The sequence below is a fragment of the Centroberyx affinis genome, unplaced genomic scaffold, assembly GCF_046629955.1.
Source record: "Centroberyx affinis isolate AG114_WGS23_722 - 3 ecotype Tasmania unplaced genomic scaffold, CSIRO-AGI_Caff_v1 ptg004810l_1, whole genome shotgun sequence".
Classification (NCBI taxonomy): Eukaryota; Metazoa; Chordata; class Actinopteri; order Beryciformes; family Berycidae; genus Centroberyx; species Centroberyx affinis.
The window spans coordinates 1-71,357 of NW_027282340.1; the positions used below are offsets into that span (position 1 = coordinate 1).

Sequence of the window (71,357 nt, forward strand, 5' to 3'; positions counted from 1 at the left end):
TTTACTTTTTTTATATGGCTATTACTGGTGCCGCTACGGGTACCCAGAGCAATCCCTATTGGCAGCTGACCATTCTTGAACTCTTATTAAAGTATGTGTGATCCAAAGTGATCCAAAATGGAATATTAATTTAATTATGTGTGAATCTTGTAAGTCAGCTAGCAGGCCCAACAGCAGCTAAGACATTATTTACACATGGTATTAAAATCTCAATGCAGTTAAAAGATCTGTGTTGTGTCTAAACAAAACAACCAGTCACATTTAAACAGATATACTTATTAGGAAAGTTCCAGATTCCAGTTCTTGTTGACTTGTTGCATTTACACTGATGTTTCAATGTAGCTTTGTGCCCTACCTAGAAAAGCCTGAGACAGATATGTGCTTTGGAACTGAAACTGCAGGTGTAAACAGGGACTGTGTGGCAAGTGACTGGATATTCTCCAAGTTAGTGAACTTGGAGGCAGGATTCCCAACAGCTGGGATCTGCCCAGGACAGGAGAGAATTAACACTGTGTAGATAAGCTCCTCTCGGGCGTTAAGCGCTGAGTAGTCCACACTGTGACATATTTGAGGCTCTTGGGTTGTGTAGGGCTAACAGGGTCACATGGCCCCATTTAGCAATGTTGACAACGTAAATGGATTTAATCTATTGCCTTGATGCCTCCCATGCTAGATTGCTAGACATGCAGTCACCAGTTGGGGGTCAAGGCATCCATTGTATGAAGGAAAGACAGGGGAAACTAATGTTGTGGTTCCATTTTTAGCTAGCTAAGCTAATGAAAGTGGCTCTATCTCAGGCTCAGCCAATGAATGTGGTCTAATCTTGACCTCAGTCAATAACAGTAAAGCTGAAGGCCAGTAGTGGTCCCAGTAGCTGAAGGGATAGTCAGGATGTGTTTAACACACCAGAGGAAACAACAAAACCGAGGCAGAGAGAGAACGAGAGAAGGACTGGACTGGAGAAATCTACTGCTCAAATCAAGGGAAATGGCAGAGGAGATGACAATTACTGCTATCTTTTAGTTTGTGTATGTGCAAGACAGTTAACTCACAGCCCAGGATAACATATCAAAACACAAACAGCCAAAAGGGAGAGATAGGACACCCCCGTTTAGCAATACATGCTAGGAGAGTTTCCCTGGGCTCCCTGCTGGCAGCACACTCAGTCAGAGAGGCAGAAGGCACTGTGGCTGAGGAAGCAATCCAAGTAGATATACGATAATGGCCCAACTGCTTGGAGAGGGCCATCTATAAATAGTCCAGGACAGCCCTAATGCCCCAGCTCCCTATCAACAGTGGAGGGCTTTCGCTCTGGCACAAGCAGCCAGGAAGCTGGCAGGTGATCACTACATGAGACCACCACACACTTGTCAAAAGGGGGGTGGCGGGGTGGCACTGAAAGAATAGTACCAAGCACTTCCAGTGCTCTGATAGTGACACACACACACACAAGCATACACACATAAAAACATACATGCTATATATTGCATACTGTATGTGTCTTCCATTAGAGTGATCAAATGGTTTCTCAAAACTCTATTATATATATACATATGATATATGATTCAAAATGATTCTCGTAAAAGTGCAATGGGTATTAAGAATGAGACAAGTTTTATATATGTATATGTATATATATATATCTATATATATCTATATCTATATATATATATCTATATCTATATATCTATATCTATATCTATGTACAGTTATATATATACATACATACATATACATATATAAAACTTGTCCCATTCTTAATACCCATTGCACTTTTACAAGAATCATTTTGAGCCAATAGAGATAGGCAAAAAATACCTCCAGCACAATTGTGGGATAATGACATAGACCCCTTTGACAAAGGCCCATCTTCAAAAGTGGAAAAACAGAGGTGTGCCAACAGAGGGTTGAGCAACTGGCTAGATCTCCCCCAATTTGCATCCTCATATCAGCAATCCCTAACCATTTCACACTGCTTGAAGTTATCAAAGTTGCAACATACAACACAGGATGTGATTCTGACAGAGCATTAGATGGTGGTTTAAGCATATTGTAAGAAATGGTTTGTACCTCTTGCTCCTGTCACTTTGACTGAGCAGTGGTCACATGATGCCTGCAAATGATTTCTGAATAAATAATGAAGCAAGGTTGCTGTGAGCCAGCCAAATCCACACATGTGCACCTACACGCACATAAACATAACAGATGAGCCTTCCCAGCCAATCAGCTAGGCAGGCAGGCACTGCTGTGAAGCCTTCCAAGTCCCTGTCCCTCCCAACCATCTGACTCAACAGCCCCAGTCTCTCCCCTCTGTAACCAGCCGGCCAGCCAGACCAGATCAAAGGGCTGCCGCCCTGCAGCCACAGAGTCACAGCTATGCATCACAGTACCATGGGCGGGCAGGGCGGCAGGAGAGGAAAGACTCTGGGCACTGTAGTGGTGGGATTGGAAAGGAGGTAAGCAGGCTTTCACAGCTTCCACTGGCTCCCACGGGTGGAAAGATGAACAAACAAATGCAGCCTAAAGTAGTATGAAAGCCTTTGCAGTGGTATGTGTGTGTCCGTCTGCCTGTCTCTGGATGGATGATGATTTTTTTATATGTATACGCACACAGACATTTATACCCAGTGTTAAGGCCCTTGTGCCCAGCCCCATGTAGTGTGAAAAGGCACATTCACATTCATTTCTTCATAATGTTCCTGTCTAACAGTGATGGATAATCTACAGCCTGCATCCCTCTTACCTGAATTTCCCAACTGTTTGTAAAATCTATACTCCAAATGGAGCTGTGGCGCCCTGGACTTTATAGGTTCCTGAAAGAGAAGAGAGAACAAAGAAAGGAGTGCGTTAGAAACAGCATAAGTAGTTCACAATTCAGTTAACACGCAGCATTAAGCTTATTTATCTACAATGACATGGACCTCACCACTAAGGGCTGGATCTGCCTTTTAAACTTTCACTTTTGTTGTTTGGCTCACTCACCCCAGCCCGGAGAAAGGCGAAGGAGGGCAACTACTCTCATAGGAGATATTATAACATTTTCTATTCATATAACGACTCAATGAAAATTAAAAAAATAATTAAAATAATTGTGAAACATCAGTAGCATCGCTTCTTTCACACAGGAAAGGGAATATGGAGATTCAAAGACTACGCATCTATAAGAGCACAAATGAGTGTGTCGGAGCCTTAACCAAGCAGAAAGAAGTATTTTGTGAGACAGCCTTGCATGTATACCACCACGATTATCTTGGCCTGCAATTAACTTAAATAACCACAATGTTTTCCTTATTTAATGCCTAATAGAACTTTAATTAAGTCTCAGGTCAGACTTGTGGGATGTGAGAGGATAAAGAGCAGTTCCAGCTGGTGAACAGCAGGCCTTTGTGATGACATGGCTGATAATCAACCCACTAGGACATATTGTTCATTATATCGCTAGCTCCAGCCTTACAACCTAAAACATAATCTGATTAACCCCACTCCCATGATGACAAGGGCATTATAGACAAACGTGGTGAGGATAGAACAAATTTACAGGCCCAACTTAATTCCTTTCCTTAATCTTCAATAGCAGCACCACAGCCTATGCTAAAGCCCTCATCCGCAATTGGGGTATGCTTCCCCCTTTTTAAACACTTCCACCCCAGTACTGGTTTTATTTATATTATGATTCATTGGAATAAAGATATTGTTTTTTGTTTCACAAACTGATAACATGAGGTTTTGATAAGACTGACATTATGTGACAGAAACATTAGATTTACCTCTATTTTAAGTCAGTAAAAATGTTGTTGGCAATGTTTGAAAGCAGAGGGACAATGAGCTATGAGAGTTGGAATAAAGCTTGCTCTCAATGTACTCTCCATGTTAATGAGAAACTCTGAATACAGCTAAAATTTATTTGGCCTAATGACTTCTGAAGAGGGGCTTAAAATAGGTTTTAATCTCAGTAGTTGTTTCCCATGTGCATCTAATTCAAAAGCACTTCTAGTTTAAATGATATAAACTGAAAGCTGAAAGGCTGTCAAGCTGCCATATTCACTCCATTAGACCTTTATGAAATCAGGAGTATTTTCTCTTCTGGTGGCCTGATAGCCACTAGAAGAGAGTACACACTCCAAGTATGAACCGTGTTCAACGCAGTGTGGGACCTCGTATTCATTTCCCATGACCGGTCTCACTTCGACTGGCTGTGTTGTGTGGTGTCAGCTAAACCCCTCTACCACGCAGAGCACAGCGTACGCTCCTCCCTCTCTTGTTTTCCTGCTACTTGGAACGATAACAGCAGCAGCGGCAGTGGGCTGGCCCGCATATAAATAGTACAGGTTTAGAAGGGTTTCCCGGATGCTAAATGGCCTGTGTCTGTGGAGGGAATACACAACCCGACAGATGTGCACACGCAAAACATACAAGTGGTGGCCCTGGTTCAATCAACGGCTCATCACTTCACAGCCATGACCAGATTATCAACTCTGCCTGCCTGTATGGCCGTTCACAAATGTCTTTCATTTAGGCCTAGCCCTCCCCGTCTGTGCTGCTCTGCTATACTCCTGCACTCATCCAGCTGATGGGGAGAGAGAGAGAGAAAGGGAGAGAGAACGAAACAGAGAAGAAGAGAGCGAGCAAGACAGAGGAGTGGAGCAGAGGACTGTAGGAGGAAGACACATGAGCAGTCAGAGAGGCAGGGCGGGGAACCGCTGTAACGTCATCCACCTCCTACATGAGCAGGGACAGGAACACTGAGCGCGTCTCACGTAAGTCAGGCCATGCCGGAGAGGAGGAGGAGGTGGAGAATAAATATGAAATATATAAATAATGAATCAAAACAGATGGCACCAAACCACAGGACCCTCTAAAACAGCTTACAGTGGGAAACAGAGGCTTATGGCAGCTTTACGTACTTAGATTCATCTCATCTCTCAGCAGACGGGCTACATCTACGGAAATGACCGGGGCCAACCAGGAAATGTCTGATGCATTATCTTTGCATATAACAAGGATTCATCTCGGCTCCTGCAAATATCAACTATGAAAAAACAGTCCTCACCCCACCCACTGCGTTGTAAAACATGATTTCACAGCACCCCCCCACTCCACATCTCTCTTTTTTTTAAGTCATCACAAACAAATCTTTCCCTTAGATGGAGTAAAGTGCTAAAGCAGGGACTCTACTGTCTCTACAGATGCACTTTTTAGGAATCCAGCACTTTGTAGAGGCAGATTATCTGTAATGTACCTTTAGGGCTTAGGCTATTTCTCCTAAATTCTATGTTCACAAATTGAAATCACCTGTATTTCTTAAAGAGAAAGCAACAGAAAATGCCCCCATTCAAAGGTTTCTGAGCTAAACTCTGATGACAAAAAAAGGTTGAAAATTATACAAAAATGTGATAAAATGATAAAACATCAATACTGTCAAAAGTTCTGTCCGGTTGGAAATCTAAAAATAATGCTCAAAACAAGAGGCAGCACTTGATAATATACATCACTGAAGTAGTCTGAACTAGTCCACTCTCCTGCCATTAATTCAGAACACAAATTAGAAAACGTATCAGTTGTCAACTATTTGCAGCCTTCCTGTCTGTCTTCGTCTTTGGGTAGATACAGACATAAATAAATGTTTCCTCTCACACAGCAAGACTTGAGTAACACCAATACTTTATCTTGATTTGTATGCCTACAAACCCATGTTTTGTTTTGATTTGAAAACAAAACACTTTCTGCCTCAAACTGGTGTATCACCTCCATGAACATCACGAGAAGTGCATATTCATGACAACTGGCACAAACTTCTATGCAGAAAACTGATTGCATGCCACAGTGAGACGTTTTATTTTAATGATGCACTATATACCAGAGGGACTCTTGACCTTATCCTCTTTTGTTTACTTGTCATGTAGAATTATCTGTTGCTATCTCAATAAAGATGGTGACAGTGTAACATTTGCGGGGAATACATGTCATTACAACAGTGCAATAGAGCAATAACTTTTTGAAAACTGAAAGGACTCCACAACTCGGCTTATCCTTCATTAATAATGCAGTGGTGTTTGTGAATTATTTCAAACCAAATTATAACTGAGGAGTAGAAAAAAAAACAGATATAGTGATAACTTGATGAAATACCTAAATGTCAACTTGTTGGTGATACTTGTTAACGAAAGTAGTAGTTTTTGTGTTACCCTTCCCAACATGGCCCTACTAAAGCCTGTGTGGTGTCATGCATGGAGCCGCATTTTGCCGAGTGTGCTGGCCTGTGTCCAGGGCAGCTGACAGGCCAGAAGGGCTCTTCACTGTCTGACCTGCTGCTGCTGCTGCAGCCTGCTCTCCACCTCAGCTGCTCCACACTACAGCAGTGTTTCTTAAGACTATGGGTCGAGACCCAAAGTGGGCCTATGTCTGGTGGGTCCCTGCATGACAACAGCACCAAGAAATGTTTTGATTCTAGGACTATTTGAGTTTCAGCTTGATGAGAGCCTCTGTTCTAAACCACACTACTGCACTCCAACAACAGCCACAGGTGGCGTTTTCTGGAGGGGTGGTGCAATTTCTCCAGCTTTTTCATTTTAGGGAGCCCCCAAATAAGTTCACTTTTCAGTTCACTTGCCACCCAAACTCCAAACATTAGCAGACAACAAATTAGCTATAAATGTTGTGATGCAATACATTGGAAAATTGTTCTACAATTCTATGTATAATGTATCTGTCCCTATTAAATAAAATAAATAATTAAATAAATAAGAGCCAATAGATTTGTTGATATTAACATAACACTTAACAAAATAGCGGGTACAGTCCTAGGATCATGACTCCTAACAGCCTGGGGCTGGGCATGAGCTGAAATGCTTGATGCCATTTCAAGCATCCCTGATTCTAACTCCAAGAGGAAAACACTTAAAGCTTGTACAAACACATATGATTATGTCATCGCAGATTAGATGGTGGTTTCTATATTTTAACCTGCGGTAGCGTCCGCGGACTTGTGTGAATGCAGCAAGCCATCAGCTCCACACAAAGTCCTCTTCCCGGGATTAACCATCTCTACATCTGATGTCATCTAGGCTAAATCTGATCTCCATTCCATCACAGCTGAGAAAGATCAGAACTGACCTCAATGAACGAACTAACGAATGAACGAATGAAGGGGAAAAAATGGGAAAAAAGAAAAACGAATGGTGGATGTGATCAGAATAACACAAAGAAGACAGGAAATAACAGACACGCAAGACAACAGTAAACTTCTATTGGGCCTAAAAAGTTTGTGTTGAAAAACTGAGATCCAGTCAAAAAATATACATTCCTAACAAATAAATGCAGGAATGAATGATAAGAATCCATCGCATCCTGGGTAGGACTGCACAACTAACAGGCTATAGCATGCAGTGCCACATGCCATCGTGTGCAGTTTCAAAATATAGCCTAGATCTAGGCCTTATTGGCTTATATTATTAGTATACATGAAACACTAATACATTTTACACTAGTAACTTAGTGTAAAATATATTTTGACATACTTTGGTAATCCAACAAATATACCACAGGGTCATGTCAGGAGTGAAAAAGAAAAAAATAAATAAAATCAATAAGTCTAGCCAAATAGTCCATTGTTGAAAGACTAGTTGACTATCCTAGCCCATCTCTACTTCTAAATGAAATGAAATGTTTCAAAATTACCTATATGCAAATGTTCTACGATTATGTATAGTGGAAACAAAAATTGTGATAATGATTTCACACAATAAATGGTGCAGTCCTGCAGGGCACACAACGTTGCTTGTGCCTGCTACTGAATCAGCTTCACTGATCACAATTCAAACGTTAACCAACTGTGCAGAAATTGCAAAACTGACACCAGTGTCAGCATCTATGGTCAACCTTATAAGCTGTGATGGGATATGGGACATTACTCCCTGACCCCCCCGCCAAAGAAGATCCTGACTTGTAAGATAGCGTATTATGGGGACAAAAAAACCCAACTGGGATGATGTAACATGTAACAGATAAATAAACGACTGTGTTGTCCATCATCTGAAAAGCCAGTGTAGGCAGCGATAGTCAGAGTATGCATATGTATGCCTATGTGTAGGCAAGTCCACGGGAACAGACCTCGTATTATGCATACAGCCCAGAATAGGCTATGACCTTTGCCTGACTCCCAGTAAACCATTTCACAATATGCAACTGGCAATGTGACTCATCTCATTTTAGACACAGTAGTTCAAATGACCACACAGTGCATCTCTACCCCGTGCAACCTACATACGGGAATGAATAATGCTGGCTGCGAACTGTACGGATCAAACAAATGGAGGAGGTCTGTGTGTGTTTCTCTCTCTCTGCAAGCAATCTTTATGACCAGAGGTGTGTATGGTCGGGAGGTGGTGTTAAGGAGTGAGCAGTGTGAGAGCAACAGCTGGTCGAGGTCCAACCCTTCTCCTGTTTCAGCTCAGATTTAAAGCACCCAGATGGAGCCGTCAGCTGCCCCCCAAAACTTGGTGTGATAATAGGCAGCCACAGAATTAGAATGGATAGAAAAGTCAATTCAGTGTTTTCTGTATAATTCTTATAGATGTGAGGGGTGGGGGTTAATTTTGATTCTGTGACCTAGGTTCACTCCTGGGCCAATTCAAGTTGCAGTTCAAGACAACATCTTATTAGGATAATTGCTGGCACAGTTTAGGCCAGACAATGAATTTTTATTGACTTAACATTTTCCTGGCGTAAAGATAACACTGGGACAATTCATAGTTATCTCCTTGGTTACACCCAAGATGGCTTCCACAGCATTTAGAAAGCACTTCCTGGTATCATATCACGCCTTAGGTGGATCCAAGACAGCTGCCATGGAATGTTTAATCTTGTTGTGGATGAAAAGAGAGCTTCTTCAGATACATCAAGATGGCTGCCATGGTGGCACATCGGCTTCTGGAGTCTTGCACACCAAACCAATGCTCTGTGGTGATCTGCGACAATATTATCAAAAATTCTACAGCAACCATCTTGAGTTTGCCAGCGAAATTAATGGATTCTATCCATTGGAATGAAAAATAATTCAGAATTCAGAATTGAAAATAATTCAGCTACTCTTGGGGAACTCTTGAATTCTATTGATTCAAATTCTATGGCTGGGGCTGGCTTCTTCAACATGGCCAATTCAGCTGCTACAGTCAGAGGAGGGAGAACACAACACACAGTGTTGCCAGTGAGTGATACAGTCACGGGCAGCTCCACTCTCACATGAAGACAAGGGGCAAGTCTCCTTTGTCAGTTATTAGAGGAGCAAGGCATTGCTATCAATACAATGCAGTGTATTCACTAGTGCCTGGTTTCTTAAACCTTAAGTCTGCACCCAATATAGATTGTTCTATTGGGCCCTACATAACAAGAGTGATAATATGTCCTGCCAAGTCCTGGTTCTAAGGCGACAGATTTAGTTTCTTATGTATCAAGCTGAAAAGTTTAGGAACCCCTGCATTAGTCCTAACCTCAGTTACTAACTACAAGATTCATGCTGTTGATCGCAGGTCATTTTGTCTTGCAAAGCAAAATCTCAAAAATAGTCGTGGTCAATTTGGCTTTTGGGTGCTCTTTTTAAATTACCATCATTTGATTCTGGTTTGGTTATTTTGGCTCTAGTTTGCCATTTCAATTATGAGCCTATACAGAAAGTAAGAGAGAAAGATACAGCCATCAGAAGCAAATGAATGCCCAACCTGCAACAGAACATGTGAGAAATTTGTAGCTTGTTGCTATAGGCTAGGAAGTTACACATAATTTAGCCTATATAACAGGAATATATGTCAGTCAGTGTAACTCCTAAAAAAAACTCTTAATGGAATATATGACTAGTAGTTTGCCATGAACCAGGATGTACGCTTAGTAGAGGCTACAATTACACAGCACTCATTGCTCTACAGGCCCACACCCTGCACCACACTCAAACCAATCCCTCATGTGCAAAGTCACAATTTACACTCATGTAATTCTACATAAAAACACTGATATTGTTATTGTTGCTACCTTCAAGTCTACAACAGCGAGACTCTTCCTAGCAGGTTTTATGACTGCTACTAAATCAGCCCCAAAGCAACAGTGTTCGCTTGTGTGTGTTATATACTGTGCTGCTGGCTACTGATTCATTAGAGGAATAGCTTGTTGACTAAAGGGAGGCTTTTACATGCTGTTGACATCCAAGGATTTATTCATTCAGCCTGCCCGGCATGCTCGCTAGAGAGCCCAAGCAGGGTAGGGAAGAACTTAAATCGTCAAAATGTCACTTTAATTCCAGCCAAACACGCTGATGGAGCTTTTGTGCCTTCACACTTCTTCGACAACCGCCTCATGGCGAGTTGCTGTAAGCTGCTGAGCTAGCTTGCAATAAGAGCTGCTTATCATGCTTCAGTGGGAGGAAGAGCGAGAGACAGAGGAAGGAGGATACAACAACTCAGATTTCCTTCAGTCAGACTGTCGTGACTGACCACAGCGTGAAGGCCCTCTCTCACACATATTACGCTTCCTTTCTCGTATGCCTCTGCATCAGTGGCTCCCTTATAATTTTTTGTGCCACTAATGAGCAGGGGCAATTTTGGTTTTGTTCCACATCTATCCCAGCTTCGGCCCACCACTGCCAGCATATACAGGGTAAAACACTGCTCTGCATGTACACGGTTGGCACACAATGCACAGTAGGCCTCTGTGTTCACATTGCTTGTCTTTCTACTTAGTTATGAGCCACAAGGTCATTCCAATATCAGCCCCCTCTCCCCGCACTGTGGGGAGGCCCTGCAGAAGGAGACTCGACACTAGTGTGATTCACTTATCACTCTCCTCCCATGTCCGGGAGATATTATGGCCACTGGTCATAGCCAAAGCTGTCCATCGTCACAGACAGGGACCAGCCCAGGCACCCACCATTGGCTTATTACTTATTACTAATAATACCAGCCTCACAGGCCGCACATATCACAGCCACCTCCTATCTCTGTCTGTCAATGAATGACTGACTACACAAAAGGGGACCATAATAAAATACAAGCTGTAGAGATTGTAACTCTGCCTCCGTTTACAGAGTGGATTGGATGAAATGTCAGTGAAAACAGATTCAATAAGCTCTCTAAGCCCAGAGGATGGATTAGATGGGTGTGTGCATGTGCCCTACACCTAAGGCACACACAATGATGGGGTTAAGAGGGAGCTGATGACCTTGATAAGCCAATACCCCAAAGATAGAGGGAGAAAGAGAGAGAGAAAACGCTACACTAGGATGGGAAGGGTGCTCAAAGTAAAGTACTATAATACAGATATGTATAAAAAGTACTTGGGAAAAAACTAGAGAGGATTTCCTCATTGGACATGATGTTATGTCACCATGCTGGGGGAGGGTGTGGGCGGTGGTGGTGGTGGTGGTGGGGTAAGAATAGCAAAGACCCTAAATCCCTTTAAATGAGCCCGATGGGTGGTGGTTTTTACAGTAAGCCGCGATAGCAAGCGGACGCTGCGCGCTGGTGTTTCTTTAAGACACCGGGATCTCCCTTTGGGAGTAAAGCCTGCAGTGTACTTACAGCAGCGGCTATCCGGCCCTGCCTCCATCACACAGGCGTTTGTCAGTGTGAGAAAGCATCCAGCTGAACCAAAGACTGAACCACTGTGTGTCGACGAGGCCTGCTAACAAAGACGACCTTTCAGCACTCAGCATTTTCTCCCCTCTCTCTCGTGCTTTTTGCAGGAACGTGCACTGCAGTTCCAGATCCACTGACAGAAGGCTGTGCCTTGGCCTACCATACATCTCTGTCTCTGCTATCACATGGTGGAGCAGGGTGACACTGGCATTCACCTTTGTCCCAGGTGCAGGCAGGCACCACCCAAACGCACAACTCTGCAAGTTGGTATGACATAGACAAAGTACACAAGACGCTCTCAGCATTTAAGGAGCCAGCTCTACACTGAGTAATCACAAATATGCTGTCCTTCACAGCCTGACTTTTATACTTCCTTATGAGAGTACAAAAAGGAGAACACGTAAACAACTTTGCCTGTTACTGCAACTTTAACTAAACAAAGCTGAGTGTTACCAAACAAGTGCCAGTATTTGTTACCAGGTAGTTCATCAACTGTGCTAAAAACAGCCTTCAACCAGTCAGTAAATAGGCTAATACTTGAAACTCCCTTAGAGCTGCACTGATACCATCTTTTGCTGAACAGGCAAGAGTACATATTGGCCCTGCTTGACTGTAATTTATGACTGAGGGAGTACCAGTCTTAGTGTGTTTCAAGATTCTAGATATAATTTTGGCTTACACTACTTCATTTTACAGAAAATTATGAAAAATAATTCTTGATACAATATGATATTTTTATATGCCAATCTAACAGTAGGGCATTCTTTAAAACTATGTAATGTACGTAATCAAAAATTAGCACTTCACACTCCCAAATAATATTTTAGCCTGGTAGCCATCAGCGAGCTTTTACCACTAAAGTGATGGACAAACAAAAGGAGGAGGGGACAGTACTCATGTCAGGCATGTGTTAACAGGTGCTCTCAGATAACAGGCCTGTTATTTGTTTTAGTCCATAAGGAAGAGCTCAGTAACAGCCTTTGACAAAACAGAAGCCTTACTGGGCAGGCAGTGACATTCACTGGGTTACCCCGGGGAGCTGTGAGATCAGGGACAGACAGAAACATGTGGACAGACAGCTGCACTAGACTGGAGGTTAGCCAGGGGATCGACAGAGGAGAGGCCCTCCCCAGGTCAGGCCAAACAACGCCAGTGTTCAGGCCCAAAAAATAAAATAAAATAAAATCAGTAGAGCAGGTGACACAACTAAAAAAGAAAAGAGCTTCAGATAAGAAATGGCCGAGACTGTATTTACCTTAGAGAGAGCTGAAAGCTAGAGCTAGCTTGTGTCAGAATAGATTAACCAACATTACCACCAGCTATTAAATGACTCCATATTTGCACTTTACTGAGAAGCTTCTTGTTAACATTTAACTGAAAGCCTCAGTTGCCAAGGCAGAGTCCAGTTTCTCTAATTCATGTTGAAAATATAAGGCCTAATAGAGAGAGATATTGTGAACTTCAAATGAAGCAATCAGGGTCATGGGTAAAAAAAAAAAGCAGAAGAATGTTAGGAATGAATGAAAATGTCCCCAAAAAGCATGAAATCCTAAATAAACCTGAATCATCACATTCGTGGGCACTGTCCCCACTGTTAGCTGGGCCTTGCTAAACTTGTGAACACCATTAACACACCTCCTCCTCTTCCTATGGTTCATTCAGATAAACGCTGGGTCCAGTGGGCTACAAGATCCATGCAGCACTGTTATGGTCCTAATGCCAGATCCAGATATAGCTGGACACCATGGGGATAAAAATACCCAAACAGATGGGAGGGTTCACAGGCAGGGGGGAGAGGCAGTGGTGGCAGCAAGCACAACTAAAGATTTCAGAGGAAAAGAGAACTGCAATTACAGCTGTATGCTAACCTCTGCCTTCTATGTGGTTAGCAAAGCCTTCAATGGATGCCCGTTCAGAGATAATGACCTCCCTGGGAGATACAAATGTAAGGATAATCATACACAGACCAGTGTGGCTGTGGAAGAGATGACGCCAAGCTCCTACTGTACTGCCTGGAGTTGAGCTAGCAGACACCACCAGCTACAGTATGACTACTTAACTAGAGACTTAGTTAGACCTAGAATAACAGTTGGAAATTGAAGCTTTAACCACTGTGGTGTAAAAACAATATCTATCTATATAGCTATGTAAAATTTTAAGACATCACCTTGATTGTGGTAACAGACTCTTAACACAAGATGAGATCAAAAAAGGAAAGCTGATGTGCAGAGGAAGTGGGCGAGCAGCTCAGTCATTGGCTGGCCTCCATCTACCAATCAGAAAACAAACTGGCCTTGCCATTTCATGTGGTTTCTCACAGCCTGTCTGAATGCTATGAAACCAGTGGCTCTAAAAATGTGTTCATGCTGAGACAAAATGACAAAATTCCAAGGCACAGTAAATTATTGATGGCACATAAAGCCTAGTATGATCTTATTGGAGGTAGAGCTAACACAATTACTTCCAGGATTTGACACAAATTGTATTGACTCAGAGGAAAGGGTAGAAAATTTTACTTTAACAAAGCTAATGTTAAGAATTATGTTTTACATTAACTGTGTCATCATTTCATAAAAGCTTCAAGGCACAACCAAGTTCACTCCATAGCAGTGTGCCTTGCCACAGCAGTTGAGAACTACTTAATGAAACTAAAAGAAACTTGACTTGTGGCTGAAAAAAGGCATCATAAAAAAAAATAACAAAACAAAATCAGCGTTGCCTGTCCTTCTATAGACAAACAAATCACCACTGACATGCTGGTTTGAAATATTATCTGGTCCAGTCTTGGCTTATTCTTATTCCTCTCTTTGATAAACACAGGCAGAGTGTGGTTGACTCATTAACAGTACATGGGACCAAGCTGAAGACAAGCTAATATTTGCCTGTGGGAGAAGGGGGGTAGGAGGGAGTTTTCAGTTACTTCCTGTGTCTGTTTCTCTCAGGTCAAAGAGTCAACTGCACTAAAAGGCTCTGCTGCTTTGCAGTGAAACTAGATTCAATGGATGTAAAAACATTATTGCACATGGCTAAGCCGACTTCTGCATATACGGTGTGCGAGATTTATATTGGATATGTCCCAGAACAGGTGTGCAGTGAATGAGTGAAATGGTGCATTTATATTCCAATAAGATGTTACTAAGCCAAGCCTGCAATTTCATGGAGCAGGTTACACTTACCAATTTGATGGCCACATATTCATTAGTGTAGAGGTTCTTTCCCAGCCGCAGCTCTCCAAAATTGCCGCAGCCAATCTTTTTACCAACACGGAAATTTGGGCCAACCATAAGAACCCCAGAGTTGGTCCCTGAACTCCGGCCCCCATGTCCAGTCCTGCTGCCTGCTGCCTTAGACATCTTTTTCCCTTCCTCTGTCTCTCCCTTACCCCCTCTCTTGTCAAAATCCATAAGCTTGTGATACCCTGGCCTCTCCACGATTATTCCCCGGCCATGCAAACCATAGAAACTCCAAAACAACAGCCAGAGGACACTTTAGGGGAAGGGAGGGAGACAAGTAACACAAGACAGAGGAGAGGTGTTGCTGTTAAAATGTGCACCGGATCAGAAGACACTTAAATGGGCTGAAACTGCAGCTAAAGTGCCCCGTGTGTCTATCAGACGGCCCTTTTGCTGAGCGCTTCCCTTTTCTTTCTTCTTGTTCCTTGTTTACCAAAGAGGTTCCTTTCTTGTGTGTTTCTCCAGCTCCACTCTCAGAGTAGCATGTCCCTGCCTGAAGTGGGCAGGTTGTGCTAGGATGCGCCCACGCACACACACAATACTAGTCATAGAAAAGCACTCCGAAACCCAGCTAGTGCATCCACGAGGCCGCTTGGCAACATCCCCTGGAGCGCCTCATTCCTTCTGGTCAGCCTTTGGTGAGACAGCGGACATTCTCCATGTTGCAGGGCCACAGCAGAGGAGGCGAAGCTAGCAACAATGACGATGAGAAAGATAAGTAGCAGATGGGTTCGATGTCAGCTGGATATCTGAAAAAGCAAGAAAGAAACATAAATCAGCCCATAGGTTATGTTGTCGAATTCCCTGTATGGCCTGTACAGGCTGTAACACCAGCACAGAACATCTGTCAAACCAAGGTTTGGGACACAAACTGAACTCAATCATTATCTATTCTTATAACATCTTGTGGCCTGTTTGGAGATGAAAAATTTTAGGAAAACAGATCTTCAATATTTTACTTGAATATTAGATGATGTCTCCAGTAGCTGTTCCATACTACACTTAAAAATGGGATTGTGCGTGCAGACCAGCACAAAGCAAATTCTGCAAAACAATCAACATAAGTAAGAAATATTGGGAAACACACCAAATCAATCATTATCTATTCTTATTATACCTTATAGTCTATTAGGAGATTAAAAAAAATTGAAAAAATGATCTTAAACCTTTTACTTGAAGATCAAATTATGTCTACCGTAGCTGTTCCTTACTACAGCTGAAATGGGATCTTGCTCACAGACTAGCGCAAGGCAAATTCAATAAAGCAATCAATATGAGCGGAAATATTCCACAATAGACTTCAGACATGAGCAAAAAGACCTCTTGTAGAATAAAACCCCCAAAACTACATCCAGAAAGACACTAAAGTCAATGCCTTAAGGAAAGTGCTTACATCAAAAAGTGACATTTTCATAGAGCTTTAAAATATTCTGACATATCAGCCTAAGCCATACACCATTATATTGTATAAGCCATGACAGATACAAAGGACATCAATCATAACTATAACTTCAGTTTTCATTGGCAGTGGAATTTGGCAGTCTGAACAGTTTATAGCACACAATCACATGTACAAGTTTCTGTGCCAAGCAGCTCTCCTAACTCTCCTACCTCTGGGCTCTGTGATGTTGGTGATAGTGAAGAGTACAGGTAATGCAGGCACTATTGGCGGGCAGCTACCCTTTCCTAAGGAAAGGCACTTAAACTGATCAATGGCTGCTGCAATGCCTCGTCTCATCGTAGTCTGGGAAACATTTGCATCATAGAGTAACATAATATTGGAAGGATTTGGATATGGTCTATAGCTAGGCTATATTTGATGGCCTAAAAACTAATGGATTGATCATAGAACTCATTAAAACATTATCAGACATAAGTACACTGATGAGGAGGAAGACTTGTTAAAGGGAAAATATTGAGTGAAATCATTGATGTTGTTGATTAGATAGGTCACAGCAAATCCCTTTGTGATTTCAATCAAAACTATACAAATTAAGTTTATTCCTCAAATTCCACAGGGGGAAATCAAATTTCCATATGAATAGGGAAAGCTATATTAACATTAGGCTAGCTATTGAAAATTGAAACGTGTTGAAGTGCACGTGTGAGTAAATAAACATAAAATCTATCCTGCCCTCACTCCAAATCCTGAAAAGCCAGAGAAAGAAGAAGCATGTGTTCAAGCCAGGTATGAAGTCAATCATTACACTGTGTTGTCTTCCTTGTAGCATATCACATGTCTATACTTACTGTACAAGTTGAAAATAGCCTATCTTGTCTAGTCACACGATAACAAGTACAATAAATGAGATGGAAAAGCCATTAGTGCCTACATGTAAGCTGATCACAACAACTATTGAAATGGCAAAGGGCACTATGCCAAGCACTTAATTTGTTCAAGTGACACAAAGAGAATACTGAAAAGTGCATTTAAAACGTGAAATGGTGAGGAGTGTGAACACAAGTGTGATCATGTGTGAAAGAGATGTCTCTGGAAAGCAACACATAAATACTGTCAGCTAACTAGCTGCTCTCGCCCATATGTTTAGACAGTCCCAGTTCAGGAAGTTGTGTATTTTTAAAGTCAATTGTTTTGACTAACAAGTTGTTTAAAGTACACTTAGTGAGTAGTCTCCATATTTTCCACTTATTGTGTTGGCACATGTACACGGAAATACAGAAACATAAAACCTATTATCGATAAGCTAGCCAAAGGAAATTTCAGGTAGACAGTGGCTCTAACATTAGCTACAATGGTGGTAAATAAAGCTATCAATAACACGACATAATACAATTGAAGCTAACTAAATACGAAGCCAACTAGTTGCAGAGGGCCTCAACATTAGACTAGCCAGTAGTAACCAGGCCAGTTAGCTCAATTCCCTTTCGCCCAGTGCGCAAAATATCAAAATATCTGACTTATGTTGTCCTAGCTAATGTTAGCTAGGAGTTAACATAGCTGGCTACCTAATAGTGCTTGGCAGCTGTCATTCAGTTTCGGGTGATCCCAATGCAAGCACCGTTTGCTTTTACTAATGGATGGTTAGAAACATATGTTTCATGACAAATGTTGGAAATGAGGAAAACAAAATCGCACTAGCAAGTTGGGGTTTAGGTAAACCCTATCGTTTCGTTAGCTGGTTCGGCGGACAAGGCCAGATGCTCTTAAGCGATCTTAACGTTAGTTAGCGAGCTCACAAGTTAGCTTGATATCGTTAATTCGTAGCTAACGTTAGCCAATCAGTTTTTTGATGATATGATTATACTTGTTGAGCGGTATATGGCGTTAAATTAATCTATCCATCGAGTGGTTAATCGGGTTAAACATTAGACAGCTAACCTGTCGTAGTTATAAAAAAAACGCCGTTCTTCTTGGCCTAACGCTTGATAAAAAAAACAGCTAACACTGACGTTAGCCTAGCGTTAGCAAGACATTAGCCTAACTATAAGCACATAAGCATTAGCTAACGTTAGCGAGCTAATGCCGAATGGAACAAGTTGAAACAGGACAGAACATGAAATATTCATTGATTGACATAGCCTTAACTACATTAACCTGGCGAGTTAGCAAATACTTAATAACCAAGAAATAACCTTGTTACAAGCAATGTTATAACTATGGACTGGAGCACTAACGAAGGTTCATTATTTCACCTGAGAGGACTGCGTTTGTTTTCAGATTTCAGCTATAGCCATAACATCGACCACTGCTGGGCAACTCCTTAATCCTAAACAACCGAATGCACACCAGCGTTAGCCTGGGCTCCACTAGCCAGCTAGGTTAGCTAGTTATTACGCTAGCACCCGTAACGTTAGCAATAGCGTTAATTTACGGCGAGAGATAGCCTTCGAAAACAACCCTTACAAATGAACTTCCGCTGCCAAAGACAAGTATTTTACCTTTAAATGTGAATTATCGAAATGCAGTCGACCTCATGGTTCTTCATTTGTACGCATTTTTCACATTTCATTTCTCTTCTCCTTCGCTATGATTTTGCTGTTGTCTCTTTAAGCTTCCCCTGCCGATAAGCAAGCATAGCGTCACACTCGGCTCCCACCACTATCCCACGCTGAAAAACTAACGCAACTTGTTTCGAGAATACTGCTAAACATCAGACGAGCGCAGTTGGTCGCTGTGGTTGGCTCTCGAAATTTGCACTTTGATACAAGTAAAGCTACAGTAGACATATGTAAACTACAGTCTGACAGAGGACTACTACACAATTGTAATTTTTGGTTTGATACTTTCCCCAAATTAATTTCACAGACCCAGTCCACATTGTCCTAAATATGATTCCCTTCAAGCATGGATTTTTATGCCACAGGTGGTGCCTTAAGTTTGACTACAGTCAACATACATTATACATTATTTTTGATACATTATTTCTGTCACTTGTTGCTCGGCGGCCATTTATTCACCTAGACCAAAATCTGACAGCTCACACTAATTCATATTCTAGATTGATGATATAACAGAAATTTTCATTCTCTGATTTGGGAGGTCAAGCATTTACCACTGTCTAAAAAGACTAAAATACATGTGATCACACAGACCTCTTGGCCTTCAATCAAACCTTCATTCCTCTCTCAGGTGTTCCCCTGATTATTTGAACATTTTTACTTTTTACTTCCGTTGGCAACTGTCCATTTCCATATTGTTATTTCCTAATGTACAGGTTAGAGCCTTCAGCCCAGTGTATTTGAAACATCAAAATTGCCATGACATCTGTCAAAATAACTAGAGCACTAGTCTAATTAGATCAACCATTTGTTGCCCGCAATACTTGCACTACCTATTAAACTATTTGGCAGCCCACCCAGATTTTTATCACTTAAAGGAACATGTTAAATATCCATCATCCACTTAACGGATGTCATACCAAATAGTTTGCATCTTTTTCTTGAAAGAGACATCTGAATGAGTTCAAATAGTACCTCATCTTTGCATAAGGCCCCTATCTGCAATACTAAGCCTCACAAAAAACTAGAAGATGCCCCAGTTTATTAAAACAACAACAACAACAACAAGAACAGATCATTAAAGAACAAATCATTTTATTTTACTTTTACATACTTTTACATACATAATATTTTCTAATCATTCTTGCATGTTACAGTGCTTTATTACATAAGGAGCTCCACTCAAATGCTTTTACCATCATTGTTACTGTGTAGCTACATGGCAGGGTAGCCAGCTACAGAAGTAATGAGATATAGTGATACAATGCTGAAAGAGAGAATATTTTTAGCTGTGATCTTTGCCCTTGCTTGTCCTCTGAAATAATAAAAAGTGATGAATAAAACAACAGCCTCCTTCAAGCAGAGTCATACCCCTGACCCAGTAAAACCAGCCTGTAGAGGTTGAAGGAGACAGACCAAAACTACTCCCTCCCTCTACTATACAAACCTGTGAAAGTATTTATCAAACAGATCCACTGTACAGCTTTACATCCCCTTGGACAGACAGGCATACAGTACAATTCACTGACTGGAAATGTCTGTTCTGTGCTCCGTCTGTATTCAGGTTTACATGGACGAAGCAGCAGGCAACTCTGCCTTGTTATTCTGTCTTTTCTGCTGACGCACAATACACACGGCTGCTTCAGGTGTACCTGGGTCACCGCAAGGAGGAGGAATCTAGGGCTGTGTACGTCAGGTTGTTTAAGTCTGCAGTTACAGCCCCAGGTGAGGGCGAGGCGCAGCTTTACTGGAACAGGCAGTCTGAAGGGACAGGCTACAGTTTTTAGCAACGGACGAGGGAGGAAGCCCCAGGGCAGGGCTGCGCTGCTGCTGCTGCTGCTGCTGCTGCACGACGGGCCAGAACGCCGGGGGGAAGGGAAGCTCAGAGGGCAGCATTCCTACAGCCTGCTGGTGGGGCAGGCGATGGTAGCGCTCCCCCGTCACGAAGGGGAAAAGTGGAGGAGAGTGGAGCCGGAGGTGGCACCGCGAAACATCAGAGTCTGTGGGGGCGGGATGAGAGCGAAGGTCCCTGCTTTCTTCCAGAGGAGGAGGAGGAGGAGGAGGGATGCTGTCAACGCGTGGTTTGGTGATGATGTCCTGTTTGCCCTTGGTGCCCACCTCCTCCTGTCCCACCTTGCTGTGCTGCGGCGCCTCTTCCAGGCTGTGGTCTCTGGAAAGCGGGGAAGATCTCTGACCTTTGCGGAACTTTGCCCTCCTGTTCTTGAACCACACCTGGATGAGAGAGAGCATCACTTCAGCGTTGGCAGTGATCAGTTTGTTCACACTGTCAGACTCTAACTATTCTCAATTATTCCCTAAAACATGTCATAATGTGTTCATGCCAACCCCTTTCTCACCGCCTCTAAAGTTACCCATCTGAGTATTAATGTTATCCAGATACAAAGACAAACGCAGCTCACGTTACCAGAAATGAACAATTCTAAACATGCAGTCTTTTGTGATTTGGTTGCAGGTGTCAGTCTGGAGTTGGGCAGAGTGTGTTCTGACCTGAATGCGAGCCTCAGGCAGGTTGATGCAGACAGCCAGTCTCTCTCTCATGCCGACATCTGGGTACTGAGTCTGTTGGAAGGCTTTCTCCAGAGCCTGCAGCTGGGACACGGTGAAGGCCGTGCGGCTGCGGCGCTGCTTCTGCTGGTTGCCATAGCGAGCCTCCAGAATAAGCTCTGCATGGGAGGACGGACAGAAACAAAGCCATCGCCAAAATATGCCGTGAGTCAGCAGTGGGTTTGCTCCAAGTTATCAGGCAGGATGACAAGGAGGTAAGGAGGTAAATTGCTATTCTCACTCATATTTGCATTTTTTTCTGTATTATCAGGGATGTAGTGGAAGGTTAACCTACTTAGACTCAGTTAGCACATAGGATGTCATGTTTTCTTATAAATATGCCCCTCAGGGGTTGATACAGGCTGACCTGCGAGGCAGTTTGAATTGAAGTGGCTGAATACTTCTTGGAAAGGGGGAGAAAGTAATTTTACACCTTAGATAAAACTGTCTGACTTGCTATAATTTCGCTCTGTACCATCTGGCTATCAAGTTTGCCTATGAAAGGCCATGACCTACCTGCCAGCCTCTCAGCCACAGACAGGGTGTGCACGGCGGGACTGGCTGCGGAGTAAACGTGGTACTGCTCCGCCATCTGGTGGTGCAGGTCGAACAGCATGGAGTTGACGCTGTGGAGGGGATACACTCCGCCGCTGGAGGCCCCGCAGAAATTCAGAGAATTCATGTTCAGTCTAAGGATGTAGAGGGACAAAGAGAGACTTATGTTACTGGCTGAAATGTGTTTTTTAATATAAGCATCAGTAGGAGTTATTCTCTCAAACGGAGAAAAAAATACTCCCACTCTCACTATTTATGACACTTTTTATGAACCCCAACCCAATATTAGCCTATAGGAAAACCAGCCGCGTCTATTCCTATAACTTTTTGACACTAAAACTTATAAATACACTTGTACTGACTACATTTCTGAGGGCGATAGAGCAATTCTGTAGCGCAATTACTGAGGACTGTTATACTTTGGTTAATATGATAAATTATTAGACTGATAGGTCACTAAACACACACAGTTTAAATGGAACTCTGGTGCTGAATGCTTCACTGCTGGTGTGATTTTTTTTTAGAAATCGCTTCCAAATAAATGTCCTGCGAGTTTTGCTTGCTCTTAATTATAATGATAAAAACAAATCAAAAACAAAACAAATCATTTGGACTCACTTAGGTGTGTCCATATCGTGCTATAGGCTACCTAACTGACACCTATGAATTTAAGAGCAGCGTTAATATCTCCACACAAACCTATTTAACGGTATTTCTGTCTACTCACTTATTAATTATAGCATATGAACAACTCATGTAATGCAGTGCAATAATGGTAAATCCTAAATTTAATTGCCCCCATGGAGAAATTGGAAAATAATAATAATAATAACAAATACATTTTGCGTGAACATAAACATCGCAACTCCAAAATCAAATAAATAAATAGTATCCATCCTACAATTTACAGACACAATGGCTTCTAGTGGCAAAATATGATGTAAAATACTTTAGGCTACATCAAACGTTATATGTTTCGGTGATGAAAAGAAAGGCACAACTTTTTGGTCTCCTTTGCTGTTTACCTGAGATCTGAAAACTGAACCGGAGCATGAGATTCTTCGCTTTTACGCCCAGAAGTCCACTCGGTGAGTTATAGTCCAAATATTTCCCAGATCAATTCGGGCCTTATCCGCGCACACCAATGCTCTTTGTCGTGGCATGGATCTAATTCTCCGAAACCATTCTCACCCACGACTATTTAAGAAGCATTTACCCCGGCTCCCCTTAGCCATTAGCCAATAGAAAGAAAGGTATTAGCCGGGATTAGGTGGGATGAGGGAAGAGAGGGGGGTTGCAAGGGGCTCAAGTTTTTGAAACTATTGAACTTGAGAGATTTACGCCAAGGATCCCCCTATAAGCGAGCGTTTCATTCCCTCCCGTTAAAACAATTAAAACAATGTGGTCGGTTAATCTCCGAGGCAGGACAGATTAAAATAACAGCCTTTGATTGTCCTCTCTTCTCAGCCCTCTTTCTCCCATACCCCTGGCTTTGACAGTCTTCCCTCGGAGGGGGTTTTCTCTAAGGGTTTGTTTTGCTAACAGCCACCATATTTTGCCCATAAACTGTCACCATGTGAAGTTTAATCTAGACACTGCCCATTGAGAGCGATTTCTTAAGGTCCCGCTGAGCCAAATTCCAAGTCTTCCCGAAAGAGCACCAAGATGAGGAAAATAATCAAACATTCAAGTGCCTGGAATTTCATTGTGATTTTGCACACCCACACACACATATTTGCCTCACTATCATATCACTTGTGACACACTTCACAAGCCTCTCCTCCTCCAGTAACTCCACTGTTACTGCAGGCTGAGGGGTGTAGACCCCTTCTTTTTTTCTTTTTTTTTTTACAGTCTATGCTGTAAACATGTAAATTCCTCTAAGGTCTGACAGAGTGCCAGGGTGGAAAGCCAAAGCATTCACACTGATAGATAGATTATGCTTCCCATGAGTATCAGTTGAGCCCAACAATCAGAGTGTTTTGCCCCATCAGAAGGTAACACAAGAATCAAGGATGCCAGCCAAGTGGAGAGGACTAAGGCACTGGCTTTTGTAATGGCCATTCACTGCACAGTCAGAAACGTGTGGTACAAGGTCCATGCAGGTGACAAGAGCAGGGTGGAATATAAAAATGAAACTCTCAAAGGTTTGTTTTGGTAGTAATTGTAGAGCTCGCTCAACCAAATATAATGCTGTGCAGTGGGAAAGCCTTATACACTCTTACACACAATAACAGTACTTCAATACAACGGTCTGCTGTGCCTCATTTTCAAAACTTGGCAATAATTATAGCAGGGACTTTTCATTATGTTGTGAAAGCAAAAATCACATCAAAAGAAACTGATTCTGATTCACATTCTCCAACAATCCAGCAAACACACAGAGCTAAATAAGATGTTACAGGACCATTACATCATCATCTACAGTACATATGGAAACTAATACACATTTTTATCAATATTCACAGATAAACAAATGAGGTGTTTCTACTGCTGTGTGCTATGGGAGAGTAGACCAACAAGCACGGTTCACTTCTTCCACTCACACTTGCACATAATCAACTGCTCAGACTTCCAAAATATGTGAAAATGTTTGTGTTCTTTTTTCCCTTGGCTTTTTTCTCCTCCTCCTTTCGCTGTTCTTGGCTGTCAAGCTATATTAGTGTCCGATAGAAATAAGTCATTTAGAAGAGGCTCTGTCGGCCAGCCCCTCAACCCCACTAAAAGCTCCAGGATTAGGTCCCAGAGGCCTTTGTCTCCGCAGCCCGCAGGATTAGGGGAGATTTACTGCAAAGAGAGAAAAAAAGTAGTTATTTCATGGCACTTTCATGATGAAACCTGGCCAAAGCTGTGTTGGCTGGGGGGATTATAGGCACACAAAGAGTGTGGTTGTGTGTGACCCCCCGCCTCCTCGCTCGCTGCCCCCCTGGATCGTTTCCCCCTCTGCGGGCCAGGCAGGGCTCGGCCGGGATCACCTCCTCCTCATCCTCGCCGCCAAACGCAGCCATAGTTCACTGGAAAATGAGTGATGGCCTCGCTGATTAGCTGCTTAGTTTTCCAGTCATCCAAACTTCTACTGTCTGATTGCTTCATCTTTAACCTCAATAGAACAGACAGCGAGCTCGAAACACAGGAGAGGAGGATGATGATGGGGCAAGTCTGATGTCCCATCCTACTAAAGTCTTTGATTTAAGTAGCACTGTCATGAAATTCTAATAAGAAATGGGACTTTTCTACATACATTTTTCAACACATTTCAGGCAGTGAGCCCCAGTAACCCGGATGTGAATACATTACATTAATGAATGGGGTGCAGAGGTAAATGAGAAGTTAGTGGATTTTAGTCCCTCCTGTAGTGTTTAAAACGGCTTAAGAGGAGTTATCCTCCTCTTAGAAGATCCACTTACACATGCATGGATTACAGTGAATAAAAGACAAAGGCGATCCCCGGCTAAGTCACAGCACTGACAACAGTCTCACCGCTGAGCAGGTGAGAACTCGCAGGTTTAATAACTGTTGTCAAGTAGCACAGGGAATTACAGGGACCTTACGGCTCTGCTGGAAATGAGGCAATGAAAATGTGAATAATCACATTTTCATTGGAACACTTCATCCTCTATCCTGCTTGATGGCATGTAACATGTAAAGTTATTAAAGTGCAGCTATTATTAGTCCTGACTATGAATGTTGTGTTTGCAAATCAGTTTTAAAAAAAAATAAAGATGTAATGCAAAAGGAAATAATTTAAATGATATCAAAGTGAACGCTTCAAAGAGCAAAGCCAACAAATTCACCCTCAACACTATTCATTTCATTCATCCTTTAAAAGGTTTCTTACAAAATGATATTTAGATCTGTGGAAACTGGGAGGCAGCTGAGGAGGGAGAGAGTGGAGGAGCAGCTGATTTTTTTTTTCTTGTCGTGTGAAGAGCATTAGAGAGTTTTTGTTAATGTCTCCTGTTTAACAGATGTTTTAGTTAGGGAGCAGAACCCCCCTGAAAACCCGGGATTTCTTTAATTACTTATCAATAGTGGAAATTTGTATTGACAAGGGCCTGTCAGGAGGGGAGCTTTGTAGTTGTCAGTTATCTGTGGGAGAGCCGCTCAAGGAGGGCCCCCTCGGACACCAACCGGATCGATCGGCATGCGAAACACAATTGAGAGGCCTTCGGGGCCGCGGTGTTGTACCGGGGCATGTGGGCCAAAGGGGGAGTGCAGCCGGTGGAGCTAAAGACTTCTTCACTGGGGGAAATCGATGGGCCCGGCTGGCCTTTGACCCGAGGGGGACGGGGAGAGCGGTCGGCAGGTCAGTAGCTCTTCTTAAGCCCCTCGGAGTGCCAGGATCACGCTGTGAGGCCTGACACTGGCTATGACACACTCACAGCTTAGACTGACATTGACCTGCGTGCAAACACACAAAGCACACACATGCAAAAACAAACATACATACACATTCACACACTCAAATGGAGCTATGAGCATTGTCTCTGCCTACTATGCTTTATGAAAGAATGGCTCAGTTTCAGAGAGAACTGAAATGAGAGGATCATCAGAGGGCATTTTATGACTATAAGCAAACTTATCTTTTTATAAATACTTAAGTTATCAAACCAGTCCATTTTATTGATCTAAGAGAGCGGGAGAGCTGTTGGTCTGAGAAATGCATTGATTTCACTTTCTGGACTCTAGTAATTCCTGTTTTATGAGGCCTGGAGACTTATTACCTTCCAATTAGCTTCCTATGATCCCCCCTCCACCCCGAGGGAGCATGGCAACGGGCGGCTCCACTGGCTGGATCAATATGAGCGACTGAGAAAAGATCAGTCACTTAATTGGGCAGGAGGAGTGTGAGATTAACGATGGAGAGAGGAGCGGGGCAGCTGTGGGCGGCCCGGCTCAGCTCGGCCCGGCCCGGCCCCGGGGGTCAAGGGCACCAGCAGAGGTCTGAGCTGAGGTGCAGGGGTGAACTCAGACCACAGAGAGAACACACACAAGACCTTTCACACCAGCCATAATCCAAAATCTAAACTAAGGCTTTGGTCAACTTGCAAGCAAACATTTCATTCAAAATGAAAGACATGAAATGATAAATCCCGTCTTTTACTTGTTCTCCCAAAAGTATATTGGCTGATTAAAAGCACTTTCAGCAATGTTCTGCAGTTAAAAGTTTATTCTCTGACAGTAAAGTGTAAAATTTCTTTTAGTCTCTCAGAATGTGACAGGTTCTTCATCAGTGTGATCTTCACAGCACACTAAATGTTGCACAATATGAGTCAGATAAGGATGCAACCAGAATCCTTCCATCAGGACCCATTTCTCTGAACTCCGGCGTTTGCATGAGAGTTAGATGAGGCATGTAGACGCTAAAGTGTTTCTTTCCTCTGGCTCTTAAGAGAGATAATGCCGCTCTCTGTCTCTCAGCATGGGGTCAGTTTGCGGCCCCTTGGAGCAGAGCCCCGGCCCCCAGCTTCCCCCCGGTGACCCCCGCTAGTCAAAGGTGATCACAGGGAGAGAGAAAAGAGGCACTGATCGAATTTGATAATGAAGAAGACCCCTCTAAGCTGCTTCGCTCCACATGTTCAAATCTCTGCAACACTCAATAAACACTAGGAAGCCCCCCTCCCTGTCACTGGAACATTGTGTAGGTATTGATCCCGGCAAACTGGGTCTTTAATACCTGGGGTCTGTGGCCCGGCCGGGGGAAATGTATACTGACATGTGACGGGACGAGCTCAATAGGCAAACAGTCTGAAGAAAGGATGGGCCTCTCAGTTTAGCATTTCTCTCCCATTTTGTTTCCAAATTACACATCTGCTGAGGAAAGGAGAATTACGGCCTCTGCACCTGCCGTTAAAGGGAGATATATGGGCCGGATGGACTGACACACAGATTGCAAGAGGCCCAACATTGTACTTAGAAAAAGCTGTCACACTGTCACAAAGTGTTTACTGTGTTTACAGGGATTGTTGTGAAGTGGTGAAGACAGGGCAACATCTTGTTTTAACTAATATTTTTAATAGAAAAAGATAAACAACCAAAAATGAACAAATACAAAAGGAAACTACTTACAGCATATTTACAGCACTCAAGTATTTTTTCTCAGTCGCGTTTGTCACTTTCAACATTGAACGGCACAGGTTAGCTGATATACAACTAAATGATAATTGTCTGCAATTAATAACCAGGCCTAATCGTCACTAGTATTCGAACAATACTGAACATATTTTTGTCTTTATGGAGGAGTAATATGTCCTAACTGCTATTACAACGATTCCCATAATTTTCTTTCATGCAGTGCACAGGACACAAAGAGACAGTGGTGGATACAGTCAATATCTTGTTTGTACTATAAAATACAGTGAATACATCCCATCAACTATACCAAATAGGAAGTAGCAGAGACATTAAATTTCTGCTAAGGGTCTTTTGATCAAGTATTATAGGATTAATCAGATTTTAGAGCCAACGAAATGATCTTGATATGAAATACATGAAACCTGATGCAAGTGAAAAACAATGAGGTGCAAAAATGAAAAACAGAAGTGCATTTAGGTAGCAATGTTCAATCGCCTCTAAGACATCAATGAACAAAAATGTACTTAGGAACAAGTCACTTTTGTTATTCATTAGAAGTGTATGCATTATTACACAGATGAGGTACTCAGACTTTGGCCCTATATAATAAGGGCGTTTCTATAGTGCAAGTTGGACTGCGGATACAGCCCGGCATCAATAGCATATTAATCACCATAGTTTAGCAGACAATGCCCTGGCATTTTAAGTAGTACTTCTATAGAAAGGTTTTATTCATGAATCTTTGAAGAGATCTCAGGCCTTGAAAGACACTGCTCAAGCAGAGAAAAAGAGATAAACAGAAATACATTGTAACATAATTTAGAACTGAAATACTAATAAGCAAATGAAAACACTGTTAATTTCGGCCCCTATTGCTCTGAAGGGAAGGGGCTGACGGTTCTCCTCTCAAATAGGTAGCACCAATCTGAGTGCGCTCTTACTAGGCCATCTCTGGTGAAAACGTCCTACTGTGTTGAACCATCGCTCTCTTTTTCCCCCCTGACTCCGTCCTACCTCTTTCTCTTTCCATCTAGGTTTTGTTAGGGTGAAACTCCAGTACTGGGCGGTTGGCCCCCCTCGCACTTGCTCTTGTGTCTCTTCCTGCAACAGTCAGCCAAACATGAAGGCAGGAAGGTGTGATGAGGAAAGTAGCACGGAGGGGTCAGAGGTCATCTCTTGACCTTTGCGTCCTCCTTGATCTTCCACATCATCAGCTCCATGCAGGCACTGGCATCCTCGCTCGAGTCGTGGCCCTCCACTGGAAACACACAAGCACAAACAAATCTGAATAATTCAACCTCAAATTTGTAAAAATTTCCATAAGACACAAAAAAAAAAAAAAAAAAAAAAAATTATATATATATATATATATATATAGGTTGCAGGTCTTGTCTATAGTTCTAAAACACAGATACATGGATGGTTTACTAATCTTGTAACTGCACACAGTATGATTTAATCAACATGTGTTGTGTCTCACTTTGACACTCAACCATTTTGCCTGTTGGGGAAGATATTTAGAATAATCACAAATAATTTTGCCCAGAATTTTGCTAGCAACCTTCTAATTATGCCTCTGTTAGAAGGATGTGGGATGGGGAGAGAGAAAGGAAGCGATGAGAAAAGAGAGGCGTGGGTAAGAGCTGAAGAGCCCCTGGGAACTGCTGCATCTTTGGAAATCTTTTACTCTGAAATTGGTTTCAGTAATCCTAGACAGACCATAATATTTCAGGAACATGACATGGCATAATCCATGCGTTTAATGCATCTATGCATTGTGTTCATGCGCACAGATTGTACGCACTAATAGCATGTATTATATATTTACAATTCTATCATTTTGTTGGACAACCTGAAATGCAAACAGATGTCCAGCAAAAAAAGAATGAATAAAACTGAATAAAAACAAATCTTAATGTAAACCCTATGAAAGTATCAACACAATTGCTGCTAGTTTTGTCTGATTTCCTCACCGTTGTCCTGGATGATGCGTTTGAGGTGGTCTGCCATAAGGTTCCTCAAGGCACGTTTGTAGGGCAAGCCGAGGCGGTGAGGGAACACGATAGCTGTGTCGACCACCGTACTGTGGATTAGCTGGAAGCAAGACGGACAGAAACAGAGCGGTTCTCAACCTTTAGGCTTATATTTCCTAAAACAGGAAGTAATGCCTCTGTGTAATCCCTTAACACACTTATACTTTATACTTCATGTCAGGGGTTTACAATACAGTCCAGTCAATGTCTGATATTGAAGAAGTAACTGATGAAGTATGAAGAATTAAAGGTGCATTAGGCAAAAGTCTGAAAAATGTCAACTTCAACACCCAGAAATCATGTCCCCAGTGGTCAGTAAACGGCACACAGCACATCATGTTTATGAACACAGCTGGTCTGTGATGCTTTAGACCAAAGGATACCAAAAGGATGAGAGATCTAACAGTGGCTACTCCAGCTTTCTCTGGACAGAGTGCTCACTTACTGCTGTTTAGGAGATAGTTTTGTATTTTGCTCTTAAGTTTCGATTTGTCACTTCCTGTGGGTGGAGAAGTGTGCACACCTGACACCAGAATTTAATTTGGGCAAATGGGAAGAGTCTACTGCGTTTCAATTAGTGAGGATGGAACGCTCTTCTCTGTTGCAGCCGCACTTAGCGATGTTACGACAAGTGTTTTTACATAAAAATCTTACCTAGTGTAGCTTTAAGTATGAAGCATGTTTTTAATCAGCAAAGACGCATACTTCATGCGTTTGTGATTTATTCAGTGAAGATCAGCGAAGGGAAATAAAGGCTCGTTCCAAGCTGCCTGGTGAGGCAACAATTCTCTGTATGTCACGCACAGGGAGGATTTATAGGCAGAGTGCAGGCAAGAGCTTTAGGCATGGACAACAGGGGAATCACAGGGAATACTTAAGATTTTTTTCCCATCATACTACAAATCCTCTAGCAAACCCCTCCAATCACATAAAATCCTGAACCCCAGGTTGAGCGCCACAGTACCTTTAGAGCCAGAAGGTCGCTCTCCAGACTGTGTCCTATAAGGATGGATTCAGCGCTGAACATACTGAGCAGCACCGCCTGAACATCTCTCAAAGTGATGGTGGCACTCTCTAGGTCCTCCTCCGTCACCCCTGAGAACCTGTGAAGTAAATACAAGATATACTGCCTTTACAATATTGTGTGTGAGTGTTTCAAAGATTATTTTTATGGCAAACAGTTGAATTGCTTCTTATGTTAAAGATTGTAGGGTTGAGTGCTCTTTGGAAAAACAAGGGTAATCATCTGAAAAGGGGAGATCAAAGGCACAGTTTTAACTTACAATTATGACTAGCAAAATAAAAGTCTTTTTAATAGATTTTTGGAGATTCTTTGGATCTCTTGTTTCCACATGATCATTTTTATGGCATTTCATCTTTATTAGATAGTACACAGTGGAGAGTTAAAGGAAGGAAAGGAGACAGGTGACAAAGGCTGTGAGTCAGATTCAAACAAGCACATGGAATGCACCGGATCCTGCTGAGCCACCAGAGTGTGTGTGAGTGTTTGTGTGTGTGTGTGTGTGTGTGTGTGTGTGTCCATCTAAGCACAGGCACCACCTGTAGTTGCAGGGAAGACAAGTGGAAAGTGGACTCACCGTGTGTTGTAGTCGACCACTTTGCTCTCAGGTTTGACAAACGTGTCGTAGATGACTTTCAGCTCGGAGTTGATGACCGTCACTCTGGTCAGCTCCAGGCCCTGCTTTGTGTAACACTGTTTCCAAGGAGGGGAGAAAAGAGTGAATGCAACATCGAATGGAGGAAATACAACCAAACAGGACTCAGAACATACGGTAGTACACAGCTGTGTAGTGACTAGGCAGACCCTTGTTTCCAGTATCGTAATCTGGTGGTCTTTAAATCAGGGTCTGAGGACTACCAGGGGTCCTTGAGGGGATCCCCAGCAAAGTGGAAAAAGCTTAATTTCACCAGTTAGCATATACTGTATATGTATTGTAATGAAAGAATGAGCATTGTCAGTTTGAGGCCAAATGTGCATCTACTTGGGAGTTTTTGGTATGAAAACATTTTGTAAACCTCTGACTCACCATCTCACAGTCCAAGGCATAAACCCCTGCATTGCCATCTGGTGGTAGAGTCTTACTGAAGGTCTTAACGTAGCCGTCTGATGCCTCTTTGCGCCCGTCCTGCACATGTTGCTGTGGTAATAAAGTTAAAGTCAGAGTCCAGGTATGTTAACAGTACTGCAAAAGAGTGCAGACAATAATGTGGATACAAGTAAACAAGTAAAGGAAAGCTCTGTTTTTGTTATCTTAGAAGTGCTTGATTTTAGAAACAACAAAGTGAGGCCATAGAAACAAAGGGAATAGACTGACCCCTAGTGGTTCAATGGACAGTACAAAAGACACAGTGGAGCATTTACGACAAAAAAAAAAAAAGTTTTGATGATAGACACACATGCACCACAAAACCAAACCTATCCAAAAAAACAAACAAGCTTCAAAAGGTTGGCAGTGATTATTAGCCTAATTCTGGACAATAATAGCACAATATCTAATCCACGTGAAAAACACGTTCAGAGCTTTGCCAATCAAATCTGATCAATTCAGAAGGCAACAATATTCAAAGACAAAAAGCTTTTTGTTAAGGACACATTGTTCATTCATATGCTATGCTCAGGTGTGTCAATAAAAAGTTGATGCTGTCATTGTCAAATGACACTGATAACCGTTTAATTATAATTGTTTAAAGTTTAATATTTTGCTATTAATTGGCATCCAACTTTATTTTAACTGTACTTCAGCTTCAGATACAGTAGAGTGAAAAGAAAACAAGAGCAGGTAAGTTCTTAATTACATTTATATCTTAATTTTTTTTCTCCATTATCTTGTGTCTTTGTCTGACCTTTCTTTTTTATGTACAGAAGTTGTTTCTCTTCCACCCCCACTCAAGTGTATGGTGTCCATCTCAGCCTGCTGAGCCACCATGACAGCCCATACATTTGACTTCTTCAAAGGCAAGGAAGAATAACATTAATATTCGTCGGGTTGAGGGTTGTTACCTTGGAGACCTGGCAGCCTGGAGAGCCTACAGCTCCGGAGCAGCAGTTGTAGCTCGTCTCCCAGCCTCCAGCCACTGAAAGAGAGGGAGACAAAACAAGAGAGAGCGAGATGAAGAGAGAGACGTGGAGCGAAGAAGACCTGGCAATCTGATTTATCAGACAAGGAAGAATAATATTCATATGTTTATAATATTTACAGTAAAAACACCAAGATATGCAACCGTACCTTTATGTCTGCGTAAACGTCCCCAGTGGTGGTTACATTCCTCCTTGCGCACACAGCTTCCATTGACATTGATCTTATACTCCGCCCCGCATCGACAGCATATCTTGTTGAATGCTGGAAACACATTACAGAGGGCAGCCAAAGATGAGAAAAAACATAAATTCAAATAAAAATATTAACACTTGTGAAAAATTAAATACTTGCTGGACAACTTCTCGCCATCTCTTAATATAAGCAAATATTAGCTATTAGAAATGAATTATTAATGGTGAGAGTGCTGCTGGGCAATGTAGCTGCTCACGGTCTGCAATGATCTTTTTCTCTGGCAGGTTGTGTATGACGGCCCGGCCTGCGGCCTCGGGGTTCGCTCTGGGGTAGCCATGCTCCTGGAGCTGCTCCTCTGTCATCAGGTACGGTTTCAGCTTCCTGTACAGTGCAGCTCCTACAGACACAGACACACAGAGAGAGAGAGAGAGAGAGAGCAAGCAATCAGTAAAATGAACTTTCCCTCTATAGAAGCACAACCTAAAAACCTTCAAAGTAATTTTGCGGAGTTAACTGGGGTGGTGGGAGTCTTTCACCCTAGTTTAGCCAGATAAGTTGGTTAAGAAAACTTTGTCATGTGGAGTCATGTGGCCAATGAGCAGCTCGGAGTTAAACGCCTTGCTCAAGGACCTTTCAACAGGGCTTGTTGGCTATTGTGGGAATTGAACCTCTGGCATTCCACTTATGGGACGGCCTCTAAACCCATAATGCCACCCTGCTGCCCTTCCCCTCCAGTGTGGCATATTCATGTCATGCACTGTCAAAGTCAGTGGAGAATGAGCTATTACAGTCTTGTTTACATGTTCCCAGTGATGTCAGGTCATGGGTGCGGGTAGCTGGTTGTAAATAGGACCAAGGACAAATTTTCCTTGGGGCTAGTCACATGGGTACTTGAATAGTTTCACTGTTACTGCAAAAGCCTTACTCATCATTGAGTAAACAAAAGGAGCTAGAGGTCGAACAGGTCCAATAACAGCCTTTTTGCAACAGAAACCCTTTGCAATTCAAGTTCTTCTCTGGATTATCTTTTTGAATTTCTGATCTTTACTCCTCTCGAAAAGAACAAAAACTGAAATGTGTCCAAAACAATTCCTGAGTAGGGCTGAACAATTAATCAAAATTTTATCGAAACTGCAATATGGCCTACTGCAATTTTCAAATCACAGGAGGCGCAATATTTGTTAAAAGGCGAAACGTGTTTCAAAATACCATTTTAAATTAAATATTGTCATGCTGCAGAGATGTCCTGGCCTACACATCATATTCTACAGACTTAAGAAAACATCTTTGTTTGGTACAGATCCCTGCAAAAATCACACCATAATCATTTTAATGTTTTTCAATGAAAATGAGAATAATGATGTAAAAATTATCATTCCCTCTAATATCGCAAATCATATCACAATTGCAATATCAGTCAAAATAATCGCAATTATATACTTTTTCAAAATCGTTCAGCCCTATTCCTGAGACAAAGAACTGAAAAAATCTTTTCCACATCTCATGTCATCATGAGTTAAGGCATTCTGGAGGGAATGAAAGAATAGAACCAAAGGAAAATCTAACTCCACCTCTCCTCCTCCTCACCAGTGACTTTCTCCTCCTGCTGTTTGCCCATCCTGTTGACAGTGAAGCTGGTGGTGGCAGCCAGACGACCCCCCAGAACCTCCTCATGGGACTGGGCCCTCCTGTTGGTAGCCAACCCCGGAGCCTCTGTAGCGCACACACACACAGACATACACACACACACACGCACAGGTTAACACTGGATATGGCCATACAATTCCTGCACATATGCCTTGCAAATATGTTATATACGTGTTATCATTATTTGGTTTATGCATGTGGGTTGTACATCAAACAAATATCAACTTTGAGACTTAATACAATATACAGCACAGCTTCAATCTGGAGGTCAGGTTGAGGTGACATACTGATGACAGGCAAGGAAGGGGAGCTGCTCTTGCTGCGGAGCTTCTTGAGAGTGTTGACCGCTACGTTGAGGTAGATGTTCTTGCTGCTGCTGCGCTCATACACCATCCTCTCTTCTTCGAGGGCCTAAAATAACAGTCAAACTTCTGTCACTGTCCAAACCTCAACTTATTCTACTGGAGCACATATTGTTCATCCCTCTGGATGCAAGATAGAGTCTGATAAATGCCTGAAATGTTAGATTCATGCAGAACAAACCTTGTTCAAACAATTTCAAAATTTTGATATGTTTAGCATCATGCACAGTTTATAAACTGTACAGTATACCTATGTTAAGGCAGAGGAAATTTCTTATAAAAGACGATGTGTCACTCTGTTAAACCAGGTACGATAACTTAGGGTACAGTTGCTGCAAAGTGGAAGTTGTCCATACCATTTGGAAGGCAATGTCCTCTGATGGGCAGAATTTGACACATTCATCTATGAAGGTGTTGAGGTAGCGCTGGCGGATGTTGGTGGGCACTTTGGCCCCAAACTCAGTAGGGATGACAGGGCGCTTCATCGAAGTGCTCTGACAGGGTGAAAACAGAAATTCAGAAAATTGTGGACAAAAAGTAGAAAAACTAGAATGTTCATTAGTAATGAACGTGAATAATCTGTTCAAGAAGCCTGAAATTGTGAAAACGTGCAAGATGATTGCAGTGAGTAACTGATGGAACCAGTTCCGTAGGTCTGCAGGTACCTTCATGGTGGGTGTGTGTGCCATCCTCTTCTGCATGGTGGTGGACGTTGTCTTGGACATGATACCAGCTGAGGTTTGGGCCTTGACAGACAGATGGGCTGTGAGGGTCTTGCTGGGGGATAAGACTCGGCTGCCAGCTGGTTTGGCATCTGCAGGACCGAGACACACACACAGACACACACAGACACACAGACACACACACACACTTATTACTTTAGACTTAGATGTCATGTCAGAGGTCTATTGCTACCCCACAGAGAAGAAGATCTGAGATGGATAAACCTACTTTTAGGGTTGTTATCAGTGAAAAATACAAGAAATAACAAGGGGGAAAGCAGTGAAAGCGACATTTTCTTTATGTTGTGTGTCAGGAAAAAAAATCCCACCATAGTATGACGTAGACACTAGGAGTGGATGCATTCATACCAGGCTTGGAGGATGAAGATGCCACTGGGTTGGGACGGTGTGCTATTCTCTTCCTCTCTCCAGAGAAGCTGGGGCTGGAGCTCGGGGAGAGAGAGGCAGTCTTGACTGCAGCAGCGAGCTGAGCAGCCTGCTGCTGCGCTATCTGCATGCGCTGGTAGCAGACTTCCTGGGCTGAGGGTCTCTTATACGGCCGCACCACAGTCTTAGGAGTATCAGTCTGACAAACAGGAGCACATTTTATTAAAAAGAGACCTATGTAGCTTAATGGGGAAAGCATGATGTTGAAATTACCAGGAAATTACCAGGATTAGGTTAATTTATTCGTTGGCTACCCACACTAAATGACTGCACTGTCCATAAAAACTTAAGTTGCTGGTGTGAAAAAAAAGATGTTTTTGGAAACCAGTGAGTTAGATTGTATGTTAATTTTGATGAAAAAATTGAAGGTTTACTACCTAACTGCATAATACGATACCTCCCATATGATATCTCCATCTGTAAATCTTGTAATGATAATGTAAATAGCTTATAACACACATTTGCACATCAGATCACATTTCTGTGTGTTTGAAAAGAAAGAGGTTTGCAGGGGTTGTCTGAAAATCCACAGGTGTGAAGATTCATTAAGTTGAATTTTACGGTAATAGAACTTTTACTTAGTTTTAATAATTAAATACTGCTCAATAAACAGCAGACATGACTTGTAGAAAAGGATCTTCTCAAGTGCTATGTGATGAAGTTTGATAGTGTACAGTAGGGATGTAACGGTATGAAATTTCACAGTACGGTACGGTATCTACCAAAATACCACGGTATACGGTATTTCACTGTATTAATTTTTTCCCCCCTTTTAATTAAACGTACTATGGCCCATCGAAAAAACAAACAAACAAGTATTTTGCTTTGAAGAAAAATATTGCTTTATTGAACTGAAACGTGTGTGCGTGCCTGTGTGTGTGTGTCTGTGTGTATTTAACTGAAACTCTCATGCATTAGCATTGTAACATTTACATAAAAATATTTAACGCAAAGGTCCTCCTTAGTGAGATAACGTTAATGTTCTAGCGCCCTGCAGTGCAACATCGGATAGTTTATTTTGCATTAAAGACGGAAAATACACACAACAATATTGTAATCTAGTGCAGTTTAATAATGTATAATAAATTACAAAGTCCACTGTTGCAATTCAATATTGCTAGCAACTTGAAGTGTGATGTTTAATTTTTTCCCCTGGCTGTCACGAGCGGAGCTGTGGATAGGTAACCCTCCATTGTAGTGGCGTGCGGCGCTGTGCATATGCGCATTGTGCAACATAAATTCATACCGTGGGCACGGTATTACAGGGAAAGGCTTACGGTTCAGAACTGTGGTTGCTTAATACTGCGGTATACCTTAAAACGGTATAGTTACATTCCTAGTGTACAGGTATAATGTCTCACCCCTAACTGACTGACTGACTGAGCAACCTGAATTCACCTCTTGATAGCGCTGTGGGAAGAAGAATAGAATAAAATCAAGATGATAAACTCACACTTCCTTTGGCAGCAAAATGGGAGACCCTCTTCTTCTGACCAGGGAAGAGAGTGGTTAAAGTGCCCTCCGTGCTTTCCTCCTCCTCTGAATCCCTAGATGGCTGAGAGGGCAGAACACAGCGATGTTCATCTAAATCCCACCAAGTGACATTCAAAAAACATTACCCCTAAATTCAAAACTGCCATGAAGATTGTGCACGTTAGGGGGGATGAAATACAATAGCTGAAATAGATACAAAGCAGGGAGGAAATGTCGATACCTGTTTAGCTTGCCTTCCCTTGTCTTCCCTCTTCACATCCTTGGATTCATTGAAGATCCGTAAACACTCTTCCATGGGATCCGAGTCAAAGTCCACGTCCGCCTGCAGACTGGAGAAGTCCATGAGCTCATCCCAGTCCGCCCTGTCGTCCACTGCGCCGCGGTCGCCCTCATCCTCCGAGGAAGACGGAGTCAGCTCAGAAGCTTTCCTCTTGTTCAGACGTCCCCTCTTTAAAGCGTCGGCCGATTTCCTCACCAGCACTTCCTCCACTTCGTCGTCATCGTCGTCCAGCTCCTCCGCTGCTTCAGCCTCCTCTGGGCTCTCATCCCCGAACAGATCGGCATGGCTCAGACTCACACTTCGCCGTTTGTCCTTAACTGTTGTTTTCCCATCTGATGAGCTGCTGCTTTTCTTCGCCTTATCCTTGCTGCTCACAGAACTCCCTTTACTATTACTGCTACTGCTGTTAGAACTGCCTTTGCTACCGCTGTTGGAGCTGCTTTTATTGCTTTTCCTCACATCCTTTTCTCTTTTACTGCTATCAAGTTTACCATTTTTGTGTTGGTGGTCCTTATGCTTGCTGTGCTCCTTTTCCCTGTCTGATGTCTTGGGTTTCCTGCTTTCCCCTCCACCGTTTTCTGTGTCCTTCTGTCGTTTGCATGAGTCACTTTTTACTTTTTCCACTGTTTTGATCTTACTATTGCTTCTCTTCTCTTCTCTGCCTTCCCTCTGTACTTTATCAACTGACTTGTCCTTAACCTTGCTTTTCCCATCATCCTTCTTCCCAAGACTCTTGCCGTCTTTCTTTACAGAATCATGGTTTGATTTCTTCATTGACCCTTTGTCCTTGCTGCTGCTGCCTTTACTACTAGCTATTCTATTTACCTCCTTTTCAACTTTATGCACCTTCTCAGATTTGCCACTCTTCCCATGACTAGATCGACTGGCTGCCTTCTCATTCTCTGGGTTGTCCTTTCGTCGAATAACTTCCTGGATATCCAAGTCCCCTGTCACCTCTCTCTGCTCTCTAAACTCCTCTTTATTCCTCTGTTTCAGTGCATTCAGTGTTCCCTCTGTCCTCTCTTTTCTCCCCGTCCCAACAGCGTCCTCAAGTGACCCACTGCTGCCTTTCCTCTGCTGGAGGCGGCTAAGCGATGTGGGTCGATACTCTGTGCCAGAGCTCTCCTCGTCAGAGTCAGAAAAAGTGTATTTTTGTGTGTCAACACTCTTTTTCTTTTTCACTGTCGGCACATACTCCTCGTCTGATCTCCCCGACCCCGACAGTTTATGCGTCTTGCTCCCCTCCAGCTTAACAGCTTGCGTACTCCCGTCCCTCTTGTTCTTCCCTGCTATTCTCGCTGAGTAGTTGGAGAGCGGGTCGTACTCCATATCTGTGGATGGTTTCGAATTGTCCAGGATGTATTTACACTTAGAGGAGGATGTGTTATTAGAGTACTTGGGACTGGGGGGAGGAGAGGGGAGCTGGGATGTGTGTGTCCGAGATGCAGGCTTTTTAACAGATGTGGGGACGTATTCCATGGAGTTAACATGGTTCCCCTGGTTGTCTGAATCCAGGGTGTACTTGCTGCAGGAAGGGGTGGGATTATATCCTCCTGATGTCATTTGATAACTCCCAGGGTCATAGGCCATGTGGGAAGCCACGGCTGCTGGACTGGGCCTTTTAATAACGTCCGCTGTAGACAAACTGGCGTTGGAGCTGGGATCATACTCTTCGTCCCCGATCCGAGAGAGCTTCCTCTTCTCCCGCTCCACCTGACTGCGGACCTCCTCGATGGCCTTGTTGACCAGCTCCAGAGCCCCGCTGATGTCACCTGAGCCAGACGGATCTCCATTCTGCTGCTCCTGTGGCCGCACTACCTCTGGGTTGAATGGATCATACCCTTGTTCTGCAGAGACACAAGAAAAAACAACCCAAGAAACTTTATAAAGCCTCCAAGAGCCGAAAATGCAGAGAACAACAAATTCAGAAGGTTGTAAACTAACTGGCTGAGCTTTATAGGAAGGACTCTCTTGCGAGTTAAGTTGGGCTAAACCATGCGAAGTGGACAGGATATAAAGTTACAGCAAAGTTGGTCAACTATAGCAAAGAAAACTTGCAAGGTGCATCCTTTGTTATTCGTACAGTGCAGCTAACGGAAAAATCACTTTTGAAACCGTAAACGAAACCAGAAACACGGTACATCATAGCTACACGTCAGCCTCTTACTGGCTACTCTACCGTCAGCGAGACCAAACTATTAAACTCAATTATGGATAAAAATGTTATGCACCCTTTTGCTTGGAGTGAAGTTCTCTGTGCTTTTTAACATCGACTGCTGCTCCATAGGACGCCCGTCTCTGTTGGCTGTGCCTGAAGTGACAGTATGGTCTGTTGCACCCATTTTTGTCGCCTTTGCCGTCGCAGTATTCTTTATAAAACGGACAGTCAATCCCTCGGAAGAAACCGGTGGATCTCAGCATGATCTCCAAACAATTGTCTCATACCCGCAGGCACTCGCTGGACCCAATTTCACGTAGTTTCGGCTGGAAACGACACACTGCAAAACCTTGTACGAGCGACGGAACAATAACAACGTCCCTATGGCGCCATGTTGGATGGTCGAGGAAAACTCTCGCGGGAAGTCCCACGTGTCGCGCTCGTCTACGTCATTGAGAATACTGGGCACGTGACGTCGTTGCGTTGCACAGCTCCAAGAAACGAGGAAGCCAAGAGGCTAGTAGATGTTAAAAAATAAAGCTCGATGTGGCGCTTTGTTTCGTTTTACCACGAACATGAACACTTAATGAGTTCCTAAACTGCCTCAACGGTCAGGTGACACAGCAACTACGTAGTTTGTTATATTTGTTAATACACGACTGGAATTCACGGTGCTGTGCGGTTCTCGCCTTCAAACTTTATTCAGTGAGTTCCTGGCTGTAGCTGCTTATTTCTCAAGACTTGAGTGGGTGAAGTAAAACATTAATCAGTATTAACACACGGGTGTGTGCTCGTTAGGCAACAGGGGTTTGAACCGCAAAGTCCAGTCTACTTTTCCCTTCATTTCAGGACTCATTCCTAGGTGGCATGATGCAAATATAACACCAGTATTTCAACATTTTATTTCTCAGGAATCCAGAGGCGTGTTGGCGTAGTCGTCATCATGTCTTCGGGCCAAACAAGGTCTGGAGGTGGGGAGAGGGGGGGGGAGAGGGAGGAGAGGAGAGGGGGGTCAGGGTTGGGCCGAGTCAATAACTTGTAATTGATGTGACAATGATCAAATTACTTAAGCGCATTCATCACAAAAAAACAAAACAAAAAACTTGAAACTAGTCAAGAGTGGTCACTTGTTCAAAGACGACTGAATGATTTTACTCAGCTTTTACTCATTAGGCCGTTTAAAATTGCAGTCTTTAACCAGGGACAAATTATCCAAGTTAATATTCCATGCATATGTGAAGTCATCTACAAGAAAGATACAGCCAGATAAACCCTAAATTCAAGTAACAGGCCACAGAGTTTGAGAAATACACTTTGAGAGTAGTCTCCCATATCGTGCAGTCAATTAGGTAGGCTACTAAATCTACCAAATAACTACACCAACAATCTGAACAGTCCAAACAACTTACCTTTTTTTTTTCCGTTTGTTTTGTTCTACATTATCAAAATCACAGACATTCTGAAAGACAGGAAAAGGAGCCTTTAACATTTAAAATGCGTCATGAAACAGGCTACTCCATGACACCTACCTCCAGCTGCGTTTCACACTTCAAAAGACAGGTAACAGGCGCTCAGGGCTTTTATCCACACCGCGCAGACACGTGATCCAATTAGAGGAAAAATAATTAGGTCCAATGATCCTGATCATAGTAGTTTTCTAACAGAGAGGGAAAGTTCTCACGTCGCCCTCTGCTGGTTGCGTTTAAAGTTAAGTCAGAAAAGGCTTCTAACTTTGAAACCCATACGGAAAAATCATATTTACATATACTTCAGAGTATATTTGGACATATGTATCAAAATGCACCAAAATTTGTCACAAATGTATTTGTACGCGTAGATGACATTCATTCAAGATATGTATTGAGTGGCTAAAATATGTTATCAACATTTCATAGAGGAAGAAAATGAAATTTCAGTGTCCAAAATATATTTTTAATTAATGTAATCTACAGGAGCAAATACTTTATAAGCATATCTCTAAACACTTTTTGAAGTATGTCAATTTATATTTTTTGCTTTATTTTTTGCATTATGGGAAATATGTGGAAGTGGCAGCATGCTTGCTTCAGCTTGAATGATTAAAAAGTTGAATTAAATGGAAAGAGTTTGTCTTAAATGTTTAAAATTTGACCACCTGATGTCAATATTCACTCTCTGACATTCTACAAATTAAATATCTTAGGAAGTATAAACAAGTATACAGAGTATTGAAAGTTGAATACACCTGCACATTTTAACATTTGACCTAAGAAGAAGAAAGAGTCCAGAGTTTTGGAGAGAATAATAAAAAAACAGAGCAAGCCCACAAATTAATTTACTGACTCCATTGAATTAAACATCCTTCAATGAGTGTAAGAACATGTGGGCTGTTAAAGGTTAAGTTGAGTTTTTACAGTGTGTATTGTAATAAACTTCACAGCAGGTTATAGTTTACAACATTTTTTTAAGGACTGTTCTGGTAATGTTCATGCTGGTAATGTTCATGTTAATTATTCAGGAAAAAAATAGGTGCTTTTTTTATGTTAAAAAGGAATTTCTTTCTCAGGAAGGCACACAACAAGTTGCCCTAGTTTTGTATTCCCCATAAGGCAAAAATGCACATCAATAACATACAGACTATCAAGTTCTGATTTTACTATCTCTTTATTGCATGTGTTATCTAAACAGGCACTGCAGATGATGTGACACAAAACAATAAACCAGGTACATAAAGTTGCTTTGCTTCAGTACTTCAGTGACCTTGTTTTTCTTATTTTGTTAATAAGCCCACAAATGAAACTGAAGACCAAAAGGTAATGTGAAGGCATAACACTTTAAGTGTAGAATCATTTATCCAAAGTCACTGCTCAGGATGGCACTAAACCCTCTTCTCATCCTGTTCCCAGCCCTTCAGCCCGTTTCTCAAGGCTCTACCCAAGGTGTGACATCCAAGTTGAATCATCTTTTCCCTGTTAGAATGAAGAGGCAAATCATCTACTGTGAGCTGAGGATGAGCAGCTGCTTAGAGGTACAACTGCCTGAACCTCACACTCACTAACACCTGCTGGAAGAACTGTGGTCAGACTGAACCTGGATGTATTGGATTGTATAAACTCACATCAGGGTCATGAACTTCTTCCTCACTGGCCTGGTTGAGTCGATAGATCAGGAATCTACTGACCTCAAAGAAATGTCCATTGTCCCCAAAAATTACTTCAGTGTTTCCTGCTATTCAAGCAATGTCATCATCTCTGTTTTTCTGGAATATTTGGCGAAATACACAAGAATAGGGTTAAATTTTAGGGGTGTGTGCAGACAAAATGTTCATATATCATTTTGACTTGACTTTCAATACCACTGAATTTCAGCGTTTAAATGTAATTTCTACACCCAGTTAGGTCATTTCTATGACAGTTTGGTTTGTGTTGGTGCACATTCACGACTGTCTCCCATAGCAGAAACAATAGAGTGAAGTTTATGCCGGCTCCCAATCTGTCACACCACTGTACAGCTCCACAGAAAATGTATCAGAAATGAGAAGTGTGAATTTGTCACTATCCAGGTTAGCAAAGTGGAATTTCATTCTGAATTGAATTGAATATGTCTTAGACCACTTAATCAGAAAAGATGAATATTTTCTAAATACTGTCTCAGTGCAAACAGTGCAGCAACAGAATTTGCTTGACCCTTCTGAGACTTGAGACTTGAGTCTCATGACCTGAAACCTCATGAGATCCCATGACTTGAGGCTCAAGCATGGCTGATTTGTTCCTCCCTCTTTGCTAACATAATCTAATCAAACAAAAAACAACTCTTTCTCTAAGTAAATTGTTTGACTAAGGATACCATCTGCCTCTATGATAAAGTTTATTACAACCAGACACAAAGAGGAAGCTCTGCATTCAAATCCTTGCAGTGTGACTCCATATAGTTCCCAGAGGCGGGACAACCCGTCCAGTAGGGGGAGACTAACCCTCATGTAGTCAGTCCATCGGTGCTCACACATGTTCCCAGAGGCGGGCCCCAGTACAGCAAACACACTGCTGTTGCATCATTTAATTTCCTCCTGCCTTATGACGTTTGTGTAATACTCAGATAGGAGTGTTATGCAATATGCAGGGTTTTTCTTTTTTTCTTTTGTTGCTTTGTTGAGAACCTTGTACTTTATTTTCTATGTTCAGTGCAGTAACAGCAAACTAAAGCAGGGGCGTCCATTCACTAAACCCTACAGTGTGGCAAAATCCCTGCGTCTAACATCATTTGGCCGCTTCCAGACACACTTTTATCAATTAAACCTCCTGGGACAAAGTGGAGGAATGACTCATGACTGACAAGATATTGTTATTTGATCAATGTGATAAATTAGTCTGACTATTTGCCTCTCCGATGTACAGTAATTGCATATATATATATATATATATATATATATATATATGCCTACTGTAGCCTCCAAGTATTTTTTTTTTTTTTGCTTGATCTTTGCTCTGCATTATAAAGATAAAAACTATTATATAAACTATCGAACAAGTACCACACCTTGCCATATCCAGTTGCCACTTATGAATTTAAGAGCACCAGTAATACCTCTAACAGTATTTCTGTCCACCCAGTTAATTTTAATTACAGCATGTGGCCACCTCTAGATGCAACGCAGTGCAATAATGGTAAATCCTGACTGACCTCCTAAGAATAGCGGTGAAATGACATCATTGGTGGCACTCAGTGTGAGCGCACATCCTAGAGTGTGCAGCAGAAGTCATTATGTATCTCCGGGGAGAGCGCGCGGTGCGGTGCGGCTGCACCCAGGAGGCGCCTCTTACAGCAGGTTGCATCAGTCTTGTGAGAAGGGGCCTGTCTGCTCCGCAGAGGGCCTCGCAGTCTAACTCAAGGTGAAACCGTGCTCACATGTCGCCGGGTGTGACGAGGCGGCTGAGCTCATGTTTACCAACAGCCAAGGACACATGTGCCATAGTCAGCTCAGGTATCAGTGTTGCTGATAAAAAAAAAAAAAAAGGGATTAACGGAACGGAGTGAAATCATCAAATGGCCTCAGCCTTGGTCAAAAGATAAGACAAGTCAGTTAATATGAAACCAGCGATACAGGAGTGAGCACATGCTGGGAAAAGGACAGTATCATTCACTTATCCCCTCTGGCTCTAAGGAACTCAGGAGAAGCAAAACTCATAAAACACAGATTAAACAGAAGAATGTATGGTTCAAAGCATTTTTATTGCATTATTTTTTTAGAAAAACAATACAAAATTCTGTAGCAACTGTCATAAATGTTGCCTTGAGTGAACTGCAATCATTCACGTGGTACAGTAAAGTGCTTATTTTAAATCAAAATGTTTTTGTATTAGAAGGATGTATTTATTTCAAATTTGAACAGAATGGGCTCGGGGTGGATTCAGACAGTGTTAAAAATCAAGTGTCAACTCTCAAAAAAAGGCCTCATGGCTTGAGGATTGTATCAACGTAGACAGAAAGAATCTACATAACCCCACACCATGTCCATGAACTGAACTATTTATAAAACATTTGATCGATGTTGCTGGATCATAAATGCTTTGCCTGTGGGCTACATTCAAATTGTGGGGCGGTTGCTGGACTGTCCATTTGAATGATTTTAACACTTCTTTACTTCAAAATGACTTACAATATAAAAATTGAGAGGCTTAGGATATCATTTTATCCCCTTTCCCAATAAAAGGCAGTCCAAAATTACTGCATTTGACAAAAGTAGAAATGGTCATGACCAGGAAACTCCTATACCTTAAAGGATATCATATAGAGTATGGCCGAAGTCTGTGCATTTCTGAGAATCCCAACCCTAACAAAATGTAGGGACAAAACTTGTCTGATGCTCAAGAGGGAGAAAAAGGCAGAAATACTGAATTGAATAGGTATTTTCAAAACCCCAAGATTGCCTTAATCATCAGCTTAACGCTTTGTTTAGATTACTGATAGCAAAGTAGTTTCCCAAATGGAGAAGAAACAGCTGCATACACAAATTCAAGTAAGTCTTATTATAAGACATAAAACCCCATAACGATGCATCTGTAGAAAGGTTTTTTTAGAACTATTACAATCAGTGTCCTATTATCAGCATAATGGGCCCTTTGACACCAAGGGAGCCATTTTCCAGAGTACCGTCACTGCAGTGCCGGCAACAGGACATGGACAATCAGAAGTTCCCCACTTCTTACTGCTAGGTGATGGATAACGCCTCATGCTCACTCGCTCAATGTCATGACTTTGACCCTCTTTGGTGAATGGCTACAGTGTTGTGAGACCTTATCACCCTTCTGTTACCTGTCAACTTCAGAATGAGCTCTAACTTATTCTGATCAAAATGATTATTGCCAACTCTTTACACATACAAAAAAAGAAAAAAAAATTAAAACGAAAGCCTTCCCTGGGCATGAACGCTCCAGATGAACTAAAAACCTTTCTCTTTCCATCTCACCTCATACAACACATACTCTGAACTTTCAAAAACACAAAACATATAAAAAAAGAATGAATCTTAAAGAGGAAAACATCTGGTGTTCCACCTGAACTGAACAGCACCTGCATGAGAATCACCATAGAAAATAAAAGCTTATTAACAGCCATACAAAAAAAAAAAAAAAAAAAAAATCAGTGTGGCACATTGACATGGAGTTTTCAACAAACATGAAAATAAAAGTAAACTTAATACAGCTACACGTCCTTGGAAGACTTTTTTTGTCGTTTTTGATTTTCCTGGAATGTTTTTCCTTTTTTTAGATTTTTTCTTTTTTTCCAGAAGCTTGTCTGCCTATTATGTTTAATGATAATTTGCACAGGAATTGTCTGTCCATGACATAGAATATCATTAAAACAGTATTCTGCATGGGGTGCGTCACATCAAAAAGGACAATAGTGAACCCTTGTAGTATAGGTGATAGTTTGATTAATCATACTCTATGAACAGATGACACTCAGGTCACATTGGCCAAAAATGGGCTTTTCCAACCCCTGCTTGTTATTGGGGTTCTAACCTTTACCGCCAAAACATTTAAGCTTAAATCTAATGCATACACTGGTCTGTTGATGGGGAGGAAAAAAAAAAAGTTGTGGCAAACAAACATGTCACAAATTCTCATCACAAAGACTAACACCATCCCAATTTCACTTACCCAACCATTTATCATATCATTTGCCTGTGCCAAGATACCATGTGTAGTCATGTCATACTTCAGGGCTCACATGGGGACTCTTGTTTTTGTTACGGCCATGCATCAAAACCCAGGGAAAATAGTTTAATTCCAACCCTTTAAGCATTGAAGAAATTCCATAAGGGTGATGGGCTAATATATATATAAACATTGAACAGTGTGGCCACTGGTAATTTGGCATAGATTCATATTCTAAAGAAACTGCACTAGTTGGTGCAGCAGTAGGTTGGGGGGCTAGCTGCTTACAGACATTCTCTGGCTCTAGAAGCATTAAGTGCACAGCCACCAAGCTAGGAGAATGTGGGTTTCATCTAAAACCATTTACAGAAGAGGCTCAGTTGTGAGGAATTTATCTTAAATGGAGATAAAGAAAAAAATCTGAATGCTTTGAGAATCCCCAGCCACACAATGGACCGCTCCAGGCACGGACAGCATTGGCTTACAGCCCTTCCAACCCCATAAACTGAATCCCTTCTAAACAGAACAGCCTTCATCTTGGCATATTGCATAAGCTTGTACGTATCTGCAGATGGGCCATTCATGCGCATACATACAGGCAAAGAGAACATTCCAGATAACTTAATTCACAGTGGATCCAGTTGTAACATGTGGAAGCAGCACAACAGGTTGTCCTTTGGTGTCTGAGCTTGGTTTCGAAGACAAGTGTTCTGATTTCTTCTGAATTGAGTTGTATGAAAAGATAACATAACTCAAAGAAAACACCTCCTCCCCCGTTAACCCCAGATCATTAACTGGCCCTCCCCCCCAACCTGGACGTGCATATACGCATGTGTTTGCTATATGCAGGCCCTGGGCTGATGTGCTTTAGAAGTGCTGCAGAGGGGCAGAAGGCATTTAGTGGAAGGGCTGCAAGCAGCAGTCTCCCTTTACAGCGAGGCGAAAAAGCCTGAATGGCTGAGGAACCAAGGCCAGCTAGAGTCAGAGAGAGGGGCCAGAACTGGGGAGCGAGGGTATGAGGGCCGTCTTTAGATCTAGATCCGAGTCAGAACAGAAGGTCAGAGGTCAGGGTTCAGTTAGTTCAGGCACAGTCTCCCACAATGACGAGGGGGGCCAGGAGCTGGCGGAGCTCTGCAGCGGAGACGGGCCCTCCCTTAGGTTGGCTGCTTCGCTGCCTGCGCCTGGCCAGCTTGGAGTTGGAAGGAGGGGAGAGGTGCATAGAAGAGCCGCTGGCAGTGATGACCAGCGGGGCCTCCTGCTGCTGCTGTTCTTCCATTCCATCCTGCTCAGCCAGCTGCCGGTTCACAGCCATGGCCTTGCCAGCAAAGAATGTCAGATCCCTGGCACTGCTGGTCCTGATGGGACAAGACCAAAGACACAAACTGTCAAACCGTGTCATAAGGGCAATAAACTATTTGCACAGACTTTCTAAAATGCAAACATTTAAGAGTAAAGTGTCCAAAGGATGACAGCCTTCTTTAGCTACATCTCCACAGAACAGGCTCTTACCTTTGATGCAAGATGGATGTTGGCAAAGTGTCATAGGCACCCTGAACGAACAGAAAGAGACATGTTTAGACAGGTGGCTTGCCAGAAAAGCTACCCCTTCCATAAACAAACACAAAGAAAGTGTGTCAAAGATATGCCAAAGGGGCTTGGTGGGTGTAGACTTACCCCCTGCACCCAGGGGTGCCGCAGCACCTGGCTGGCACTCAGGCGGTTTTTGGCGTCCCGAACCAGAAGTTTGGATATTAGGTCTTTGGCACTTGAGGAGATGTGAGCCCAGTCTTTCTCAGGAAACTCATATTTTCCTTCCTGGATACTCTCAAACAAAGTGTTCTGGAAACAGAAAACAGCATGTTTACCATCACAGACCTGGGAAGACACAGGGTTTGAGTTTCACCATTGTCCTGTGCAAGTCATGGGTGTCCTACATAACAAAAACGTGCAAGCAAGGCAATACTATATCTTAAACAGCAGGATGTTGTCTCAGGTGCACACACCAACAACAAAAGGAGGGGTAAAGGAAACTGAGAAGGAAGGGTGGCAAGGTGGGGAGGGAAGGGCTGAATGCAAGTGTGCCACACTCTTACCTGGCATGTGTGGCAGGGCTCTCCTAATTCCCAGCCACAGCCGCCTCCACAGCGGCCTACGAAGGGTGGGTAGCCGCTCAGCATGATGTAGAGGATGACTCCAAGGCTCCACAGGTCACAGCGCTTGTCATAAATTGTGGCCTCCTCACTAAAGGCCTCAACCACCTCAGGTGCCATGTATTCTGCAGAGCCACACTGTGACAGAAAGGTGGAGGAAAGAGACAAGTTTGTTAGCCCCAGGGACAACAAAAACAGTCATAAACAACTGACGCCTGGCCCAGGCTGGTGTTTTGTAAACAGATATGTTGTTGTGGAGTTACTATAGGAGAATGACAGAAAAGGGATGACGGGAAAGTGAACACAAGCGGGCACTGTCAGCTTTATGTCCCTAAGCACACTTTTATTCTCCTCCCAGCTGCCTGCATTCCTCAGTTCAGCTGATGCCTCGTGCTCCTATACAGAAGCACAGCCTGGGGCCTATTCTGGGGGGGGGGGGGGGGGCTGCCTGTGTGACGGTCACATGGTAGACAGCTAGAGTCAGCAGGTCAATCAGCTCAATTCAGAGCCCAGGACAGGGAGGGACGGATTATCCACAGTGATGGAGCCATTTATAAAAGGGCCATGCTGCTTTTCTCAACATCTCTTCCCACAGTGGAAAATATAAGGACGCCTAAGTAGGAACATCGTGTGCAGTTACCCATCCAGGGTAGGGGAAGGGAGGGCTAGGCTATAGGCAGTTTAGTGCGGGTAGGCAGCAGTGGTGAGTCACTGCTTTGACCATTTAGCTGTACACACGCCAGGCAGAATGGGCTGAGAGCAAGGGCAGGCTCAGCTCTGACGGTACCTTGTTATGTAGCTAAGAAAGAAACTAGGCCAAACACTGAGCAGGGGAAAAGAGGATTGGCTGTCCTGCACTGCCAAAGACTGGGCTGAGCCCCCGCATGTTACATAACTTGCAACCACAAACACCAAATGCCGTTTTAATACTTAAAGAACAGAGAAGGGGGAGCGGGTCGCTAGTTCAGCAGGACATGTGGACAAAGACATTCCATTGCTGCTTCCTTACTTCGAGCTTTAACAAGAACTTTGCATGCTATATTCCTAGATGGAAATCTTAAAAGGATTCTATTTCAGTGCTTGAAAACCCAACATCCCTGCTTTATAGCAAGTCTTTTGATTCTTTGAAATGTACACAATCTGTCTATTTTGACCCTAAACGGGGACCACCACAAGTAAAAGGTCATCAAGGTCCTGAGAATGCCTTGTTAATCCCTCCTTTACTGGATCAGTTTATGTTAAAGGTCTCTGGGCACCCTATGATTTTTGCTGCATTCTTCCCGTCCAGGCCTGCTTCATCGCACTTTCCTCTAACCTTGCCACAGTTTGAGTCCTGCAGTATTGGGGCCTACTAATTTAAAGCCAGAAAGCATGGTCCTAGGGCCTATATCCTTCCTTCCATCTGTGGCTGAGTGTGTTTACATTGAGCAGCCATCTATTGTGCCCCAGTGCCGTATCCCAGCTGTCTCCAGACTCCTCCTCCACCCTGCTGCACCCTTATGTAATGAAATTTTGCAGTGCAGGAATCTCGTCTCAGACAAAGCCTCTTCTGTCGGAGAGTGAGAACCCCAACCCCCACATCTCCACCACCAACACCATCACGACTGGGATGACTGCCTCCACAGACAACCCCCCAGGATCCAGGTCAAATTCAGCTGCCACAGAAAAACAACATTACTATTGCCACCAACACCACAGGCACAGAGGATATTTTTTGACTACCAAGGTGCCCTGGAATTGAAAGGCAATGTGATAGCGATTGTGCTATCAAGAACACAGCTATCTTGGCTACTCTTGTTTCAAGGCCACCCGAAAACATTGCCAATCAAAGACAAGTCAGGTTAGAGATAGCCAGGCTATGACTGCCTGCTATGACCACTGATAAGAGCTGAAGGGGTGCAGTGAAAGGAGACAACTTATGACTCTTAGACTCCAACCACAGTCTCAAATCTACACCCATATTCACATATACACTGGTGCTGCCATTGCAACTCTTCTGTGAGCTTGCATCAGTCTCAGCCTTTTCAAACTCTTCTGTGCGCTGCAGATAGCTGCTAATCAGCTGATGTTACCAGAGGATTTGTTGGCATCACAACCTGGGGCTTTCCTGAAACCATGTGACTCGTCAGACCATACGGTCAGGTGACGCCCCTGACGACACATACACACACCTCTGCTGCTGGTGAACTAAAAGATTATTTGAAGAGGCTTACAGGAAGAGGTGCTGCTCTGTTGTCAGGCATGCAGCTGCACCTGAATCTGTGCCAAGAAAACCCAACAGTCACAGTTCCTTTGAATTCTCTCTTGGCAGCCTTACTGTCACAGCGGTCTGTGTGTACATTTCCATGTTGCGGTTCTATGCAGTCTCCTACTGCCGCACATGAGCATATACATTTCTACAGCCAGATTGATTTCGTGCTGAACAGACAGGCAGCCACTTGCACAGAGTTCTCAGCAGACTGGAATTAGCCTTTTCCTAGAAAGGTCCCCCTCCTCTCCTCCTACACTCCCCGTCCTTCTAGTTTTTATGCTAGAGAGCACATGCACAGCCAACTTGTACAAGACCTCTTCTGAACAGCCCTGGGACAAACTGCATGAAATAAATTCAGTTGGATCAGGAACATGAGTGCAAACATTGCACAAATATGTGCAATAACACACTATATTGAGCAACAGCAACTGTAGGAATGTGGGTAAAGGGGGGGAGGGAGAGAGTGCAAGAGCGAGATGAAAATCAGATAAGACTGTTCCTGTGATCAAGGCAAAGAAAACAAGCCAGGGCGCATGAGCAGACTGGGCATGAGCCCCTCCCCCTTCTCCCCCCTCCTGCTGGTCTAGCCAATCACAGCTCAGTTGCTAGGTACAGGGGAAAAGACTAAATTTCTAGAACAAGCTTTATGCACAGCCTTTGTAGGGAGAATACAAAGAAAATGCAGACCTGCACAAGTGTGGTCAGGGCCAGTGGTGGAGACAACTATAGGCAGAAAGAGGGTGGGTGGCTTGTTTTTTTCCCACTCTCTCTCTCTCTCTCTCTCTCTCTCTGGGTTTCATGCCACAGAAAGAGGGAAATCAGCAAGAGTGTGTTTTGGTTTGGTTCTAGTGCTGTTCCAAGTAAAGAGGCCTCGCTTTCCTCCACTTCCTCATACCACAGGACATGGCCTTGTTTAACTTCACAATGTGTTCCCTCCAGCCTTATTGCATTTCAAGGGTATCACATCATGTCCTGTCCTCGAGCAACAACATTTCTTCCACTGAAATTGTTAGCTCAGATCAAGTCGTGTGTCAAATACAAAATACCAAGACTCCCCTCAGAACAAAAAAGGCTTGGAGATAAGTGGCAGAGTGAGGCAGCCATTTAAAAAAACAAAAACCGTGACCAGACAAATGGGGAAACCCCGCTCCCCCCTCAAGAATCAACCAGCTCCCACCCCCGAAGTCAGTGTAGACTAAACACGTGAGACCCCCTGGCCCCAGAACTATTTACCCCCCTCCAAGCAGTCCAGGGATGGGCTGTCCATCCATCAGCTCGGCTAAAGAAAGATCAGGTTACCAGTGTAGAAACTCCCCACCCACCCCCACATTCCTGCAGCCTGAACAGCTATCTGTGTCACCTGCTCTGGTCCATCTATCCACCCCCCCTGGATGACCAATAGACAGATATATGTGTTGACTCTCACACAGTAGGAAGCGTGCCACTTCATATTTCCACCATTCCACTTTAAAGTTGCCGGCATTCTGCTTTTCTCGGCTCTGCTCCGACGTTTTGCTTTGTGTTCTGACGACAGCAGGGGAGTTAAACAATCATAACCCCCCCCCCGACTCATGTGCCTCAGTATTTGCAACTGATAAGCAGCAGGATGTGGACATTAGACTGAGAGACATCTACCTAAGCACAGCCGATATCTCAGCATGATAAGGGAATGCAGGAGCTGCCAGGTAAGGGGCAGTGAGCCAGTAACGTACGCTGGCTCTGCGTCAAGTGTCGTCACTTCAGAACAACCCGTCTGACAGTGAACTCATAATCCTTAACCTCAGGTAGCAGAACATTCTTTCGCCCAATCAGAGGGCTTTCCTGTGGCTAACACCACTAACATTTGCCCAATAGGCAACCAGCCAGCTGGACTTAATAAAGACATTGTTTTAGAGGAGAGAGGGGAGAACACCTTGCTTAACCATCTCAATGAGACAAACCACAGTATCAGGCAATGTGACCGAGATGTATGACTGAGATTAACCTTTTTGAATAGCTATCTTTATACACTCTTACTGCCAGCATGCATTTCCCTTCCATAGCATCTCCCCTCTCCTATTTATACATGTGGTGAAATAAATAGTCAAGGTGGAAGAGACAAATACAGCAGGCTGCTGGACTTACAGGAGTGAGGAGCTCAGGGGTGGAGATGGGTGAACTGTCACTGTTCAGTTTGATCCCACTGCCCAGGTCAAAGTCACAGATCTTGACTGGGGAAATCTGCAAAAGAATGAGTTATGATTTATGAATGCATGTCAAAGATTCACTCAGGCAGTTTTAATCTGTTCATGTGTTCGTTGCTATGGAATTTTTAGTTTTGGGGCCAAAGGTTTCCACCTTGATTTATCACTACAGAGCCTGATATTGCCACCCTAGAGCAACTTATCACACAGTATCACCACATTAGTTGCCCTTTGAACTAAACAGGCTCAACCATCCCTGTAGTAAACTCACCTTATCTGCATTCTCGCAAAGGATGTTTTCAGGTTTCAGGTCTCTATGTGCCATTCCTGAAAAAACAAACAAAAAAAAGACTGTCATTCAACTTTGTCAGTGAGGTCTGGCCAGGTGACAACATGTTTCCTCAAGTTATTAAGACCTTTGTAATGCCAAGTAAAACGAAATATAAAACCCAGTTTTACAATTGCAATAAATGTGAAAGTAAGGTCTGTGTGACTTATCTGATTTCTATCTTTGGAAAACAAGCATGCCAAGAAACCTCAAGAAAGATTAATAAGACTCTAAAAGTCAATTTCAGACTTATAGTGTTAATTTAACTTTATTTAGGATCTTTTAAGGCCTTGAGTTTAGATAATATAACTGAAGACATTTAAGACTTCTCAGGAAGTGTGTGTATGTGTTTGTCACTTTGACACCATGACGGGCAGTTTCAAAGGACTGCAGAGGGATCAAATGGTCAACATTTGGCCAAACTATCAAGGTGTGGAATCAGCCCATGAGCCCTTTGGCTTGCAAGTTATTTTACCAACAAGACCCATGCTCTCAGTTTTCAGTCAGTCATTCTCTGAAGCCAGACCCCACATGGTGTCAGGAAATAAAAAAAAATATGGAGTAGCAGCAGTTCAGAAGTAGTTCTACTGCTGACAAAGTGGGAGTACTGCGGCTCAGTCATCTCTCTGTGTCAAAGGTAAATGAGCTGATGTGAATACGCTCCAGTAGCTTGCAGAAAGTAGGGTGTTTAATTCCTCACTGCTGTAAGAAGGCCCATCTGACGGTGCACATCCAACCTTGGCTTTGTTGCGTTTTCTTGCCATCCTTGGGGATAATAAAGTGGTGCTGTACTGTAGGAGTGGGCTTACCTTTGTTATGCAGGAAATCCAGAGCGCTGGCAATGTCCTGCACCACAACGCTGGCTTCCTGCTCACTGAAGTGCCGTCTCTTGTGAATGTGAGCCAGGACGGACCCTACAAAAAAAAAAAAAAAAAAAGGAGGAAGAAAATTAAGGTCCATCCACACACAAAAAGGTAGAGAAGGGAAGTTCCCCCCCACAATTAGCTGTAGACTGTCCTGGAGACTGGGTGTGCAAATAGAGGCATTACAGCAACATTTAAACACAAAGACATCTGATATAGGCTTCCTGCAGCAGTTATATTCACTAACCTCCTCTCAGCTTTTCAAACACCAGGTAGAATTTGTCCTCCTCTTCAAAAAACTCGACCAGCTCCAGGATGTTCCTTTAGAAAAGAAAACACCATCAGCCTACGGTAATTGTGTGGCACCGAGTCCCAATTGGCTGAAAACTTCCTCTGACAGATTTCTGCATTGAATCATGGAGTAAAATGGCTAAGGGGCATCACACGCCTGGAGTCACATGAATGTGTAATAGAATAAGCTATAGCACTAATTAAGTCTCACTGTCTGCATACATTCATCAGGTGGCATAATGTTTAGTTGGTGGTGACAGCGGCATGTTACCTGTGGCCCTGGCACTGGTAGAGCATCTCAACCTCACGGAAGACACGACTGCGGCTGTGACCTGGTCTCTTCTCAATGATCTGAAACAGAACAACACTCTGGTTCAGCCACAAATGATCTAAAAATACTAAAAAGGTCCCTGTGACTTTCATTTATACCACAGCAGTAGGATGGGGAGAGGATACAGAAAGTGTCCCAATGGCTGGGGAAAGAAAAGTGAGCCCGGCTGGGAGAGTTAATACAGGGAGCAGGCTGTCCCACACACTGCAACATGCAGCCCCACCCATGGTGGTGTTTATTATAAGCCAGACGGTATAGAGCATATTATATATGATCCATATATGGCACCCATCAACTGGTTTGCTTCCAGACCAGACCTGCATTTTTCCACTCACCCTCCCACCCTTTGACACAGTTGCTAAGATGGTTTAACCTACTTTTGACACCGCCTGCCAAACCAGCAACAGAACAGAGCGAGAACGAAGGAAGGCACAGCACCTCTATATATAGCAATCATGTGTAACCCATATTTCAATCTTAAGTGTTCTTAAGGAGCCAAAGTGTTCCTTTGCAACATCCCAAGAGCAGATCCAAAACTGTTTATGATAACAACAACAAAATGCTCCCTAAATATAGCCCGGTGCTGCCTGGAACTAAACCACTGTGGGGCCACGGCAGGCTGCATGCTGCACTGCCAAGAGACACAGAAAGACAGACTGCTGACACCAAAGCAAAAGGCCTGAATTTTCCAGCCCCGGTCATTGTCTGCTTGGGAGGGTGTGTATGTTTCTCTTCCTGGTAGCTGGATTACAGCTGCTATTGAAACCCAGTGGGGCCAGAGTTGCAGTGTGTGTCTAGGATTAATGCACAGACAAGAGGCCTGTGTGTAGCCCAAAGCCTCTGCACTGTTCCAATCTGAGTCAGCAGCACAAACAGCCCCCAATCAGCCCACTTTCTCCTGATCACAACACAAACCAACCACCCTGATAACATGCTCAGATAAAAAAAAAAAAAAAAGATAGCTGACACATGCATTATCAAAGTGATAGTTGGGCAGGCAGTTATCTGAGACAAAGTTGATCTGAGTCCTTTGGCCCCTGTGGTGGACAGTGAGGGTTTTACTGTTGTGTAGCCGAGTCACATGCACCTCAAGAAGGAGGATAAATCAGATTCACAACAGCCTGGCTTTGGAAGAGGCCCCAATGAGTCACACTGCGGGTTTGTAAATCAATCCAGGCTTGTGAAATAACGCCTTAAGGAGGGGCATTTGGTAGAGAAGCAGAGCCTCAGACGGGCATGTATAGCACAGCCCTCTGCTGGCTCCTCGCTGCTCTATGGCTTTTGTTGCAACTGCAATGCAAGGAGCCGACACCTCCTACTCGCCTGAGTCTGGGAGGGGGAGGGAGGAGGACATCTGGCAGGAGTCTGAGCCCCCTCCTAGATCCCACTGACCTCCAGTAACTGCCTACCCTCTCGCCTCCTCCCACACTGCCCAGCCCCAAGGGATCAGCCAAACCATCCCTGGGTAAACAATACTGGTGTAGCATGTTCACTTGAGAGAATCTGTGCTCCAATTCCATTTAAATATTTATGGCATAGTATGGACTCTTGCCCTATAGGGGACAGCCATTTGACTGTCAACACTCCTTTTAAAAACTTGAACAGAAGTGAACAGCAGTACAGCCTCATAATATAGAAAACTTAATATAATAGAAGTACAAACAATTCAGTGTTTGTTTTCAAAGCCCCTATAGGGCTAGTGGGTCAAGTGCCAAGAATCCATAAAAACAAGAAAAGAAGAATTTCAACTCCACCTCTTTCTACACTTCTGCAAAACAATTAAATGGTTAAAAAATATCTATATTTCACAACTCTTTATTTCCTCAAGACTAACAGAGAAATAAAAACACATAGCAAAAAGGAAGTCCCCAGGAGCTCAACATCTATTTGCCAGTACACGCCTCATTTGGAAAGAAAAAAAAAAAAAACAAGAAAAAGGAAGACTGTACTGAGCGAGGAAGAGAACAAAGCAGTGTAAACACCCTGGGTCACAACCCTAGCCCCCTCCTTTCTCTGAATGTGGGTTTTGTTTTGGCACGGCTTCCAGTACACAATGTTCCCGCCACTAGGGTCCCCTGTAGCCAATGGGAGCAAAGAGAAGGGGTGGATATAGTCTTCTGAGCGCTTTGATAGGCTGACTGAGCAAGAAAACAGTGAGGGGGGTGGGGGTGGGGGGAGTGTCTGTGCTAGCAGCAGCTAGTGTTGCACACTCAAAAACTAGAACGCAGCAGCAGCGCAACACAGGAGGGACCCAGCAGACATCCGCTTTAGAGAGCTGAACTGAGGGGGGAAAAAAATTGATATTTTGCCCTGGGAACACAACCATCCTGAACAAGATTACAAAAGAACTAGCAGTGAAAGGAAGCCAACAAGAACACTGACACAAATCATATAGCCTAGTTTTTTTTTCTTTCACTATTCAAAAACATGAAATGGAACAGGGACCCTTTCGCATTCCATGTACAAAAGGCACTTCCTTACGCAATTCACACCTCCAAGTTAATGATGAAATAACCAAGCGTAGTCCTTTGAAATGTAACATCTCCATATCGATCACTAGCCAGGGTACCCGACACAGGCAGCAGGCAAGTGTTATGTGATTACATTCACAGACCCTCGACAGGCAGAGGAGCAATGACTTGCAATCACCAAGAAGTCTCAAACGACACAGGAAGGGCTTTTAAAATGCATTATGCTAATGCTTTCAAGTAGTAGCACAGCCATTCAAGAAGATTAAACGTGAGAGACTGTTTTACCTTGACAGCATATTCTTTATTGGTGATGAGGTTGATGCAGGTTTGCACCTTGGCATAAGCACCCTCTCCTAGTACCTCTTCTTGCAGTCTGTAGACATCTGTGGCAGAAGGTTTAACAACTTAGGAATATTTTATAAAACAAACCATTCAATTTTATTAAGGAGCAGAATCTTAATATTTGCTGGCAGATGATAGTCTATAAAGAATTTCTTGTAAAACCAACATCCTGACATTGTAAGAAAACTGCTTACCCTCGAACCGTCCAGAGAAACTGTCAGTTGCCCGGCAACGCTTTTTCTTCTTGTTTCTCTTCTTGGCGTCAGGGATGTCAATAGGCTGACTGGAGGGCATGTCTACCAAAGACAGAGAAGGAGTACACTATTGAGATCAAGAGTAGAAATACCTGCATGCTCTATTTTTTGCATTTCTAGTGAACATAACACAAATAGAACCATAGAAAATACTAAAAGGGAGAACCAGTCAATGCCTTGTCGTCATGCATTGCCAATTGTCCTAAATACAACCCTAAATTGCTACTTTGGTTGCCCCATAAATTACTGCCTAATTGTTTGCAGAAGGTAATAAAGAGCATGTCTCAATGAATGAACTAGGTCAATTTTGGTGCAACCAAGGTTTTACACTTTGCCTTGGAGAAACTCCCAGATAAGAAAGTTACTGTTTTCAAAACAATATATGTAAAAACACTCACCATGTCTTGGGGAGGAATCAAAATTAAATGTCGAATCAAGAAGATGGGATCCATTTTTAGTGAAGTCCTCTGACTCAAAGGGATTTTGGCCCTGGAAGGTCATAACAAATTAGTTGGTTAAAAGTTTGCAGTTTTATCAATTTATTATTTTGTTGAGTGCATCCAGTGTTAGTCATAACTGATAAGACCCTCTCTAATCTGCCTTCCTTCAACCATAAACCATGTTAAGGTAGACAGCAACAAAACAGCCATATATGTCAGAATCTTCCAAAACAACCATGAAAAGGTTATTCGCAGCCACCATGTTATCAAAAGACTATAGCCACTTATACAAATGTTCACCCTAACATAATTCATGTTAATAATTGTACATCACCCTCTACAGCAAACCAGACAATCCCCCCCTTCCCCCATTCCAAACCCCATGTGCTGCACAGTTAAGGATTTAGCTGACCCAGTCCTCAGCCCAGACATTCATTAGCTACAGCCACACGTGTCAACACTAGGCGAGAGTGTGCGTTTACCACCCGCAAGGTGTGGGAGACCGACAGATGTGTTTATATATAGCAAGATGCAGTCGTGTCTTACTTCTGACAAATGCCCTCAGATTATAGATCTCCCCAAAAGGCACGCAGGCCAGGCAGCACAGCATTTCCCCACCACACTCACCTTGAAAGAGCGATGGAATCCAGTGACTTCGGTGATTTTATTTTGCACCATTTTGCTTCGATTTGGGGTGATTTTGAGGATTTGCGGCGGCGGCGGCAGTGGTTTTGGGATGATCTCAAATTGCACTTCCCCGAAACAGAAAGCTGTTCCAGAGAGTGAAGCAAGCGATCACACTGCGCTGGCTGGTCAACTTGCTGCGGCGCTTTAAACGGGAGCCCTGCGGACAGACAATACGGCACACTGCAGCGTTACAAATCACAGCAAGTCCCTGTACACGGCAACAAATAAACTTGTAATCTGGCCTTTACAGTGGAGTTTCGGCGATGCACATTCATGCTCATTGAAACACATACATTAGCTTTGCGGAGTTATATTCGTTATATAACGTTAGACATGTCTATCGATATACAGTGAAAACATTCAGCATACAGCAACAGCACAGTTGGCTAACCAGCACGCCACGACCGTTTAGGTCAGTTCATTACTGTATTGTAAATAAGCCAACTGAAGAGGATAAAATGTGATGAAATCCATTATACAGTTATCGTTTCTAGCTCAGAAATATGTTGGTGAGCTAAGCTATATTTAATTAGACAGTCCGAGTTCAGACAGCAGCCACAGTGAAGCTAGGTTAGCTAACATTAGCTGAGCATTGCTTGCGAGTTGACCGTTATTGACAGCCGTAACGTCAACACACTAGGTTAATGTTATAACAAAATGGGTTGAATTCGCCAGGCGAAATAAGACACACGACAGCTGAGACAGATAATTACTTTCAACTTACCCCGTTATTAATTTTACAGCTCCAGTGTTAGCGTCGTTGTTTGACCCACTGCTTCAAAAGCCGCAGATGATGGTCGAGGGGGTAATGCCTGATCGTAAGTGCGTGGAAGGTGGTGGAGAATGGACTGCGACGGTGCTTTATAATCTCCCTCCAGTCTCCTCCCCTACTGCCCCCTCCCTCCTCCTAACTACAGCAACAGACGGGACGGATGACGTGTGTTCTAGAATGGGACGAGCTGGCCTAGTACCATTTCGTTTCGTAGAACCTTATGGTATCACTTGTCCAGGACCGGATTATAAAACGCTGTTCTGCATGGTGTGACAAAGCCATAAAATATAGCTACTCGAGCAATGCTATTTCAGTCATCTTAATATTGATTTAAATCAAAACCTTAACAAACGTTCAGGGAAAGCCCCAGGAAGCAAGACAAGACTGGGAGTACACGCGAAATGGTACTAGGCCAATGAGCTTTGTTTTCTTTCTTTGAGGCCCCACAATGGGAGGTATGGAGGAATGAAATGACTTCTGTGCACATGCACCAACAATATTGACGGGTGTTTTGGGTGTATTGTGATTCAACGCTGTTTTGATGAAAGAGGTGAGGATGTGCGAATGGAGGTGGAGAGAGATGTGACTGCGCAACATGCAGCCAGACCAGACTCACTAGTTTGCACTGTGGGTGGTTTAAAATTATTGTTGGGCTATCAATGGACTGCAAGGACACAATATAAATAAGAGCCTGTACATAATAGAACTACCTTGCAGCGTTATGATTTATTAAATCTACACAAACTGGGAGTGCAGCAGGCATACACCCACCCATACTCTTTCTCTCTCTCTCTCTCTCTCTCTCTCTCTCTCTCGCTCTCTGTCTTAGAAATGGAAAAAACACTGTTTGAAATGTCCTTGATTCTGCCTAAAACATTATTCTTACACCCAATGTTGAAAGGCAATTGGCCAGATGGATGTTCAAGAGGAATCCTCGTTTAAACCACAACATGCAACTTCTCACAGAGTGCAGTCTAGTGACAAATGGCTTCAGCTGCTAGTGCTGTTCAATATAACACACATACACAGACACAAACACACAAATACACATGCACACACTTAGTAGAACTTTGCTAATTAGATATTAGTCATGTGCAATCTGGTAGAGTGACAGAATTGGAAAAATCCCATACTGGGAATTTATCAAACTAGCATTGTTGTATCTAAAGTCTGTTTGTTATGAGGAAAGTAAAGTCTGTTTGTTATGGGGAAAGTAAATGATTTTGGTACATTTTGAATTTAATTTAGGACAGGTAGAATTTCATCAGATTTCTGAATGCTTACAGTTGTTGCATGCATGGGAAATATAATAATAATAAAGGAGCAAAATTATTTCTACATGATACAGTAGTTAGTTGGATTCTAGGCATACTCATCCAAACAATTGACAAGGCGGGGTTGTTGTGTTGGTGCGCCTGAACTATCAGTGGCCCGTTGCAACTCCCACCTATGTTGTGGTGTGAGTCGTGACAAGGCAGCGGCGGCACGTTTCAGAGCCTGATGAGGAGGCTGTTCAGAGGGTGGAGACGCTGTCTTGCAGGGTCGTGATAATGAGAGAACTCCCAGAACTCGGATCATTTAGAAATGTGTTCTCTCTCAACCCATCTGTTAACTGTGAGATGCCAAAGCAATATTGTTGCACAGGGTAAAAGCATGACACATTCATATTTTCACAGATTAAAGACAAAGGCATTTTGACAGGGGCATAAAAGAGGGATGACACACCCCTTGTTACTGCAAATTAATATGATTTTTTACATGCATCCCCTTAATTGAGATATTAAGTATAGAAAATAATATCTGTTCAGCCTCTCACTACATCTTATGCTGCATTACACTGAAGTGCCAACAAGTGCAGCGAGGTTCTGTCATATGATAACATATGGTATTATATCACATGGATTTTCTCCTTAAACAAAGTGTATGGCCTCTCACAATATGTTGATATGTTATATGTTGATTTATTATATATAATCCTCAACCCACAGTCGTGTTCTGTATATTACCGTATTAAAGTTTTGTTTATCGAGGGTGTCCTAGTTAAATCCTTGTATGGTTTGTTTTGAAGAGGAGAATGTCTTGTGACTGGAGGCTTTCTCCCTCTCCTCCTCCTTTCACCTTCTGCCCCTTAAACATAAGCTCAACGGTAGCAAACATTACGCAACATGTTGGCTGCCTTTCCGTAGCCAAGAGCACATGGTGCAATCGCAGGTTTACTGGGAAAACAAGTCCACACATTGAGGGGGGTGGGCCAGTGTCACTACAGGGCAAAAGGAAGAGGGTACACAACAGAGGTGGCAGTAACCCCATTCCTAAGTAACCCCATTCCTAAGTAGATGTGAATGACTCTCAATCAGGAGCAACTCACCCAGGAGTGGCCTCTCTTTTCAGGGAGAGGTCACCCCTATCTGAAACTGGATTGGAGGAGCACTGGGGGTGTATCTCAGTGTTGTTGCTGTTCATGATGAGAGATAGGATTACATTTCATTGGATACTTCAAAAAAAAAAAATTTGAAACTGCATAGAGACTCGTCAAGCCTTGTCATCCACCTTTGTTATGTCGCATCAAAGCCATGTGCACTGTCGTTGTTTACACCAAACAAATGACACAAGCTTCCTGTGTATCAGCTATGACTGTGCAACATTCATTGCAATACAGTAATGTTCATTGTAACCTTATTCAACACTTTCTTTGAAACTGCCACACACAAGTTTCAAGATATATTAGTGACGTTAAAGAGCATTTTAACATACCGCTTTTGAACTCTGCTCTACTCAACTGAATTAAGTAAAGACAGAAAGAATACAAAGATGCCCTGAAGGAAATGCTGTGTGGAAAGACAGAACATGTCAGTTTGATCAAGGTGTTGAAAGGAGCTCAGGTCTGTCTTGAATCGCAGGATTAGTAGCAAAACATGCCTGTACTACATATACAGTACAGTGCTGCATTCTTATGCATCTGTGCACGTGAATGAGTGGGATTGCGAGTAGGTATGTATGTATGACTGTATATGTTCATGCTTTGCTTCTGCACGTGCCTGACATGTCTAAGCAACGGCGTCAAACACTACATAGATAAGCACGCTGCAGGCAGCCAGCAGTCTTATAGTGTTACAATAAGTTGCATACTTTTCTCCAGTAGTAAGGTCAGAGTGTCACATGGTGCAGATTGAACATCCTTGTCTATTCCTGAGAATCTTTCCTAGAACAAACTTCCCAGAAAAAGACATTGAGCCACCTGCTGTTAGGCAAAGAAACAACCACAACTTCTAGCAAAGTAATATGTGTTTGAGGTGTTACAGGGGAAAGACAACATCCTGGATGAAATAGAACAACAGTAATTATTATGGATCACTGAAATGAAATCCAATACCCACCAGAGCACAGAACTATACCATGGATTTCGCAACAGTCTTTGCTTTGTTCCAGCTATTTAATTGTGCACACTCTAGAAACGTTTTGTTTTTTTTGCGCTTTGCTCTTGTTACATAACCGTCTCCAGCAATGTTTTTTGAAATTAATCATGCTTTTAATTTCTTAGAATCTCCTTTGAGATTGTGTAATAGGCTGCTGCACCAACAAATGAGATTTGTTAACAGTCACCACACACTTGAAATGTCATTCATTTCAATGGACATTTTAGGGCTGTGGTGTTTGGAATATCTTGGCACTACTTATTTTCTGAGAAGCTGTCACATTAATGTATTGTATTTAATTGCGATAAGTGTTTGCAATCACTGCTGCAGTGGTTTTTAGAAACTAATATGGAATTAATTCAAGTTAAAACATATAATTGAACAGATACACATGAAATTGTCCTTTCAGTTAAATGTATTATCTGTAGTAGTCAGTCTATCCTATGCTGTTGTGTTTACAGTACACAGAGGGACACTTCACATAAGATGATGAAAACAGAAAAGGAAATTGCAAGTTGTTGAGGATTGTAGCCAACAGGTTAGGATAGGTATGACATACGCCATTATTTTCATTTCAAATTTCACAATAGGTTACTTAAATATCCTGGTATAGAGAGTTAGATTGCTTTACAGTTTGATTTTAATGTCCTGTATTATTGTTGTAGCATTGTGATGCATGAGACAACTGACTTGCAAGACATAAAACCGTTAGGGTGTGTACTCATACCAGTGTTTGCTGAGTCACATCATCACCCGAACCCCATTCTCTACGTGTAAATAATCACACTGCACAGTCAAAACAACAGACATGCACTGCTGAGTAAACCCTGACAGAGTTGGACAAGCTTCAGTCTGATTGGTGCAGCCTGAAATTCTTCCCCTTGAACTTGGCCTCGTGCCTGCAGTTCACTTCCTCCAGTTTGCCAGAGCCCTCTGGGCCAGTCTGGTAAATTCCACGGAGGAAAAAACACACTGAAGGAGGGAGGAGCGAACCCACGCACCGCCCGTCTCACACGTAACAGGCAGAAGAGAAACCGCAAGGGCAGAGAGTGGAGTTTTTAGAGGAAATGACTCTCCTGCCCTGACTGGCAAGGAGAGGGGAGGGACAATCCTCTCATAAGAGGATCATGTTGCAGCAGGGCAGTGAGGTCATTTCAGTGCTTGTTGTTATTAGAGCAGAAGGTTACATCATTTTTTAAAACACAATTCACAATTAGAATTAAACCCATTTCCAAAGTAATTTCAGAACAGTTGTTTGCTATTATTTCTGATGTTTCATATGGATTAGAGAAAATAGGAACAATCTATGTTGTTTCAACTTGAGACGATGGTGAAAAAAATCTTTTGTTTTCAGGAAGGAACTGGGGCTGAACACGTCCTCAACTGTGAACGTGCTGCCCGCTTATTTTCAGATTCTGACCTTGCTCTTACTTTAAGCTCAACATAAAGTAAGAGCAAGGTCAGAATCTGAAAATAAGATGGATATTTTTTTTTTCAACGTCTGTTTATTGGTATTTTAGTCAACAGTAAACAGTGTATACAAATTATATAAAGTATTTAAAAAAAAACAGTACAGAGTGTGTATACACAAACACACAGTAAAAAAATAAAATAAAAATAAAAATAGAACACGTACAGAACATATACAGTATACAGTATAAATATCATTCAACGTACAAAGCTGCTTTACATGGTGATTATTATTAGGTATAACCTAGTTATTGTAGCAAAGAGTTAAGAGGATATTTATTGCCTAGCCTCAACATAATCAATGAAGGGTTGCCATGTCTTATGGAACTTCTCAATGGAACCACGTAAAGTGAATCTGAGTTTTTCCAGTTTAAGGTGTTGCATAACATCTTTAATCAACATAGTGTAAGTGGGAGGCTGTGCCTGTTTCCAGTTCAATAGAATTAATATGCGCGCTAAAAGGGTTATGAATCTTGCCACAGTAGAAATGAGTCCTCTAAGATGACTTTCCTCTCCCGGTACGCCAAATACAGCCAACACTGGGTCAGGTTCTACTATGTGTCCCAGGATATTAGACAGAGTTTTAAATATAGAGTTCCAAAAATTTGATAACTTTGGGCATAGCCAGAACATGTGCCCCAGCAAGGCAGGAAATACCCCACAGCGGTCACACAAAGGATCTATATTAGGATACATTTTAGAAAGCTTAACCTTTGAAAGATGGAGATGATGCAACACCCTGAACTGGATAAGACCATGCCTGGTACATATAGATGCTGAGTGCACACCCCCCTGTGCCTCAATCCATTGCTCCTCCATTAAGCCAATGCCCAAGTCCTCCTCCCAAGCGGATTTCAGAAAATCCAAGGATATATCTAGTTGATTAGACATGTAGTTATAGATATATGATATTTCCCCCCTAGATGAAGGATCAACAGAAAACAAAGATTCCATCTGGGTGCTATTAGGTGCACTAGGAAAGGTAGTTGTATTGGATCTAATTGCGAATTTGTAAAAATCGAAAGAAATGGGTTTGAGGTAAATTTCATTTATTGCACAATAATTCAAAAGAGGGAAACGTGCCATTAATATAAAGATCTTTCATTCTTATAATGCCATTACAAGTCCATAATTGAAAGGAGCTATCTAATAGAGAGGGATGGAAATGGTGATTTGCACACAGAGGGGCAAGGAGAGAATTCCCATGCCATCCAAAATGCTGTCTTATTTTAGTCCAGATTTGAAGGGACTGTTTTACAACAGGATTAGTTTTAGCAAATTCCGATGGCATAGGAAGGGAAGAGAATAACAGTGCACCAGGAGAGGCAGGATGACATGAGGCCTGCTCAATTTGCAACCAGGCAGGTTGATCATTTGATTCAAAGGACCGACCCCAGAAAGAGAGAGCTCGCACATTACAGGCCCAGTAATAATACTGAAAATTAGGCAGTCCCATACCTCCGATCTGTTTCGGTTTTTGTAAAAAGTACTTTCTAATTCTAGGGGGTTTCTTATTCCAAATAAAACGGGTGATTTCTCTATCTAGTTGTCTAAAAAACGTCTTATTAACAATGGGGATGCATTGAAAAAGAAATGAAAATTTGGGGAGAATATTTATTTTTATGGTATTAATTCTCCCTGCCAGGGATAAAGGGAGATGAGACCACCAGCCAAAATCATTGATGGTACGTTCAAATAGAGGTTTGAAGTTCAACTTAAACAAGTCAAGGATAGACCTAGTCACGACCACTCCCAGATACCTGAAGGACTTTGGGCAACCTTGTTGATGGGGAACAGTTAAAATAAGATGGATATTAACATAATCTGATGCATAAATAGTTTGTATAACTCAGATGACAACTGAAGCCAGATGCCCCTCAGGGTATTTCTTCCCCAGGTGGGAAGGGAAGATGCCTCTTCACAAAATTGTATTGTTTGTATTATGATAACAAAATTGTAGATGCTTTGATTCAATTATCCTCTAAAGGAGTTGACTTCAGCATCCTTCTTGTGTACATAATATTGATATTCAAATTACAGCTATTTATTTGAACAGAGAATGGACGTTGTTCTCAAGTCTTGCCCCGGGTTACCCTACAAACTAAGCCATTTGTGTTGTGTTTCATTATGCTCATAATCCGAACCATTAAGACTGATAACCGTCTCCAAATCTGACCAACAATGTTCTTCTCAAGCCTATTTGGCATCTTTGTGAGCCCTGCTGAATCAATCATGCAAGGCCGAACACATTCAAAACAAAACCTCTCTCTGTATTCATCACAGAACAGCCAGCCTGTTTCTTACATAACCAGCTTAGTCGAATCATTAACCTAAATCAGGTCTAGAGAAGCTCCACTTCCCTGTTCATGAGGTAGAACTGGGACAATGGACTGATTTCATAAGAGACACAATATGAACTGTAGCAATTCCCCTGGCCAGGCAGCTGCAGCGCCTGATGCCACCCAGTGGACATTCTTGAACCTGGGGTGTGTGTGTGTGTGTGTGTTGCCGCCGGGGGTTTTTGGCATGTGAGGTTTGAGTCTCGTGCGACCTTCAGCTGCCACCGTATCTTCAACACACACACCTACAAGTTTGACATCTGAGAGCCTGCCTCATGGCCCACAGCGCACAATAGCAACTGTGTAAATATAGTGGACTTCCTAGTAGAAGCTCTTCGGTGAACTTGCTTTAAACAATTAAACGATGAATATATCATTTACTTGATAATGCTACAAACACCAGCAGGTTATTTTTGCCGAGTTGTTAGTTTTCAAATGTATAACTCTGTTCAGATGGATGCCACTGGGCCCCCGGTATACTTTAATGCCTAAAATGGCATTTTTTTTTACGTTTCACAGTAAAATCCTAAATGCTTCTAAACAAAAGCACACACACACAAACCATTTGGCATTATACAGATATGCTCAAAAATAATTGACCTTATAAATCTTTTAAATTTCCTTTATTTTCTTTCAAGTTATCCTTATATAACAAAACACTAAGAAACAAAAGCCCCCATGTATCTTTTGGCTTAAAGGTAAGAGTGATATCTGCATGGATTTTTAGGCCATTGAAATTGCCTGATTCTAGGCACTTTTGTTTTTACTATACAATGAATTATCATGTTGAAACATTTTGTATATTACACTGATTCTTTTATACATGCTCTGCCAAAACAAATACATCACTGTTGCGACTGTTCATAAATGAATGTAACAAATCTAGTGGTAAAACTGACTGTTGGCAGTTTTGGAGGGTTACATAATCTATTCTGTTCTAACTGGAAAAAAGAAATAGAACAAGCCAGGTTAAGCCATAGCCCAGTACTATTAATTACAGGGACGAAGTAAAAGAAGTAAATTAATGTAAATGTAAATCAAATTCTGCTCACACAGTTCAGATTAGAGTAACAGAGTAGAGAGTCAATTTAATGTAACCACATACTGGATCTTACATATATATAAGAGTTATATATATAAATTACAAATCCTACTAGTTTTAGATCATTTTAGATAGAAAGAGAAACAGAAGCATCCTGGAATGATTGAGATTCAAATAAAATAGAAAACAAAAACATCAACACAAACATAAACCTCTTAATACTGTGCTCTGATAAAATGCTTGAAAACTTTTAAAGGAATAGGTCGCCTTGCATGAAAAGGTTCCTGCTTAAAACCTACGTGGCTAAAATAGATTACAGTACTTAAATATAAAAATAAAGACTCTTTTCAATTTGTTTTTTTTTTTCCTTGCTTTTTTTTGTTTTGTTCTCTGCTGCAGTCTTGTAGACGGACGGAGGCGTTCATCAGTAGGGGAATGTGTCAGCTGGTCAGCGGTGCTCTGCTCCCTCAGTGACACATCCGAGACGTCATCTCTTTCTGCAGCACAAACCACAAGGCAGTCACACTGTGTGTTAGAAGCAGCAGTGAAGGAAACACCTGGATTCTCCACAATATAACACCTGAAGCTGCAATAAGTACCTTTACATATTTTTTGCAGAGTGACTCATAATGACTACATGTAATACTACTTTGTAACTGCTTTTATTTCTAAGAAAATCTAGAAACAATAACATAGCAATAACACTAAGCCTAGCAGATGCCTCCTTGTATATTAAACATGGTGGGAGAGTCGACCAACCACACCAAAAAGTAATTCAATATTATTGTTTGTCATCTCTCAATAGAATCATATCGTGATGAAATTATGATATCAAGTTATCTTGATACACAATTCTGTTGTCTAAGTTAATGATAAAAAGCAAAAAGTGATTAAAATCTCTCATGAAATGCGATCTGAAACAAATGAGGGTATATTTGAAATTTTTATCGCATTTTACATTTCTATGGAATTCAATGCAATGAACATCAATTTGATAATTTAACGTGATTTTGCATATGCTAGCAGGTATCGTCATGTATTAATAGAAAAAAAACATAGGATTAGCGTGATATAATATTAATTTGGTCCATATCGCCCAGCTCTAATTTTAGGCATCCAATTTATGGTTTGATTTACTCAGTTTCATTGGTCTGGGAAGATTTCTTTTACAAAACCTCATAGTGTTCAAAGCTTTAAATACTTTTAGTTTGTGAGCATACAATTCTATCATTTCAGTATAGGTCAAAGCATTTTATTCACATTTTTATTTCATAGTCCTGTTTATTTTTGTTTTCAGCTGCTGACTCACCAGCGGCTCCAGCTCTTTCTGGTCGGTGAGGTTGAACTCGGTGACAAAGTAATAGAAATGCTTGTAGCAGGTATTGACGTGAGCCTCGGCCCCCATCTGGCTTACGCGGTCAAAGTGGTGGATGTAGACGTGGACAAACACACGGAACAGACGAGACAAAATCTTCTTAGCCACCTGCATGAAGGTCTTAGGGAATGGAGTACCTTGGAGTCAAACAGAGGGAGGGAGAAAAACAACACGGTCAACACATGATGATCTCTTGTGCTTTTGTTCACATATTAACACAGAAAGGAAGTTTATATCAATACATTTCAGTTAACTTTTTATGTGCTATAGGAGTGTCTCCTAACCTTTTTGTCCTTTGGAGCCAGGGTGCTAAAGGACCCGGCAAGTATAACTTTGTGCGACATGGAAAAACCAACACCACTTGGTTTGGGGGATAAGCTGTTGCTGCATCCAAGTGATTAATTCAGTTTATCGTTTTGCTTTGACTAATTTAATAATATTTCAGGAATCTGTTCCAGAGGACAGCAGCTAAGGTCATGTCTATTCATAGCCTACTGTACATTGCGTGACCCGTTTATAAATCCATTGCTGGGATGCTTCTGTAGTTAAGTCAGATGCCAAGCTATGCACAGCGCTGGGAAGACAAAGATAATAGAAAACTGAGAATGCCATACTAACAGTAGATAAGCTGATAACGCACACTGTCCGCAATGTACAACTCCATACAGTCCATCCAACAAATGTGGCCCTGCAGATTTAATCTGAAGCATTTTTTGGTGCTCCATTTTCACATACAAAGTGGCTCCATATTTTAGATGTTGCCTTGACTCC

General features: G+C 42.5%; 4 protein-coding genes and 1 long non-coding RNA gene across 7 annotated transcripts in view; all 5 read right to left on the reverse strand.

The window, feature by feature from the left end:
* Positions 1-2,743: 2,743 nt before the first annotated feature.
* Positions 2,744-18,878, reverse strand: LOC139666106 (uncharacterized). The gene is made up of 3 exons (XR_011696896.1): positions 18,755-18,878; positions 14,798-15,603; positions 2,744-2,813 (listed from the first exon to the last, which is right to left on the reverse strand). It is a non-coding gene; the product is annotated as an uncharacterized lncRNA (long non-coding RNA).
* Positions 18,879-20,527: 1,649 nt separating this feature from the next.
* dmbx2 (diencephalon/mesencephalon homeobox 2) lies at positions 20,528-22,061 on the reverse strand. The gene is made up of 3 exons (XM_071545206.1): positions 21,896-22,061; positions 21,323-21,498; positions 20,528-21,046 (listed from the first exon to the last, which is right to left on the reverse strand). The coding sequence occupies exons 1-3, from the start codon at positions 22,059-22,061 to the stop codon at positions 20,528-20,530; spliced, it is 861 nt and encodes a 286-aa protein (XP_071401307.1).
* A 5,957-nt stretch (positions 22,062-28,018) lies between these two features.
* On the reverse strand, positions 28,019-40,783 carry rexo1 (REX1, RNA exonuclease 1 homolog). Its single transcript, XM_071545216.1, has 16 exons — positions 40,519-40,783; positions 38,228-40,134; positions 37,967-38,068; positions 36,436-36,652; positions 36,010-36,158; positions 35,701-35,838; positions 35,270-35,393; positions 34,923-35,048; positions 33,592-33,732; positions 33,291-33,404; positions 33,065-33,138; positions 32,091-32,201; positions 31,641-31,756; positions 31,007-31,145; positions 29,983-30,103; positions 28,019-29,267 (listed from the first exon to the last, which is right to left on the reverse strand). The coding sequence occupies exons 1-16, from the start codon at positions 40,706-40,708 to the stop codon at positions 29,179-29,181; spliced, it is 3,858 nt and encodes a 1,285-aa protein (XP_071401317.1). The 5' UTR covers positions 40,709-40,783; the 3' UTR covers positions 28,019-29,178.
* A 4,851-nt stretch (positions 40,784-45,634) lies between these two features.
* On the reverse strand, positions 45,635-61,000 carry mknk2b (MAPK interacting serine/threonine kinase 2b). The gene is made up of 14 exons (XM_071545217.1): positions 60,897-61,000; positions 60,113-60,329; positions 59,444-59,534; positions 58,986-59,087; positions 58,735-58,832; positions 55,919-55,998; positions 55,604-55,677; positions 55,303-55,407; positions 54,437-54,492; positions 54,107-54,202; positions 49,675-49,869; positions 49,256-49,420; positions 49,091-49,131; positions 45,635-48,936 (listed from the first exon to the last, which is right to left on the reverse strand). Exons 2-14 carry the CDS (start codon positions 60,161-60,163, stop codon positions 48,663-48,665), a joined length of 1,428 nt encoding a protein of 475 aa, XP_071401318.1. The 5' UTR covers positions 60,164-60,329; positions 60,897-61,000; the 3' UTR covers positions 45,635-48,662.
* A 7,782-nt stretch (positions 61,001-68,782) lies between these two features.
* Positions 68,783-71,357, reverse strand: part of mob3a (MOB kinase activator 3A) — a 4,969-nt gene continuing 2,394 nt past the window's right edge. The window contains exons 3-4 of one of the 3 annotated variants that reach the window (XM_071545215.1): positions 70,521-70,723; positions 68,783-69,708 (exon numbers count right to left, since the gene is read on the reverse strand). In XM_071545215.1, coding sequence (XP_071401316.1) covers positions 69,679-69,708; positions 70,521-70,723 — 233 coding nt within the window. In that variant the 3' untranslated portion in view covers positions 68,783-69,678. Of the gene's footprint in view, positions 69,709-70,120; positions 70,724-71,357 lie in introns of those variants that run through there. The other 2 variants (XM_071545214.1, XM_071545213.1) reach the window with 2 other exon arrangements.

Bases quoted from the DNA above. Each gene is read 5' to 3' on its own strand.
- dmbx2 (XM_071545206.1), bottom strand. From the start codon at position 22,061: ATGAATTCTCTGAATTTCTGCGGGGCCTCCAGCGGCGGAGTGTATCCC. The intron at 21,499-21,895 runs GTAGGTCATGGC...CCTCCCATGCAG, and splicing joins TGTGGCTGAGAGGCTGGCAG to AGCTTATTCTGGAGGCTCGC. The intron at 21,047-21,322 runs GTCAGAACACAC...TCTCTCATCCAG, and splicing joins TGCCTGAGGCTCGCATTCAG to GTGTGGTTCAAGAACAGGAG.
- rexo1 (XM_071545216.1), bottom strand. From the start codon at position 40,708: ATGCTGAGATCCACCGGTTTCTTCCGAGGGATTGACTGTCCGTTTTAT. The intron at 32,202-33,064 runs GTAACAACCCTC...TTATTACCACAG, and splicing joins CAGGCTGCCAGGTCTCCAAG to CAACATGTGCAGGACGGGCG. The intron at 31,146-31,640 runs GTGAGTCCACTT...TTTACTTCACAG, and splicing joins GTGGTCGACTACAACACACG to GTTCTCAGGGGTGACGGAGG.
- mknk2b (XM_071545217.1), bottom strand. From the start codon at position 60,163: ATGGTGCAAAATAAAATCACCGAAGTCACTGGATTCCATCGCTCTTTC. The intron at 49,421-49,674 runs GTAAGAGTGTGG...TTCTGTTTCCAG, and splicing joins AGCCCTGCCACACATGCCAG to AACACTTTGTTTGAGAGTAT. The intron at 49,132-49,255 runs GTAAGTCTACAC...CTGTTCGTTCAG, and splicing joins GGCACCCCTGGGTGCAGGGG to GGTGCCTATGACACTTTGCC.